Raw genomic sequence first — 66,670 nt, forward strand, 5'->3', positions numbered from 1 at the left:
TGTGACCTTGGTATAGGGCTCCACAGAGGCCTGATAAGGAGAGCAGAGAAGCAATTCATCCACATACTGCAACAAAGTAGACCCTCTAAGGAACTTTATATTATCCAGATCAGCCTTCAGGATTAGAACAAATAAGAAGGACTCTCAGTATAACCCTGAGACATGACTGTCCAGGTGAACTGTTTTTCTCCTTAAGTGAATGGAAAAAGATATTTTCTAGCTTCATAGCTTCATCAACTGGAATACTAAAGAAGGCATTGCAGAAATCACTTAAGAGTAAAAAAAATTATTTTCCGTGAGAATGAATGTTAATAATGCATGTAGATAAGGAGAGCAGGGTGTCCAGGGATAACAGTGTTGTTTGTCGCCTGAAGGTCCTGGACAAACCTCCAAACTCAGCCCTTAAGCTTTCTCACCTACAATGGGAATGTTACAGAAACTAGTACAAGGGCTAATGAGGCCTTGACACTTGGAATCTTCTTTTATGGGATTTACGCCTTGAAGGGCCTCTTGTTGCTGCTGTTGTTCAGTCACTAAGTCGTGTCCAATTCTTTGTGATCCCTTGGACTGCAGCACACGAGCCTCCTCTGTTCTCCACTACCTCATGGACTTTGCTCAAACTCATGTCCATTGAGTTGGTGATGCTATCTAGCCATTTCATCCTCTTTAACTGATTTAAGTCTAGAAATATTGAGGGGTCTATTTGAATTTTGATGGGAGGTGTCCTGTGAATTTTGCCAACAGCAGTTGGAGATTTTGCCCATAAGAAAAGTGGTCGCTGACTTAATAGGAATAAATGCTCAGTGTTTAGAGCAGAGGAAGTGCTAATATTGTCAGAAACAGAACAAATAAAACAGTCAAAGCATCATTTAATTCATCTGATTGGTTACTTTGATGATAACTGTCAAATTCTAGAGTCATTTCCCCCCTTTGGGAGAAAGAAATTCTGGCATGATACTTCTCTAAAAAGTCTTGGCCTAGTAAGTAGATAGACGTAGTGGAACTAAGGGGAGAATGGTAGGTATCTCTCCAAGGGCTTAACCAAAAAGGGATAAATTCAGAGAGAGGAACCTCTAGAGGCTCATTAGAGATCCCCACTATTTGAGGCAGGGGGTGCTTTACAATAGCAGGCTTGAGCACCAAGAGCGTGGTTCTGGCGTCAATCAGGATTGGAAGAGATTCGTCCCCAATCTGGAGAAGTGCTCTCCAAGGCAAATGTGAAGAGTGCCTGTAGTTCTTGGAACTCTGTCACTGAGAATTGGGAGACCATTGGAAAGGCTGGCTGCTTAGAGGGCTGAAGGTGCCTAAGCACTTAAACTCGTGACATTGTCCCCCCAGTGTCTGGATTTGGCAATAGCAGAAACTAGTTTTGGTTTCATTTAGGAGCCTTCATATACTGGAGTTGAAGATTAAGAATTTTAACAATCTTCTTTTGAGATGACCCATCTGGAGCGCAAGCAAACTCGTTTGCCAGATTAGCAAAATCTGGAGTGGACATAGCTTCTTAGCCCATCCTGGTCCCTTTCACTGGAAGAGAAAGATCTTGGTTCAGCCCATTTATAAACACTGAGTTAAAAGCTGCTCAGGTGGAATTTACATCGGAAGGAAGATCAGAATTTTTAAGTCAACTGTAATAACCATGAATAAGTTCATCAGAGTTTTCGTGCGTGCAAGCCTGAATTTTGTTCCAATCAATAGCATTTGGAAAATCCCAGAAGCTGCTTGATGAAGTCCCCTAGCAATTGCCTATGCCTGTTCATATAATAGAGCTTCTCTGGTGGCTCAGATGATAAACAATCTGCCTGCAATGCGGGAGACCCAGGTTCGATCCCTGGGTATAAAAAGTTAGTACACTGGTCTCCCGGCTGTAATTTCAGAAACTTGTCAGGACTTTCCCTACTAGCAGGTTTCATCCAGTGTTGAGCCTGGCCTTCCCCGACAAGCGTATAAACCAGCTGATGTGAGTCAGAGGAAGGAGGCTGAGGAGTTTGAATGACTGTTCAATCCCAGGAGAGAGGCGGCTGCCGTCTTCCGGCGGGCCTCTGCTCTCCGCGGGGCATGAGGGCGCCCCCTGCTGGCCTCCCGGCTCTAACTGCGGCTGCTGCTCGCTCCGTTTTTACAGTGGGCGTGGATGGTGGTGGTGAAAATCCAGTGCTTCAAGTCCCCAAGTATCACTCGACTGAAATTAAGGCCTCATCTTTGGAAATACTAGTTATATTGTCAGACGTGTTTGTGATTATTTTGTGGCCACTGTTGGCGCCTGCTTTATGCCCCATCAGGACTCCCAAGAGGTCTGGCAGATGTTGGTGACAGCACGTGGGAGAGGGTTTGACAAACAATTCTGTCTACGCATTTCACCTTTTTTGTCTCCCTCCATGGCCCCTATAAACTGGTTTTATTTTCTGTGACTTCCCATTGTTATTGGCACAGTCCTGAGAGATAGCTTCCCCTAGCAGCTGCTGCTACATATATAATTTCTCTCTGTATAATTTGTTACATATATGAATTGCTTTCTATATGATTCTGACCAGACTAACTGTGATCCTGCTCACTTACCTGTTCATCAACAAGTCCATCTACATGTCTGCAAATCAGGGCACCAGGCAAAGCCCTGCTCTACCCTTGCCTCTGTGTAACTAAAGTAGGGTTGGTTTTTGTGACTTGAGCTTTAATCTACGTATGCAATGATATAGGCAAGTCCCTAGAAGGGGGAAGGGCTGTGACCATATTCTACACAACCATGAGCCCCAGGCTGCATTTTCTGATTCGATAGCCTGAGGAACAAGGAAGTGAAGGAGGCCCTGAGGAAAGCTCTTCACAAAGCCAAGTTGTACTAATGACCTGCACCGTTCTGCAAAATGCTCATCAAAACCCACCTCTGTTGTACTAACATCTGGGCTCTGGGTATCATTTGCCAGCGGTTGCCCCACATGAGACATGGAATCAGCCCCCCAGAGGTAGGGTATCTTCCGGTAAGGAGTTCCCCACGAAGCCTGCCTCCTGGGAAAGCAATGCAAGACAGAGGCAGAATATCAACTAAGAAATTCTGTATTTTAATGGGGAGAAATACCAATAATGATTTGAAATTAAATTGAGTAATGGCAACCACAGGGAAGGCTGACATCAGCAGTGACATTAATGTTGAGCTAGAGAAGAGTAAAACAGAACAGGGGGATGATGAGATGACGATTGCACAATGAATTTCGGAGAACTACTAACCAAAGATGGCGTTATCATCTATGAGGGTATTTCCTTATGTGATTAGGAATGTTGCATTTTGTCTGGGCAATCTGTAATTTTATTTTTAAGTGAGAAGTTACTTGTAAAGTGCTTGGCCTGGTGCCTGGTACTTCATCCCCCTCAGGGATGTTGGCTATTTCTGGGGCATCAGTTATTATTAGTGGGTTCTACATTCTTTAAAAAAAAAGTGTTAGTGGCTCAGTTGTGTCTGACTCTTTGCCACCCCATGGACTGTAGCCTACCAGGCTCCTCTGTCCATGGGATTCTCCAGATAAGAATACTAGAGCGAATTGTCATTTCCTCTTCCAGGGGATCTTCTCACCCCAGGGATGGAACCCAGGTCTCCTGCATTGGCAGATGGATTCTTTACCACTGCACCACCTGGGAAGCCCATGAGTGTGAGAATAAATGCTTATTCCTGTGTGTCACTGAATTTGTGCGTAGCTTAGTAAAGATTCTATTGTCATATACTTTTGAGAATTGCTGCACAAAACATGCTTCATTTTGGAGATTATAAAGCATATGATCACACTAAAGCATCTGAGAAATTATTTAATAAAGACAGTTTACATCATTTAACCCCGTTTCCAAGGCATCTTTGAGCACTAAATCCTTTTTTGGTGTGTTAAAAGTAAAAAAAAAAAAAATTAAATGCTAGCTGGAGTTTGAACTAATTTTTTTCTATTTAGGAGAGACATTTCCCTTTGTTGAGGAAAACATCTTAAAGGGCATCTGGATTATGGAATTTAAGAACCTCTTATGTATGGTCTAAGTGGAAGGTATTTGGGTATTAAAGATTTAGATTATCATGCATAACAATATACAAAGAATTTTTAGTCTTCTCTCAGTGGATTGGATTGGATGGGGATTTGGAAGATGGAGGAACTGGGAGAAGACAGATATAAGTAAAAGATGATTTCGGTAGAGAAAGATATGGGTCATACGGTAGCAGGCAGGTTTCAGGTGGGGGTGGGGAGCAGCCGGGGACAAATTTCTTGCGATGGGCATGACTGGGGAATTTGTAGCACAATGACAACAATTATTCAATTCTAATTTTCTCTCTTTTCTGTGTAGTACTATGAACCTAGGGCTTCCCTGATAGCTCAGACGGTAAAGCGTCTGCCTACAATGCAGGAGACCCGGGTTCCATCCCTGGGTCAGGAAGATCCCCTGGAGAAGGCAATGGCACCCCACTCCAGTACTCTTGCCTGGAAAATCCCATGGACTGAGGAGCCTGGTAGGCTGCAGTCCCTGGGGTTGCAAAGAGTCGGACACAACTGAGCGACTTCACTTCACTTTCACCATGAACCTAAGTTTCTTACAACAAATTTTATTAAAAATCCGCTACCCAAACAAACACACCATGTTGATTTTGTTTAAGAGAGTGAAGGATGAAGAAAACAGGCCACGCTGTACCCTGGCGTGATGTGATACCGAGAAGGGTGGGAAGTAATGGGAAGTGGGCGAGAGTGTAAATAACACTTGAGCGGAAGCAGGAAGACAGAGCCTTACAAATGCAACCGTGAGCCCTTCCTCATCCTTGGAAATTCTGGGGGGAGCTCTGGACCTTATACTGCACATAGGATGCCCAAGGGGTGAGGGGCATGGCAGAGATTTTAGCCCAAACAATTGTTGGCACAAATACCTGTGTGCTTCTCTACATTGTCTAGATTATGTGAGCAGTAACACTGAAGCCACGTGACTGGATTCTGGTCACTGGGATGTGGGTGGGAGGGAGGCAGACCAGACTCAGTCCTTAGTGACATCTCGGTGATCCTTCCCTGACTTCCTCTGCACTAGCAATTTTGATGTCCGCCTGTTCTAAATGGCTTAGCTGCAAGGCAGATGACAATGACTCTTCCCACACTGGATTTTTCATGGGTAAATATAAATTTATCCTGTTAAGTCACTGTGATTTTAAGGTAATTTGTTAATACAGCATGACCCAGAGGACTCACCTCTTCACCCATGAGCTCTGGCATGGATGTGTCTTGTGTGTGGTCGTAAAAATGTGTTGTCTTGGGCAGAAGGGTCTGTGGCTTAAGCAGAATCCGTTAGCAGCTAGTGAGCCCAGGGCAGGCTCAATTCCTGGCCCACTCCCTGGGTAGCTCTATGACCGTGGGCTTCTCTTTGCCGCGCTTCCTCATCAGTGCCAACGGGCAGTTTGCTCCCTCCTTCAGTCCCACAGGGTCCTGTGACGATGAAGGGAGGGCTTTGAAACGGTTAAAGCTACCCTGTGAGCATTAGATCTGATTCACTTTCCTCCATTTTCTTTTCCTAAGTGGAGGGTAGAGAGGAAAGATAATGGAGTATCCTTAGGGGAGCAAATGGCCCTTGTTAAGCCTGTGCCCTGGAAGCCATTGGTCTCACCCTCCCTTTTCAAGCACACATCCTAGTACCAGCACTGTGTCGAACTCTATTTGAGACTGAGAAAGAGGAAAGTTAGTAATACTGGTATTCTTTATTTAAAATCTTGATATTTTATTCATTATAGATTTTTGCACTGGAATTTACTTCTCCCTGTCCCACGAGAAGTCCCTGGGCTTTCTGGATCCTGTGAAGCTGCTCACATTGTCCCTCTTCCTGACGAGTCTTGCCCATCATTCTCCTACCATCACTTGCATCCAAACGGCCTGCCAAAGTCCACTTCCATTGGGAAGCCATCCCTGATCTACTGCAACTGCAAGCAACCTTGCCTTACATCGACTCGCCTTGGCACCTTATTTGTACCTCTCTTAGGAGCTTAGTACTTGTTACCCGTAGGATGAATAGTTATATAACCTACTAGGTTGCCTAGTCCTTGTAGACAGGCATTGTGTTTTCTCTGAGAGGGATTTGTTTCATTATGTGTCTCCTGCTCTTCATTTAGAATGCTTAGCACGGTGATGAATCCACGATAGAGGTGGCATCATTTTCTCTTGGTTCTCATCATTGTCCAAGAGAACAATTATTCTGTAATTATTCTGTTCTTCCCGTCTTCCTTAGTTCCTTTTCTGAACTGAGACATCTTGAAATTCAGTGACTAAACAAAATGCCTCGGAATTTGGAGCTAAAGAAATACGGCAGTGTTAAAGACGCAGAGAGTTGGCAAAGGCCATGCCAACAAAAAGGATGTGCCAATTTCTCCTCTGGGCAACATCCCAGGCTTTTGTTTTCCCTGTGATTTCATTTGTTTTTAAAGGAAAAAAAGGGAACGGGGTGGGGGAAGACAGTGAAACCCCTGACTTCCAGACAGGGCCAACTGAGAAGACACGATGTATCTTGGTGAGGCCTCTGTGTTGAGTCCCCATGGTGTCCTTCTGAATAATGTGATCAAAGCCTTATGTTTACAAAACACCCTATTCCTTCTAGGATGCAGCCACACCGATGAGGGCACAGTTTCTGACATTGTTTTGACTAGAGACGCTAAAGCCAGAGACATCTCACTTCTCCAGGGACTGTGGAGAACTGGAATTCAGGCTTTTCAGACCCAACCGAGTGGGTGTGTTGAAGGGCTTTCAGAGCTTGGACTGGGACCAGGAGCCTTGCTATGAATCCACGTGAGAAATAACTGCCTTTCCTTAGAGACCACACCAGCTGTTGACTGGGGACTTCAGACTTCCAGAGACTATCGGTGTCTTAACCAAAAGAGATTTATTTGCACTGGAGTTGGGAGCCCATACAAAGAGGCTTTTCTCCAATCTTTGCTCTCCTAGCCTGGAACTGAACAAAAACTGGAATGAGGCATATATAATGAATCAGGTTTAACAAATCACAGAAACAGAAAGATTAAGGGAAGAGAGAGAAGAAAGTGCTTGACAGACCAGAACCGGCAAGGAACTTGAGGGTGATACATGGACCAACCTTCAGGCAGCTCTGACATTACTGTCCGCGAGTTGATTCACTAATGTGTGTGTATGTGTGTGTGTGTCTGTGTCTGTGGAGAGTGTAGGAGGAGGGTGAAGGACACTGAGGCCTGGAGAGATAAAGTGATTTGCTCAGGGTCATCACTAAGCAGGTTCGGGAGGATAAGACCCACCCAGACCCCCTGCACCCCAGCACAGCAGTCTCTCCCCAGACCCTTAAGATTCTCAGGCAGTGGAACAGAAATGGCTCTTTAGAGACAAAGGAAAAAATAGTGAAAGAGAGAGACGAGGACTGGGAAGGCAAAGGTGAAGTGGAATTCAGGTGAGGAAACTGTTCTGGTCCCCTTGGTTCATGCTCAATTCAGATCACCAGATCCAATTTCTTTGATTTATCATTCTCTCCAATTCGTCAGTGCAACACTGGCCTAGCTGCCAAAGTCTAATGCTTTAAAGATGATCAAATATCTTCTCTACTCCACTGCACTGAAACTCTGCCAAAGGAATTTCTGTCCATTAGCACAAGAGTCTCCATCAGCCTTCAGATACGAATAGACTGCAGAGCTGCTTTTCATGCTTGTCTACGTAAAGGCAGATATTTCCCGGGTCCTCTTGGGCTGTTGGTATCAACTCGTGATACGTGTAAAATCCCGCCTTAAGATAAATAGTGCTTCTGTGTGCAGTTTTGTTCCTAATGGCAGTTCCATTTTAGCTGTGCAATCTTGGGTACAAGATTGAGTTACTTAAACTCTGTCTCAGTTGCCTCATCTGTGAAGTGGGGATAATAAAAGTTCCTGCCTCATAAAGTGAATGTGGGGATTATGTGACTTAATATATAAATCACTTAGAATAGTGTCTATATATGTGCACTCTGTTATTAAAGAAAATGTCTGTTCTTTTAAAATCTGTCTTTGTGCTCTACGGCAGCTTCCCGCTAGCTCTCTCTCTTGCACACAGTAGTGTCTATATGCCAACGCTACTCTCTCCATTCATGCCACCTTCTCCTCGGAGACGACCCAGAGGGAGGGAGAGGGAGATAGGCTCAAAAGGGAGAGGATTTATGTATACTTACAGCTTATTTATGTTATTGTACAGCAGAAACTAACACAACATTGGAAAGCAATTATATTCCAATTAAAAAATAGCGAAAAAACCCATTTTTGGTAAGCTAAGAGGATCTAATTAAGACAACAGCTTTCTGTTAAGTAAGCACACTGTTATGTTGAGATTGGTAGGCTAAGTCCAAGGATGGCTTATTCATCAACTTTATTGGGTTCTTTAACTTTTATTTCTAAATATTTTCATAAAAATAAATATAATCACTTGAAGATCTGCAAAATGCCTTTCTCTCTGCAGTGTGCTTTATATCTCATTGATAACTTTGTCTGTTGCACAAAAGCATTTTGAGGTTTACGATGTGCTGAGCTCTGGGGCACATACGTTGACCAGGGAAGACAGGAAGTCCTTGAGACTTCCTGCGGGAAGTAGGCTCTGAGCTGGGGTCTGAAGGTGGTGTGCGAGTTGCCAGGACCCTGAGGATGGGAAAGTTAAGATGTTTCAGCAGAAGTGATGGCTTGTGGAAAGCACAGAGGTGGGAGTGAGGTGGGGGATTAGAGAAGCCGCAAATAATTCAGGTGGCTGGAGAAAAGGGTGAGGGTGGGCTGTGGCTGCGGGTGCAAAGAGTGAGAAGTGAGAAAGGAAGTGCACAAGGAAGTAAGTAGGGGATACCTCATGGGGGGCTTTCCCCGACACACCCAGGGGTCTAAGAACATCCTATCTTGATGGGGCACCATGCCTGGATTTTATAAGTTAATTATTGGCTGCACTGAGTCTTCGCTGTCGCACACGGGCTTTCTCTAGCTATGGCGAGCTGGGCAATCCTCTCTAGTGTGGTGCTAGGGCCTCTCATTGTGGTGGCTCCTTTTGGGGCTCAGTAGTTGTGGTGCATGGGCTCCGTTGCTCCGTGGCAGGTGGAATCTTCCCAGACCAGGGATCGAACTCATGCCTCCTGCATTGGCAAGTGGATTCTTAACCACTGAACCACCAGGGAAATTCCACGTCTGGATTTTTTAACAGGGGAATGAAGTGGGATCCTATTAAAGTCTTAGAAGTATCACTCTGGCTACACTGAGGAAGAACTGGCAAGAAGCTGGTCTGAGGGCAGGGGAAGCTGTTAGTCACAAGGCTCTTGTTTTGATCCCAGCAAGAAATGAAGAGAGTTTGAAATCAGGGAGGAGCTATGGCCATAGAGGAAAAAAGGGAAGGAGTCCTGATATATTTCCATGGTAGGCAGGACCCCATGTATCAACCCCTGTCGGAGAGATAGGGAAATTTTGGTTGAGTGGTTATCTGGTGTGCAGGGGTTTACACAGCTAGTAGGGAAGAAAGGTGGGAGAAAAAACACTGCTTTTTCTGAAAATATTCACCAATACTGCTTTTCTTGACATGCCAAGATGACTCCATGTCATAGAGCTCCCTCAGATGTAAGAGTTCAGACCAGTCCTCTCTGAAGCCCCCACGTAGCACCTGGATTTTGTCCACAAGACGTGCTCAACATGGTAAACCAGAAAGAGACTGAAATCCCATGTACGGTTGCATAACTTGCTTCTCACCCTAGCCTTCTCGGGTACCTCCGGCTTCATGGCAGAGAAGAACCTCACCTTTGTGACGGAATTCCTCCTCGTCGCCCTCACTGACTGCCCTGAACGGGCACTGCCTCTCTTCCTCCTGTTTCTGTTCGTCTACCTCGTCACCCTGTTGGGGAACGTGGGCCTGATCCTCCTGACCCGCGTGGCTCCCCGGCTCCAGACCCCCATGTACTTCCTTCTGAGTCACCTCTCGTTCCTGGACGTCTGCTACTCGTCGGTCACCGTGCCGCAGACGATGGCCGTCCTGCTGGAGCGCGGGGCCGCGCTCTCCTACACGGGCTGCGCCGCCCAGCTCTTCCTCTTCACCTTCTTCGGCTCCGTGGGCTGCTACCTCCCGGCCCTCATGGCCTACGACCGCTGCGTGGCCGTGCGCCGCCCCCTGCGCTACGGCTCCGTCAGGACGCGGGAGGCCCGGCAGGCTTTCGTGGGGGGACCTTACGTGGCGGGCGTGCTCAGCGCCTCGGTGAGGACAGCCTCGGCCTTCACGCTCTCTTTTTGTGGACCCAACGAGATCGACTTCGTTTTCTGTGACCTCCCACCTCTCTTAGAGATGACCTGTGGGGACAGCTCTACCCAGGGAGTGGTAATTATTGCGTTTGCCATTTTCGTCATCCCTGCCTCCATGGCGGTGATTGTGGTGTCCTACCTGCTTATCATCATGGCCGTCATGAGGATTCCCTCAGCAGGAGGCCGCGCCAAGACCTTCTCCACGTGTACCTCCCACCTCACGGTGGCGTCGCTCTTCTTTGGGACCCTCATCTTCATGTATCTGAGAGATAACTCCAGCCGGTCCTCAGGGGAGGACCAGGTGGTGGCTGTGTTTACACAGCAGTGATCCCCATGTTGGACCCTCTTATCTACAGCCTGAGGAACAAGGAAGTGCTGGAGGCCCTGAGGAAAATTCTCCACAGAGCCAGGGTGTCCTAACCATCCGACTTGGAAATTCCTGAGAATCATTTTCTTTGCAGTGCCAGCATTCTGGGAACTCATTATTTATAGCGTGCTGGATGTTTAAATGAGTATGTCACGGTATAAGGCATAAAAAAGAACCAGAACTTTTAGTTCCAGGGAAAGAAAAGAAGGAAAGGAAGAGGCAATGTAGGCAGACATTGGAACGAGAGCTCTAACTCCCGGGACAGTGACAAACAAATCTGAAATTAAAGCCCGTGTAATCTGCTCACTTATCCATCCATCAGTTCATCCATTAATCCACCTTATTCTTTTGATGCATTTCAAAGTGAGTGACAGACATCAGTATTAATACTCTTCTCTCCTATATACTCAAGAATGATGTCATCAATTAGGATTCAATATTTACATTATGTTTATTTTTTTTAAAAAGTTTTAAAATTGAACTATAGTTGGTTTAAAATATTGTGTTAGCGTCAGTTGTACAGCATAGTGATTCAGTATTTTTGCAGATTTTACTCCAATACAGTTTATTACAAGATATGGCTATAATTCCCTGTACTATACAGTATAGCCTTGTTGCTTGTCTATTTTATACCTAGTAGTTTGAATCTGATAATCCCATACTCCTAATTTGTCCCTCCCCCTTTCCTGCTCCCCTTTGGTAGCCATAGTTTGTTCTGTTTTACATATACATTCATTTGTATTACTTTGTAGATTCCACATATAAGTGATATCACATAGTATTCGTCTTTCTCTGTCTGACTTATTAAGCATAATAGGTCCATCCCTGTTGCTGCAAATGCAGTATTTCTTTCTTCATGGCTGGGTAATGTTCATATATATAATATAGAGAGAGCACATCTTTTTTCTGGATGTGCTGTGCAGCTTGTGGGATCTTAGTTCCCCAACCAGGGACTGAACCCAGACGCCCTGCAGTGGAAGCACAGAGTCCTAACCACTGGCCAGGAAGTTTCCATAGAACACTTTCTTAGCTCAGCCATCTGTTGACGGCACTTGTATCGCTTCCCGGTCTTGGCTGTTATAAACAGTGCTGCTCCGAACACTGGGGTGCATGTATCTTTCTGAATTAGAATTTTCAGCTTTTTTCTAGAACTATACCCAGGAATTGAATTCCTGGATCATATGGTAGTTCTATTTCTAGCTTTTTGAGGAACCTCCATAAGTGTTCTCTACAAAGGCTACATCAATATACATTACAACCAATAGTGTACAGGGGTTCCTTTTACTCCACATTACCCAATGTTTGTTATTTGTAGACTTTTTTATGAAAACCATTCTGACAGATGTGAGGTGCTATCTCACTGTTGAAATTAACTCAAGATAGTTTAAAGACCTAAATATAAGCATGGAAACCATAAAACTCCAAGAAGAGAACATAGGCAGAACACTGACATAAAGCATAACAGTATTTTCTTGGCTCAGTCTCCTAAAGCAAAAGAAATAAAAGCAAAAATAAACAAAGGGGACCCAATTAAACTTAACAACGTTGGCACAGCAAAGTATACCCTTGACAGAAATGAAAAGATAACCTAGGGAATGGGGGAAAATAATTGCAAGTAATATGATGGATAAGGGATTAATATCCAAAATATACAAACAGCTCAAATAACTCCATACTGAAAAACCAAACAACCCAATGAAAAAGGGCAGAAGACCTGAATAGGCATTATTTCAAAGAAGATACACAAATGAGCATGTGAAAAGATGCACAATTTTACTAATTATTTGAGAAATGCAGTTTATGTTCTTTATTTATTTTTTGTTGTTGTTGTTGTTGTATTTTTGTTTTTGGCTGCATTGTGCAGCATGCTGGATCTTAGTTCCCCAACCAGGGATCAAACCCACACACCCTTTAGTGGAAGCATGGAATCTTAACCACTGGACCACAAGGAAGTCCCAGATTATGTTTATTTTTAATAATTAAATTAAGGTAGTGACCTGATAGTCCAGTTAACAGAGCTGACCCTGCTCTCAGTACCCTTCAGACTCCTGTCGTAGTCTCCTGGACGCTCAGATCGACCTCTATGTGCTCCCAATAACATGTTTGTCAATTACTGTCACCACTGGAAATATGCCCTGTTCTTTCTTCATCTCCACCTGTTACAGCTCCCATTTCTTATATCATTTGCCTGAGAATCCACTTGGTGATTTCTTCCATTTCCACTGCCCATAATGGTATCTGCAGAATCCGTATCATAGATGTCAACTCTCCATGTTCTTAAAGCTTTTGACCTCGGGGAGGCAGAGCATTGCTGTGTTCCATGCCTGGGTGGGCAGGAGGAAATCCTTGTCTGCACTGGCCCCTGGGCTCTGAAAAAGCTCCACCTGTATCCAAAACCTTGCAGAGTCTGTTGGGTCTTGTTCTTCACTTGTCTGACTATAGGTACCTTAGCCAATTCCAAATCACCAGGAAGGAACAGGCCCAACCTACTTATTAGTCTCTTACATTTTTCCTTTGATCCCCATTCTTGGAATTCAAACTCTTTTTCTCCCTGTCCTTGGCTTCTAGTCCCTGATAAGTTGGTTGTTTTGAGATATTTGTCTGCCATCTTCTTAGTCTGCTGGCTTTCTGAATAAAGTCGTATTTCTTGCCTCAACACCTCATCGATAGACTTACTGGCATGTCATGTGCTGAACTGAGAGAGTCTGGACTTGGCAGTAGAACTCCTCCCACCTCTCTCCTCAAGCGCCTCCCAACAAATGATTTCCTCCAAGGAGACTTCATGCCATAAGCCAGGTCCTCCAGGAACCGTCGAAGAAGGGACTTGTTGGTATTATGGTCTCTCTAGTGACTTCAGGAAAGCATCCCACCATCCTTTGCTCCAGACCTGAAAGAGGAGTCCTGGGGACCACACTGCTTAGTAGAAGAGATGGGAGAAGAAAAGCCACTACCCTTCCAAGGACAGTACAAGTTAGCAGATTCTACCTACATTGGTTGCAGCAGACCTGAGCAATATGGCATGATTTTCAAGGTGCCAAGATGTGATTGGATTCCCTCTTAAATCCCCTTTCTTACCTTCTGATTCTTTTGATGGAAATTAGCCTGCTCAGCTTTGAGAAATGGAATGTTTCTCGCCGTATCAGTAAACACATGATGTCACAGTCAGCAGCGATTGCAGCCCTCCAGGGTGAGCCTGCGAGCCCTGAGGAAACGAAGGAAGGAAAAGAATACCTGCCACTAGCAGCCATTAGACTGCTGTCGCTTCTTATGGTGAGCCCCGAGGAAGCTCAGTATGAGACAATACAGGATCCTGGCCCTAGAAAGCTGAGGTGCATATCAAAGGGAATGATTTCTGTGAGCCCAGACTCTTGCATCTTCCCATACATAGAGAAGCACGAAATTCCTTAACTTGTTTTCTTTAATTTATGATAATCTTTTGATGTTCTTAGTACCTATCCTTTGTTGCAAAACTTCTGGTTCCCCACCTTGCCTCCTAGGAGCAATTCTTTCAGGCTTATATGAGTTGCTGTCTCCTGGGCTTGAAGTCTTAAAATTCCCACTGAATAAAACATAACTCATCTTTTAGGTTGTGAATATTTTTTTTAAGTTGGCAAACTTTTCTGGAGAGTGTAGGATATGATAGAAAGAATGCTGACTGGTGACTGCTGCTAATCAACTGTGTGTTCTTCTGTAAGAGAATACCCATTCTGTACCTCAATTTCTCCTTCTGCAAAATTGGGGAGAGGTTGGAATGAGAGCATTTTGAGTCCCTTTGTGATCTGGCATTCTATATATTCTGTTAAAGTGTAAATGATTTTTACACTTTAGAGAACCCACATTATGCGTTGTCAGCCACTTTCTTCAGAAGAGGACCATCTCAGAGATGTCTCTGAGCATGAATTAGGATGGGAAGTGAGTGCCTGAGAACCAGGTAACTGAGAGATATGGAAATGGGTGCCAAGGCTAAGGAAGATGGAATAGCCTGAGACAAACTTTCTATACTTTACATTGGCATCTTATAGGAAAATGCAGTTCCAGAATATGTAAAGTGAGGGCAGAGAGATCATGATAAACTGTTACAGCAAGATGAGTTTTTCCAAAGCAAATGTATGGGTGCTAGGCTACCCTCAGTCTTCCTGGTTGGCTTAGTGGTAAAAGAATCTGCCTACCAGTGCAGGGGTTCGATCCCTGGGTCAGGAAGACCCCCTGGAGGAGGAAATGGCAACCCACTCCAGTATGCGTGCCTGAAAAATCCCATGGACAGAAGAGCCTGGTGGGCTACAGACCATGGGGTCACAAAGAGTCAGACATGACTGGGCACACATGCATGTAGGCAACTCTCGGCCTTGAACCAGCATGAGATCCACCCGAGTGTGGATGGGGAAGATCGTAGAGACAGATCCCAGGGTAAGAGCATGAAACAGGGAAGAGTCAAAATCGACTCTGACGGGCGAGATCTGTTTCTTTGGCCACTTTTGTTATTGTATCACATATAATGGCCTGGCTCAGAGAATCCTGTCCCTCTGCCTGACCATTAAGCTAAAGAGCCTTTGTTCAGAACCCTGTCTACCCGCAGAGGGCAGGAAGGAAGAAATTAACACATTCCCCTTCCCGAGGCTGCCATTTTAGGAGACACATGCAAGATTAAAGGGCCTTTTTCACTTTGTTTCCTCACCTTCCCCCATCTCTGATCCATAAAGGAACCTGGCATCCAGACCCTGAAAAGATGGTTATTTTGAGACATTAGTCTGCCATCTTCACAATCAGCCGGTTTTCTGACTAAGGTTGGATTCCTTGCCTCAACACCTTATCCCTCGGATTCACTGGCCTCTTCTGCAGTGAGCAGAGTGAGCGTGGACATGGTAACAGGCTGACGATATGTCCCGCTTTCACCAAAACTCGCGGAGGCTCAGCCACACCTAATAACTGAAGGAAAAGTCTTTCTTAAAGGGCAAGATGGTTTCCTCTTCCATAGCTCTTGAGACATCCATCTAGAGGATGCAGCTCTCCTCCTGTTCCCCTCCAAACTCCTTTCCCAGTAGGAGTGATTGCTTCAGGGGCAGCCAGTCAGCCTGAGACGTAAAGAAGCCAGATCCTGAGATGAGTCATCAAGAGATGCCTTTCTTGGAATGATTACCGCTCTGCTGTTTGGCATTTGGTCAACCACTGAGCTTTTCTGGAGCTGCCCTGCCTAAGGATATCATCCCCTAGGAACTCTAGTTCTGCAGGGTGTTAATCTGCTTTTTTTTTCTTTCCTCACTTTTTCAGCGAAAAAGTTCTTTGGTCAAATACTTTTGGAAAATGGTGGGTTAAAGAAAGTTGACAAGGTTTCTTAGTAATTGGACCTTACAGATCCATTAACATGCTGATATGCCATAATATTTTCCATCAAGAGAATGTAGTATGCAGTGATTTCCAAACTTATGAGAATAGTAAGCCTATTTTCTTCCCTGGCATGTCTACTAAGACACCTGGGTAAATATAAACCTTTATAAAGTAGGAGAACCCTTTGGCAGTGGTTCTCAAACTTTGCTGCCCGTGTAATTAACTGGGGATTTAAAAAAATATGGATGTCTGGCTCGTACACTCAAATATTCTGGATTAATTGTTTAGGGATACACTCTGGGCCTCAGGTTTTAAAAACTTCCCAGGTGATTCTATTATGCAGCGAAGTTGAGAATCATTACCCCAGATCCTGTTGCCTTGTGCCACCTTCCAGACAGGCTTAGTTAGCGGAGCACTGACTTGGCTCACATCATTGTTTTGCCACCGAGTAGCTGCATAGCCCTCTCTGTAGCTATGTTTTTAACATTTATATGACAAAAAAAATCACACATAAAACCCACCTTGATGATCTTAGACCTCCTATAAGGAAGGAAAGTACTGATGGGGCTTCAGAAAAACCATGCTCTTCAAGGATATGCCTTCGCTATTTTACTTTATGGGACACAGCATGGGCTTCCCAGGTGGCTCAAGAGGTTAAAAATCTGCCTGTCAATGCAGGAGACTTAGGAGACATGGGTTTGATCTCTGGGGTGAGAAGATCCTTGGAGGAGGAAATGGCAACCCACTCCAGTATTCTTGGCTGGAGAATGGACAGAGGAGCCTGGTGGGTTACAGTCTATGGGGCTGAAGGGAGTCGGACGTGACTGATCCTGCCCACGTTCACATACAGAGCACAGTGGATCTAGCAGGACTAGAGCCCCTGAGAATGCTTCCCTCGGCACTGTCTCTACACCTAATTTTCGAAGATTCATTTATCAGAACCCCCTGCAGTGCCTGTTAACAATGTAGATGCCTGTGCCCTTTGGCATAGACAACACATCAGAATTTATGGATGTGGAACAATAGTATTCACGTGTTAAATCAATTTCCTGTGTAATTCTTATGCACGCTGACTCTGAGGAGCAGTGCCCTGGAGCAGAGGCAGGTCACCATTAAGAGTGTGCTCAGTTTGCCTGGGGGAAGTCTGCTCAGGATCTGCTCACATCTGCCTTTGCAATTATCATCTTGACCCTTCCACTCGGAAGATTCTCTTTCTGTCAAATGGTGAACTATCAGAGTCACCAATTACAGCATGTCTTGGCCATGGGGGTGGAGGGGAAGCGTGTGTTTACAAAACAGCCTCCTTTGGGGATCAGGTCCTCAGATGGTTAAGAATCTGTCTGCAATGCAGGAGACCTGGGTTTGATCCCTGGGTCAGGAAGATCCCCTGGAGAAGGGAAAGGCTACCCACTCCAGTATTCTGGCCTGGAGAATCCCGTGGACGGAGGAGCCTGGAGGGCTCCCATCCAAGGGGTTGCAAAGAGTCGGACACGACTGAGTGACCAAGCGCAAGCACGTAGTTGGCTAGGCTGTCACTGCGCAGGATGTCTGATGAAATTCTCAACTGAGATAAAGAAAATCTTCAGAGAAATATATTTCTTTTGGTACAAGGTAGAAATGAGACAAGGCATCAGCTCCACCAGCTCCATCCCTGGTGGCAAGATGTAGGATGGGGCTTTGGGAGTTTGAAATTAAAGAGAAAACTTCAAAGATATTAGACATTTTGGTAGGAAGATAAATTGTCTTTCCCTGGAGACTTACCCCGGGGACCAATTATGGCATGATGCTAGGGCAGCAAGTACAAAACGTACCACCAGAAAGGTCTAGTGCAGGATCAGAAGCTCAGGGAGAGAGGCCGGTCCCCAGGCCTTGATATCCTGGGCTAAGTTTTAAAATAAAATCCTGGGTGACTCTAACATCAGGGATGTATTGTTTTGTCGAGGGTGAGAGGAATTTCATGAAGTTAGAATAAGACATAGTGGTTCTGGAAGCAACCTCCCATGAACCAAGTTGCTGGGATTATGGACTCACGCTGCATTTTTGTCTATTTAAAGAGAATGAAGACAAAGTAATTGAAGTCCAGACAAGAAAAGTGACTTGCCCTGGGTCATACATCTAATGTGAGTGAGCTAGAGTCCAGGTCTCCTCTAGATCAGCCGGTCATTGACAGAGGAAGCACTAAACAAAGAAAGAAGACACTAGTGAAGTGGAAATTAGGTAAGGATGATTCATGCCTCTGCTCATGCTTCAGAATCTAATTTTCATTCTTTGTTATTATGTCTAATGGGTTAGCTTAGTTTTGGCCTGGCTGCTGGTACATCAGGCAAGCAAACATGACTGAAACCCTCCTTTACAGCCCTATTCTAGAACTCCATCAGGAGCCCTCAAATCCATTAACCCAGATTCCTCTAACAGTGCTTGGGCAACACCAGGCTGCAGAAATAGTTCCGCTTCCAAATTTGGATGCTGTTTATTATCAAGGGCTTCCCTGGTGGCTCAGCCGGTAAAGAATCCGCCTGCAATGTGGGAGACGTGGGTTTGATCCCTGGGTTGGGAAGATTCCCTGGGTTGGGAAGATCCCCTGGAGAAGGGAAAGGCTACCCACTCCAGTATTCTGGCCTGGAGAATTCCATGGACTGCATAGTCCATGGGTTTGCAAAGAGTCAGACAGGACTGAGTGACTTTCACTCACTTATTATCACTGCTGCTTTTATTAGGGACTGTGAGAACAACCAACAGTGCTTATGGAGCTTCGTGAGGTGCTAAAAGGAGCTTATGTTTGCTCTTTGGAGTCAAAGGTTAATGCAAGTACTTGAAAAAACCAAAAAAAAAAACCAAACAAACAAATAGAAAACCCTTGATAAGCCAGCCAACTCTAATTAGGATAATAGCTATTTGTTAAAGATGCATGTTGTCAGACTGAAAATAGAAATATTCCTATAAGCACAGCTCACTGCTGATTGCTAATGGATTTTTTGTTGTTGTTTGTGCTTCTTTTTTTGTTCATAGAATACAAATTGCCCTTGCTTAAAATGTTCTTTTAAAAATTTAAATAACCACCATATATATGTATAGCACTTCTGCATCTATTTTAATCTTTGCATTAATATTATCTCATAAGCAGGGCTGATATAATGATCCCCTTTTGGCAGAAGAGGAAATTGAGGTTCAGAGAGGTTAAGTGCCTTGTGGAAGATCAAACAGCTAATTGGGGACAGAGTTGCAAATACAAAAGCTGACTTGTAGGGGTGGGGAAGGAGAGGGAGGGTTGAATTGAGAGAGTAGCATTGAAACATACATTATCATATTAATAAAGTAGATAGCTAGTGGGAAGTTGCTGTATTACACAGAGAGCTTAATCAGGTGCTCTGTGACAGAGGGGTGGATGGGGGAGGGGTGGAAGGGAGGTTCAGGAGGGAGGGAGCAAATGTATACCTACGACTGATGCACCTTGCTGTGTGGCAGAAAGCAACACAACGTTGTAAAGCAATATTCCTCCAATTAAAAATAAACAAAAGCTGACTTGTAGAGGGGATATATGTATACACACAGCTGATTCACTATGCTGTACACCAGAAACCAACACAATATTGTAAAGCGACTATACTCCAATCAAAATTAATTTTAAAAAAGAGCTGACATAAGTTAATCACTTGGTCTTCACTCTTAGTATAAGGTAAGCATTCAATAATTTTTAAATTTAAATTAAAAAAATTTTTTTTACACTGTTGTGTTGATTTCTGCTCCTTAAAAAGGTAGGAACAGATCTACCCTATGACTCAGCAAACCCACTTCTGGGCATATTCCCTGAGAAAACCATAATCAAAAAAGAAATGTGTACTGGAGTATTCAAGGCAGCACTGTTCACAATAGCCAGGGCACGGGAGCAACCTAGATGTCCATGGACTGATGAGGGGACAAAGAAGTCATGGTACACGTGTACAGTGGAGGCGTTCGTGACTTTTTATCCTATATGGCAGTGAGCTCGGTATTTGTCCATTTCCACATTAGACCGCCAAGTTTGTTGATGTCCAGTGCTTTACCTGTCGGACACTCAGCTTAAATCTTATCCTTGAAAATGGCTTGAAGTCTCTTCAGGGATCCCCTTATGCGGCGCTGGGGTCTCCGCCTTCACAGGCAAACCGCTGAGTGGACGCCTGGGAGGAATTCCACGGTAGTGACGGAATTCCTCTTGTCGGTGTTCGCTGACCATCCCGACTGGGGGCTTCCGCTCTTCCCGGTCTTTCTGGGCTTCTGCCTGCTCACTCTGCTGGGGAGCTGTGGAATGATCCTCCTGATCCGCCGGGATCGCCGGCTGCACACCCCCATGTACTTCTTCCTGGGCCACCTCGCCCTCGCGGACGTCTGCTCCTCGTCCACCGTCGTGCCCCAGGCGCTGGCAGCCCTGCTGGAGCGCGGCGCCGTCCTCTCCAGCGCGCGCTGCGCCGCCCAGCTCTCCCTCTTCACCCTCTTCGCGTCCCTGGACTGCTACCTCCTGGCGATCAGGGCCTACGACCGCTGCGTGGCCGTGCGCCGCCCCCTGCGCTACGTCGCCACCGTGACCGGGAAGGCCCGCTGGGGTTTGGTCGCGGGGGCGTACGCGGCGGGCTTCTCCGGCGCCCTGATTCGAACGGCCACCGCCTTCACGCTCTCCTTTTGCGGGGACAGCCAGATCGACTTTATTTTCTGCGACCTCCCCCCTCTGTTAAAGCTCTCCTGTGGGGACAGCCACACCAAGGAGGTGGTGATCGTTGTGTTTGCCGTTTTGGTTATGCCTGCTTGTGTACTGATCATCTCGGTTTCCTACCTGTTCATCGTCCTGGCCGTCGTGCGGATGCGCTCTGCCAGGGGTCGGGCCAAGACCTTCTCCACCTGCGCCTCCCACCTCACTGCGGTGGCTCTCTTCTTTGGGACCCTCATCTTCATGTACCTGCGGGACAACTCGGGCCAGCCCTCGGAGGCGGACCAGCTGGTGTCGGTGCTCCACACAGTGGTGAGCCCGATGCTGAACCCTCTCATTTACAGCCTGAGGAACAAGGAGGTCAAGGAGGCGGTCCTGAAATCCTTGAGCCGATCGAAGGCTTCTGGAAGGTTCTAGATGGACCTTCATCAGATATGTCACTCCTTAGTTGCTCCACCTTTTCTGTCTTTCCTCAAGTATCACCTACTTGGGAAGATATTCCCAGACAACCTTATTAAAATTGCACTTAACATTCCATCTCCATTTTCTGATTTACTGTGTCAGGTAATACTTGTCAGGGCTTTCCCCAGTGGCTCAGTGGTAAAAATTTCTGCCTGCAATGTTGTAACAGATGCAGGAGGTGCTGGCTCAGTCCCTTGGTCAGGAAGCTCCCCTGGAGGAAGGCATGGTATCCCTCTCCAGTATTTGTGCCTGGAGAATCCCATGGACAGAAGAGCCTGGTGGGCTACAGTCTGTAGGGTGGAAAAGAGTGGGAGACGACTGAGCAACTGAGCGCGCACACCATACTTGTCAGATGTGTTCCGCTGTGTTATTCGTATGTGATAGTGTCTAGTCCTCACAACCGGAAAGGAAACCACGTGAGAGGAAGCACGTTTATCTGTGAGATTCATCTCTGCACACCCCGGGGGCTTAGCAAAGCACCTACAGCACAGAAGGCTCTCAATAAGTATCTGTTGAATGTATGAATTAATCTCAGGTTCCAGTGTCGACTTTTAAGTTCCAACTTCTTCCGTCCTGAGTGTTTTTATCTGCCAAGTGGGTTTATTACTTAATGTAAAGGATCATAATTTTGAGGATTCAGTGCACGAATGGATAAGAACCATGTCGATCTTATTCCCTAGCCTCTGTTGACTATAATGCATTGCCTGGCACAATTGATGAATGAAACAAATTAAAAAACCTATCTGCCAATGCAACTATGTTTTGATCCAGAGGGATTTTCCAAACCCCATCATTTATGTTTTTACTGTTTCTCTTCTTATTGTTTCTGTGGGTTTTGAATAATAATAATATGAATATTAGTGGTGATAGTGACGGATAGATAGCAACGATTAAAATTTATTAGGCATTTATCACCTTCCAGGAATTGTGATGTTTGCTCCATGAATTATTTGATTTAATTCTTTCCACAACACTGTGAAGCATGTTTTGTTATTATTCCTGCTTGATAGGTGTGGAGGCACCTGGGGACTTAGAGTTGAGTAATTGTGCCAAAGTCAGCGAGCAAAGGTTAGAGTGAGGTTCCCTCACACCCCACTCAAAACCTGAGCTCTTCACTGCCACGCACACAGTCTCCTACTATGATCTACTTCCCACCCTATGTAATTGCTCAGTCTGGAATTTATTGTTATTGCAATTTTCTTTTTCCTTTTACCTGGTGAAGAAAAGATAAGAGGCCAGTCTGTAGAGGTAGAAGGCAGTCAGCAACATTTAGTTTATAGCCCTGATGTGCTGGTACTGTGTAATGGAAGTATGTGTCAATGTGGGGGGTGTGTGTGTGTGTGTGTGTGTGTACGCATGCAGTTCTGTATGAGAAAATGAAGTGCACAGATTAAACAGATGGTGACTTCTGAACTCTAGGGCCTTTCATTTTAAGGACATATAACAAAAATTTTAGAAAAGAGTTGGGTGGACATGTTTAAGAAAAGATACTGGGAGAAAATTACAGCTGTGGCCAAGAGATTTGGATTCACACATCAGCCTTTGCTCATGTTTTTGTGCAAATCACTTCACTTGGGGTGAAGCAACTCCATGGAGGGCATCTCGGTCATTTTTCAAATATTAGGTGCCATGTGATGTTCCCCGACCCATCAACTTCTGTCATAGGTGACAAGAGGCATTTTTGTATTGTAGAAAGAGCTTAGAATTTGGTACCAAAGTGTCTAGCCTGTCACTTCTTAGCCCTTATGGCTTCAGATTAGTTAAGGCTTATCAGCCTGCTTTCTCAGCTGTGAAATAAGGCTTATTGAGCATTTACTCTGGGCCAGGTTTTATGTGCATCTCATTTGTCCTCGCAACTTGGTGCATGTAGAGATTGGGAAGGTGCTGAGTGGCATTCATAAGCATAAACATTAATTCATAAACAGTGTTTTCATGGTGATTGTCCCAGACCCCACAGTCCGTGTGTACCGATGGGTGAAGGGACCTACAGCTGATCAGTGGGCATCTCCATTTCAGAATCATCTGAAACAGTATTTCCTGGGCCAGGATTAGCCTTGGATCCAGACACCTTCTGAAGTAAAGAGTTCACTAGTAATTTTTAAACTAGCCCTCAAACTGGCATAAACTTAAATGCACACTTAAGTTAACAGTAGACACTAGGCTAAAAGCTTTACTTTAATCATTTATTTTAGTCCTTCCAACAACTCTAATGGAAGTAATTATTACTGACCTCATTTCTAAAAGGAAGAAATTAAGACCCAAAGAGATTGTGTAACTTGCCCAAGTATCAAGAAACTGACAGACCAGGGAAGATGTGATCTCAAGTGTCCAAAGCATGTCCTCTTAAGTGACACCCACCCTTCTGAATTTCCCCTCTCTTTCTTCCAGGCCCCAGTACTCAGTTGCAATTTGCTTCAGAGGCGTCTGAATTTCAGTTGCATTCTTGGTCTCAGCATTTGGTAGGTCTTGGCTGGTGTGGAGGCATCTTATGGACTGACATAGATGTGAGGTTCATGGAACTCACATTCACCCTCTTGTAGGGCAATGATGAGAATCAGGCAATTTATAGCTCCCTCAGAAAGAGCAGAATTGCCGCAGATGAACTGTTGACTTCTGAAGGGCTTCTAGAGCACCTCTGGAGTCGAAGCTTCCTCCGATAAGTAGTTCATTAGCATGGGGTCTTCGAACTATCTTCCTGATGGCTCAGACAGTAAAGAATCTGCCTGCAGTTCAGGAAACCTGGGTTCAACCCCTGGATAGGGAAGATCCCCTGGAGAAGGGAATGATGACGCACGTCAGTATTTTTTCTTGGAGAATTGCATGGACAGAGGAGCCTGATGGGCGACAGCCAGTGGGGTCACAAAGAGTCAGACGCGACTGAGGATTAACACTTTCACTTTCATGAGGTCTCCAAACAGTCGCCAAACTTGTCTCCATGTCTTCTTTTCCAATCTTTAGTGATTGTCCCAGAATTCAAGATTCCTTTCCAAACACGCATCATTGCTATTTCCTACAGATTAATAGCATTTAAAAATGTAGTTTATTATTTTCTTGTATTTATCATCTATCTATCTCCATCATCATCTATTCATTATCTACTTATCATCTATTATATCTGTCTATCTATATCTATTTTCTATATCTATCTACCTATTCATCTATCATTTCATCAGATATGACTCAAAGGATGTGCCTAAAATCCCTTCTGATTTACAAAAACTTCTTAAAAACAGCTTCACTGAGGCAGAATTGACAAGCAATAAGTTGCATATTAAGTGCACAGTTTGGTAAGTTTTGACACATGAGTACACCCGGGAAACTGTCACCACAATGAAGGCAACGGACATATCATCACTCCTCAAAGTTTCTTTTGCCCAACCCACTTTCTCGAGTGTCCCCTTCCTACCACCCGCCCTTTCATGAACCCAGGCAACCACTCATCTGCGCTTTTCACTATACGTTAGTTAGAATGTCTTAGCATTTATGTAAATTTTATATAAATGAAATGTCTGACTTTTTTCACTTAGCATGATTATTTTCAGATGCTTTAGTGTTGTTGTGAGTATCACTAGTTCATTCTTATTATTGCTCTTCCACTGCATGGATATGCCATGGTTAGTCTATTCTTCACCTATGGATCGGCATTTTGGTTGTTCCTGGTTTTGGGCTCTTTTAAAAAAAGGTGCTGTGAACATTCCTGAAAAGTCTTTGTATGGATACACACTTTCATTTCTCTCGGGTAACTATCTAGGGCAAGAATTGTTGGATCATACGGTAGGTATGTGATGAACTTTTCAAGAAACTGCCAAACTGTTTTCTAAAGGGGTTGCATCACTTCGCACTTCCACATCTTCCACGTCCTCATCAACACTTGGTATGGCCATCCTTTTTTAACGTTAGTCTTCTAATGGTGTCTATGGTACTTCACTGTGATTTTAGTTTGCATTTCTCTGATGAGTAATTACGTTGATGTTTAATTTTTAAATGTGGTCACTTGCCTTTAGTAAGTCTTTGGTGAAGAGTCTGTTCAAATCTTTTGCCTATTTTAAGTGGGCTTTCTGTTTCCTTATAATTAATATGTGAGAGCTCTTTATACCTCTAGATACAAGTCCTTTATCAGATATATGATTTGCGAATATTTTCTCCCGTTTTCTACATCATTGCTTGTGTTATTATTAACAGTGTCCTTCAGAGAGTAAATGCTTTTCATTTTGATGAAGTCCCACTTATCAATTTTGTCATTTATAGACTGTGCTTTTGGTGTCATATTTAAGAAATATTTGCCTGTCTCCAGGGTCACAAAGATTTCCTCCTTTGTCTTCTAGAAGTTTATAGTTTAGGTTTACGTTTATGTGTAGGATCCATTTTGAGTTGAGTTTTGTATATGAAACAAGCTTTAGGTTGAAGTGAACACTTCTGCATATGGACACTCAGATGTTGCAGTATCATTTGTTGAAAAGACTGTCTTTTCTCCACTGAATTCTCTCTGCGCCTTTGTCGAGAATCAGTTGTCCATGTATGTTTTGGACTCTTCTGTTCCAGTGATGCATTTGTATGCTTTTACTTCAACGCCACACTGTCTTGAACACTAATGTCAGAAATGAGGCGGTGCTCGTCCTTCAACTTCATCCATTTTCATAATCATTTTAACTATTTTAGGCCCTCTGAATTTCCATATTATTTTTAAAATCCAATTTTTCTATTTATGCAAAGATATCTATTGCAATTTGATTGAGATTTCATTGAATCTGATTGATCAATTTGGGGACAATTGACATAATACCAATACTGATTCTTCTGACCCATGAGACTGATACACCTCCTTTTATTTTAGCCTTCTTTATTTTCTGTGTTTTGTACTTTACAGTGTATAGATTTTTCAATTCATTTGTCAGATTTATTCTTAAATATTCTATTATTTTTGATGCAATTATAATGGTATTGATTTTTAAATTTCAGTTTCAACTCTTCCATGCTTGTGGAAATACTATTGATTTTTTTTATATTGCTCTGGCAACACTGCTAAACTTACTCATTAAATCTAGGAGTGTTTTTGCAGATTCCAATGAATTTTCTACTTAGACAATCATATAAATAATAGTTTTTTCTTTTCTAATTTAAGTGACTTTCTTTTTCTTGCTTTACTGTATTGGCTAGAACCTTTGATACAATCTTTCGCTGTTTTTTAATTCCAAATTTGCTACCATAAGTTCTCCTTGGGCACTGCTTTCTGAGCCTGTGGCATATTATTTTATTTTATATATTTTTGTTATTTTTATTTCTTTAATTTTCCAGTTTTATTGAGATGTAATTGACATATGGTATATGTTTAAAGTGTACAAAATAATGATTTGATTATATATATATATATATATATATATAGAAATGATTACTACAATTAGTTAACATCCATCACCTCAGTTCAGTTCAGTTCAGTCGCTCAGTTGTGTCCAACTCTTTGCGACCCCATGAATCGCAGCACACCAGACCTCCCAGTCCATCACCAACTCCCGGAGTTTACCCAAACCTATGTCCATCAAGTCGGTGATGCCATCCAGCCATCTCATCCTCTGTCATCCCCTTCTCCTCCTACCCCCAGTCCTTCCCAGCATTAGGGTCTTTTCCAATGAGTCAGCTCTTCACATCAGGTGGCCAAAATACTGGAGTTTCAGCTTCAACATCAGTTCTTCCAATGAACACCCAGGACGGATTTCCTTTAGGATGGACTGGTTGGATCTCCTTGCAGTCCAAGGGACTCTCAAGAGTCTTCTCCAGCACCACAGTTCAAAAGCATCAATTCTTCTGAGCTCAGCTTTCTTTATAGCCCAACTCTCACATCCATACGTGACCGCTGGAGAAACCGTAGCTTTGACTAGACGGACCTTTGTTGGCAAAGTAATGTCTCTGCTTTTTAATATGCTGTCTAGGTTGGTCATAACTTTTCTTCCAAGGAGTAAGCGTCTTTTAATTTCATGGCTGCTGTCACCATCTGCAGTGATTTTGGAGCCCCCCAAAATAAAATCTGACACTGTTTCCACTGTTGTGCCATCTATTTCCCATGAAGTGATGGGACCAGATGCCATGATGTTAGTTTTCTGAATGTTGAGCTTTAAGCCAACTTTTTCACTCTCCTCTTTCACTTTCAAGAGGCTCTTTAGTTCTTCTTCGCTTTCTGCCATAAGGGTGGTGTCATCTGCATATCTGAGGTTATTGATATTTCTCCCGGGAATCTTGATTCCAACTTGTGCTTCATCCAGCCCAGCGTTCCTCATGATGTCCTCTGCATATAAGTTAAACAAGAAGAGTGACAATATATAGCCTTGATGTACTCCTTTCCCTATTTGGAACCAGACTGGTTCCATCCCCTCACATAGGTACAAATTTTTTCCCTTGTGATGAGACCTTTTAAGATTTATACTTTTAGCAACTTTCGAATATACAATATAGCCTTACTAGCAATAGTCATCAAATTGTACATTACATCCTTATACATTATTTATCCTACAACTGGAAGTTGACCTTTGACCACTTCCATCAGGTTCACCTACCCTTCACTTCCCACCCCTAGCTCCCCCACACTCCATCTATTGCCTCTGGCAACCACAAATCTCTATGAGTTTAAGCTTTGTAGATTCTATATATAAGTGAGGTCATACAGCATCTGTCTTTGGCTGACTTATTTCACTTCTACTAAAATATTGAAGAGAAGAGATGAGAATGAAAATCCCTTTCCTGTTCTTGCCTTTAGGGGAAACTTTTAGTCTCTTGGGGCTTCCCTGGTGGCTCAGATGGTAAAATGTTTGCCTGCAGAGTGGGAGACCTGGGTTCAATCCCTGGTTGGAAAGACCCCCTGGAGAAGGGAAAGGCTACCCACTCCAGTACCCTTGCCTGGAAAATCCCATGGACGGAGGAGCCTGGCAGGTTACAGTCCGTGGGGTCAGAGTTGGACACGACTGAGTGACTTCACTTTCACTTTTAGTCTCTCACCTTTTATTATGCAGATTTTTCACAGGTGACTTTTACCAGGTTAAGGGAATTCCCTTCAATTCCCAGTTTGTTGAGAGATTTTTCCCTCCTAAAATCAAGGATGAATAATGGATTTTGCCCACAATCAATTTCTGCATCCATTACAGTGATCACACAGTTTTATTTTTCGTTTATTAATATGGTGAGCTACATTGATTGCTTTTGAAATGTTAAACAATTCTTGTGTTTCTAAGAGAAACTGTACTTGATCACAGTAAGAAATCCTTTTATTATCAAAGAAAGTAGAAGATGTTCCTGAGTATTCTTGGCTCGTTAAAAAGGTCACCAAGGGTATTGCCTAAAGTCATAGGCCAGTTTTAAATGGGATTTGGAGTTCTGAGTCATCTAAATTCCTCTGTTAAAAAGAGACTACAGAGAGAGACATAAGCCGTGGAAGGAAGACAGAGGCAAATAAGAAATCTGAGATGTTTCCATCTTCTGAGAAATACGTTCTGAAGGAGGCATTCCCAATCTGCATTCAGCCCTGAGGACGTAGATCTGGTGGGGAGACGGCTAAGGATGAGAGCAGCATGGACCAAGAGGGCAGATGAGGATGAATGGTTTCAGGAGTGACGGAGGCCCCTGCGGTGTTTGAAACAGTTGATCCCCCATTTCTTTGGAAGAGCTTTCACTTCCTTTCTCCATCTTCCGGACTCTGTTCTGTTTTCCTACCTCCTGGGCTGCTGCTCTTCAGCCTCCTTTGCTGGTTCCTTATTTCTAAATGTTAGAGTCATCTAGGACTTAGTCATAGGTCTTCCTCTCCCTCTGAGGTCACTCCTTGGGTAATTTCATCCCATCTCATGGATTTAAGTGCTTGAAGTATTTAAATAAAATGCATATTCTTTGCTATGATCTCCAAGATTCAACCAGGTTGGGTACTTAACTACCTCCAGGACTATATCTATGTACCCTCCCTTTCCCCCTAGTCCAATGCACTTACTATTCCTTCAGGATGTCAGACATGTTCTCATATCAGGATCTTTATTTATTTATTAAAGGATCTGCTCTTCCTTTTTCTTGGAATGTTATTCCCCAGATCGACTCATGGCTTACTCCTTAAGTTTATTCAGGTCTCAGCTCAAACATGGAGAAGGAAATGGCAACTCACTCCAATATTCTTGCCTAGAGAATTCTGTAGATGGAGGAGCCTGGTGGGCTGCTGTCCATAGGGTTGCATAGAGTCAGACACGACTGAAGCGACTTAGCAGCAGCAGCAGCAGCAGCAGCAGCTCAAACACCTAAGACAAGCCTTCCTCAACCCCTGAACTTCCCTCCCTGAAACAGCTGTTCCAGCTTGTGACACTATCACCTGACCCTACTTCACTTCTTATCACAGGCCTGCTTGCTCCCTCATAGTATAGCCAACATTTATTTACATGTTCATTGTCCGTCTCATGCATTATAAAGTATGAGCCAGGAAAGCAATGGTGCTGCCTTATTTTGACTCTCACTAAACACTGAAATTATTTGTTAAGTGAATAAATATATGGACATTTGAAAGTGAAGGTGAAAGTGAAGTCGCTCAGTCATGTCCGACTCTTTGCAAGCCCATGGACTGCAGCCCACCAGGCTCCTCCGTCCATGGGATTCTCCAGGCAAGAGTACTGGAGTGGGGTGCCATTGCCTTCTCCTGGGGATCTTCCCAACCCAGGGATATGGACATTTACTGACGCTTTATACAGTAGGTTTTACAAATTATTCTTACTCAATATATGAATTTTTTCCTACACATTTCTGAGGCATTTATGTTACCTACACTTAGATGGCAGAGGCTTTTTAAAATTTATTCCTAGAACTACAAGTCAACTTTTCTCAAGTAAGGCTAACACAAAAGAACAATTATGGCATAAAATTCAGTTACCTGTGCTTTGAACAAAATCTGTATGCTTTCCAAATCTAATGACATGAATTATTACCTAAATATGGTCTTTGTTTATCAAGTCTTAAAAATCATTTAAATTTTTTGTCAGTTTCTCTCTTTAGTTTGTGAATGTATTAAGGGTATAGACTATGAATCATTCATTCTTTTAGTCCCAGGGCCAGACTCAGAGCCTGGTGACGAGAAGGTTTATAATAGATGTTTGTTAAAAATGACAAATAGAGGACTGATTCGGGGAAACACAAGAATTTAGGCTCAGATTCACGCCTTCCTTCTGTGAGAACCTGTCAAGGCCTCAGACGAGCCTGTGGTTCCTTGTCTCCTCAATCGGCTGTCTTTTGTACCCAAACTTAATCTTCATTGAGTTTCTCAGGCTTCCAACCTGCGCTCAAGTCTACCTCTAGCCGACTCAGCTTCCCCATTGCTCACTGCAGGTGGAGCGATATCTTAGACTGGATGCAGCCTCCTGCGGACCTACAAGACAGAGGTAATACAGGTCCAGGACAGGCCCACGGGGATGAGGCCCAACTCAAACCAGATGGCTGAGGCCTGACTATCATGGTACTTGTTACATCAAACATGGGCTCAATGAAACCAGAATAAAGATACAAAGTGATAGCTCTGCCTAACTGATATTTATGCAGCTGAGAAGATTCTGGAACCATGGTGTCCATGATGACTTAATAGGGAAGACAATGTATTTTCCTTAATATAAAAAAAGCACTTTTTGTTCCTAAAATGATGGTTGCAGTAAAATCTTAAAATGAAATAGTGTGTCGTTTGTGTGTGTGTGTGTGGTGAGGGTGTGGTGTGTGTGTACTCAGTCACGTCCAACTCTTTGTGGCCCTACACACTGTATCCTGCCAGGCTCTCTGTCCATGGAATTTTCCAGGCAAGAATACTGGAGTAGGTTTCCATTTTCTACTCCGTGGGATCTTCTGGATCCTGAGATCAAACCCACATCTCTTACATCTCTTGAAAGGGCAGGTGAGTTCTTTACCACCAGTGCTGCTGGGGAAACCCCAAAACGATAAAGGATATGATATTAATCACTCTACCCCATGAAACAAAGCCACCATTTTGGTTACATGCTGCTGGATAACAAAGCCCAAAAGTAAGGGGCTTAAAATAATAGTCGCTTTATTGTTATCCCTCAGAGTTCTCAGAGCTGACAGTGCAGCCAGGTAGTTTTCACTCAGGTACCTGCCATCAGAGCTGAGGCTGGGCTCTGCTGGAATTTCACTCCCTCACATGGTGGGTGCCTGGCAGGGAGACTCAGAGACCTGTTGGCTTTGACACCTTGCGCGTCTCTCTCTGACTCTCTGTGGTCTCTCCAGTGTGGCGACTTCAGAGCAGTGGGATGTCTTCCGTGCTAACTCAGGCCCCAGAGCTGCATTCTTGAGACAGTGCTACAGGAAAGTGTACTGGGTTCTCTAAAAGCCTTGGGAGTCACGCAGCACCACTCTGGGGTCCTCTGTTGGTCAAAGCCACCCCCACAGTCCTCCAGGCTCAGGGGGAGGGACTCAGACTCCACCTCTTGATGAGGAAGTGGCAAGTCCTTTAAGAGCACGTGGGATGGAAATGTTGTTGCGTCCATTCTTGGAAAACATAACCTGCCACGGCCACTGTTAATATTTTCTTGACCTTCCTCCTTGGCTACAGGGTGTTTTTAAGATGGATGTCTGAAGGACAAGTCCATTAGGCAGTAGGCATCTAAATTCACAAAATCCTGGAGCTGGAGTGGAACTTAGGCATTGGAGGGAACTGAGGTTCTCTCACTAGAGTCTGGGTTAATAGATCCAGGCAAGGGTTCGGAGGGAAAACCATCAAAAATGGTTTGCAGCCTCTTCTCAGCCTTGGAGAAGTCTGAGCTTTGACACGATATCAAATCCCTCTTGCAGCTAACTCAAGTATTGTAAAGGTGTGTATGGGATCTAAAACACATGAAAGCCCTGCCGAAATGGCTTTGAGGTGACAAGAGCACTTGCGTCTGTTTAAATTGGTCATGGGGGAATCTGCAATCGATGAGTAACCGTATTTGATGAGATTCAGCTGTGTGCTGGAAAATGGGGCCTAGTTGCACACCCCTGAGGGTATTTATGCGATAAACAAATAAATCAAGTTTCCTTGACTTGCAACTCTTTCTCACGATGGTCCATACCCACTGCCTTCTCTTTCATGATCATCATTCCACGTGTGGACTGAGTGAGACATTTAGAAGGCAGGTCCGGGCATCATGAGACCTCGACCTGCCTGTCACTGTGTGCTGTATGGCTGTCCTGTATCCTTTCTTGATGTTTGCTTAAAGCGTAACTCTTGGTGCATCTTGTGAGCTTGATTGGCAACCTGAACCCAAGAGCACTGCAAATGACCAAGCAGAGAAGGCATTGCAGCATCTGATGATGTGAATTTTGGAAAATCCCTCCAGGCACCCTCAGTTGGAAGCAACTGAGATCAGTGGTGTCGGTTTGCAGATGAGAAACTAGGGTCAAGGAGGCGAGCTGACATGCCTAAAGTCTCACAGCTGCTTGCGGACAGAGTCGAGACTAGAACTCATGTCTTCTGTATACACGCTAGCTGGCTTTCCATGGCACGCACTCCCCGAAATGTGTTTTGCACAATGCTAGTCCCATGTATCACTGTGTGACGAACCGTGCTCTGTATGACTAAATGAGTTTAGTTTTGAGAAATGCTGTGCACCTAACCTCCTGGAGATTTGCACTGTACTAAAGACTCTGAGAAATCATCTAGTTGAACATGGGCCTCTTCATGGGCCTCTGAACATGGGCCTCTTCATTTTTACAACTATTAAACATCTGTGTGTATACTAAATTTGGTGAAACAAACTATGAGGAAAAGCTGACACTGAGAAAGCTAGATTGAATAAAGGAACTAGTGATAACTGTCCTCAAAGATGCAGCAGCTAGATTGTAGGCACTCCATGCGCTTGTTATTAAAAACTTACAACTTGATTTTTTAGTTTATAAATAGTGTGCACCAAAGTCAGTAGTAACATAGACTGTAATCCAGATGTGTAGAGCTCTTGTGAGTTACCATGGGGGTTAGAGGTCTTGTTTAGAAAAATCAGTGCCGTGTGGAAAAGCCCCAGCCCCACAGTGACAGGAATAGGAGACCGATTTCTGAAAGTTCATCAAAAGTTAAAGCATCACATCTATGCCACGGACTCCGGGCAGAATCATCCATTTTGCAACGGGGATAAAAGGAATTCAGACGCTCAGGGTACCAGAGGGAGAGCCCTTTTCCCACGGAGGAGTCTCCTCAGGGCGCCTTTCGTGTCCTTGTTCCTCAGGCTGTAGATGAAGGGGCTCCTCGTGGGGGTCCCCACGGTGAACAGCCCCGATCTTGGCTCTGTTGTCGGGTCAGAGGATGAGGGCGAGAAGCAAACCCCTACGAGGGTCCGTAGAAGAGCAACACAGCTGTCAGGTGAGAGCCCCGGGTGGAGAAGGCTTTCCACCTCCCCTCTGTGGCTGAGTCTCAGGACAGCCTGGCACCGCAGACGCAGGAGGGCGAGGGGCAGGGTGATGACCGATGAGCCCACGACAAAGAGCGCGAGCTCGCTGACCGCTGGGTCTCAGCAGGACCGCCTGGGCAGCAGGCCAGTCACAGAAGGCCGATCGAAGGGGCAGAGGGCGTGTGTCAGGGCGACAGCATTCCTGAGGGCCAGGGGCAGCGGCAGCCAAATGCAGAGCCCCGGTCCCCTGACGGTCGTGTGGTTCCGAGGGTGGCCGATAGCCACAAAGTGGTCACAGGCCGTGACCCCCAAGGGGAAGGTGTCAGTGACAACAAAGACAGTAGAAAAGTACATCTGTGTGATGCGGCTCTCATAGGAGATGCATTGACTCTTGGTCTGAACATTCATTAGCATTTTGGGGACTGAGGTGGAAATGGAGGAAATAGCAGCAAAGGACAGGTTGGAGAGGAAGAGGTACATGGGGGTGTGAAGGTAAGAGTCCAAGCCGATGGCCAGAATGATGAGCCCGTCCCCCACCACAGTGCCAGGTACATGGCCAGGAAAAGCGCAGAGAGACGCTGCTGCTGCTCAGGTTGTGTGGAGAGTCCCAGGAGGAGGAATTCGGAGATGCTCGTCTGGTTTCCTTGATGCATATTCCTGCTGATCTGGAGAGGAACGCAAAGCCTTCACCCCCACATGAGAACCCGATGTGGTGCTATTCAACTGTGGCCCTGGCAGGGAGGTGGGCACTCCCTCTAGGCTGAAGGGGCATGAAGGGTGGAGAAAGGGTACTTAATAAGGGAACTCTGTCAGCAGAGCAGAGACTCAGGAAATGCCTTAGAAAGAAAAGAAGGGGACATAACAGATACTTCTCGATGAATATGTTTTAAACTCTAACATGATTCTGAATGTGATTTTTACAGTTGGCTCCAAATGTGGTTAGATGCCCTGAATTGGAGACAAGTGATGTATGCTCTGTTTTCTGAAGATGCTGGATTAGCCCTGAAGGAATTACTTAAAAATGAACTAACCGGTCCTAAGACCTTTCCCACCATTCACCTGCATCCTTTTGAAAAGTCATTGAAGTGACGAGTTTGGAAAAGCAGAAACAGCTAAGTGTTAGGAACCCTTACGGGAATATACTGTTGTGTGGGTGCTCCTTCCTATTCAAGTTAGGGGGACTCTCCCCCAAAAGAACTGTTCTTGGAGAATGTGTACAAGAAGGGGAGACCAGAATTTTACTTCATTTGTGCTTCGATGTTAGATGGGTGGAGAAGTTCAGGGGACATGTGAGAACCAGAAGACTCATGTCTGCCTCTCTGGCTAAAGCTGGGAGCTCAGCGCATCAGCCCACTACTCACCCGGCAGGACGGTTCTGCATCCTCACATGGGACACAGCGTGAGTTGCCCACAGGCCAAGTGGTTGCTGCAGGAAGTTGTTGAGCTCAAGCCACCTTGTTGGGGCCCCAACCAGGAAGGAGCTTGCTGGGGTAGAGGAGGTTATGGAATAAGGGATCAAGGAGGGGCTCTCGGATGAAACAGCAGTCGTAGGGAGATCAGGGAGGAAACTCATCGCCCTTGTCAAGGAAACGCTTCGTGGACCAGTCCCTGAAAGGCCTGTGAAGAATCCCAAGTGTTCTCACGATGGAGCAGGCCTGTCACACTCAACTCACCAACCCCTAGTATTCCACGGCAGCAGACAGAAGACACGCCCCTTTCCACTGCCCGTCTTCTCCTTACGGCTCCCTGGGACACGCCCCCAAGCTGTAGAGCAGACTCAGCTCAGACCGGACGACGCAGGCTTCGAGGGCGTGACAGTGAAGTTGCTAACTGGGCCGGGCTTTCGGCCACCTGGTCAAGCAGGCCGTTAGCACCAAGCTTAAGCTCATTTTTAAAAACTAGAAGCAACCGGAGAGGCATAGAGACCTCCCGAGATACTACTCAGAGTCAGGGAAGGGAGCTTAGACCCAGTACGGTTTTCTTTGTGGCTTATTGGGAAGACTATTGTCTGGAGAGCCAAGAGGTGCTGGTCTTATCTTTCCTGATTTCTCCTTCTCATTTTTCGCTCTCCTCTGCTTATTCCCAAAATTCTTGTCCTTAAAAGATGAGAGAGAACCAAGTCTCCACGTAGCTTTTCTTTCCATGAAGAGGCCAGAAGAGAAAGAAAGAAAGAAACCTCCGCCCCAGGGTCCTGGAAAACTGAAAGGGAACAGAGACTGGAGCAGGGTCTCGGTCTCTCTGGCCCCGAGAAGCTTGACTTACAGAGAAAGAGAGAGAGAGACTGAGCTTCGATGCAGGAGAGAGGGGCCAAGGCCACACTAAAGTGAGACAAAGAACCAGCAGGCACCTCCGTCCAGCCTCAGGGCCAGACACAGAGCAGCCTCAGAGGGTCCCGTGAGGGTTGAGCCCTGGACGGGTTTGGGATCGGCTAGCATGAGGAAGTGTGTATTTTGAGTGACAATCTCACCTTCCTGCCCTACCTGTCCTGCCACCAGAAGTCCTGCAAAGCTTGCCCCGAGTCCCTGGGGCCCCTGCCTAACTAGTTGAGAGCAGCCGTGCTACAGTCTAAACGGGCTCACCTCTGAAAGATGCTGGGACCTCAGGAAGTTGCTGGACTCTAGACCCAGTAGCTTAGCTTGTTGATGACAGGGGGGCAGTGGGAGACGGAGAGCAGGTCCCATGTGCTTCTCAGAACCAGGCTGTTTCCCGAAGCACAGAGCTGGTTAAGTCACGGTGCCGGGCTCACGCGGGACAGTGAGCTACCTCCAGATCCCGGGGGATAGTGGCCCTTTAGGGTTTTCCTCGGGACAGAGGGTTGTTTTCACAGCCAGGCTCAGTGAGGTATGCAGGGAATAGTCGGGGTGCTCTGCCTTTTGTTTGTCATCAGGCGCCTCTTCCTAATTGTGATTTCCTATTTGTAACTTAGGTGCTTATTGCTCTTTGTAGCACGTGAGTTGTTTGCTGCGTGTTTTATGTTCCCAGTGAACTGGCAAGCATTGTGAGATTCCCTTCTCTGTTTCCTCTCTAGCGCCTAATAGAGGGGAAACAGTCAATACCTTGAGAGCTGAGGGCAATTCCTGCACTAGGGATTACGACTCCAAAGAGATGCCATCTCTCGTGGAAGAGGGTGGACTACAGTCTCCGTCCCACTTGAGTGAAGGTCAGTGTTGGAAGGGAATCTGGGGACCGAGGGATTCAGCACTCAGGGCTCTCAGTTGCAAACTAAAGAAATAAACTCTGGGTTTTTAAGATTGGAAGAAACAGATTGAAATGATCTTGTGCGGTTCACAGATACACTGGGAAGGCTGGAAATATAGACCCTGAGGTAGACAGGAGAGAGGGAGGGTATATAGCCAGAGACACAAGCAAAATTCATAGACTCCTACTTCTAATGACTGCATCTGCTTCATAATATAGTTCAGTGATTTCTCCCTCTAAATAGGAACACAAACTCCCCCTTAACAGGAAATGACTTAATCTATAGACTGATTGAATAGATATTCATGACTAGTGTTCAAAATAACTGGGTAATGGAGAAGAAAGCAAAGGCAAGTTATTTTATCTACCTGTCTATCATCTGTCTGGTTACGGCTAGGAAAGAAATGTGTGTGGAACCAGAATCTTTTTTTCTACAACTTGTCCATGAGGCATATTTTTGAGTTCCTTCTCCTACTACTGTTATGGTCTGAAAGTCCGTGTCCTCTTAAAATTCACACGTTGAAACATGACCCCAGGTGATGGCGTTAAGAGATAGGGTCTTGGAAGTTGATTAGCTCATGGGGACAGAGCCCTCAGGAATGGGATTATCATCCTCATAAACGAGGTCTGAAAAAGCTCACTTGCCCCTTCTACTTCGTGATGATGCAATGAGAAAATGGCAGTGCATGAACCAGGAGGCAGGCTCTCACCAGACACTGAATTGCTAGAGCCTCGGTCATGGACTTCTAGCCTCCAGGACTGTCAGCAATAAATTTCTGTTGTTGATAAGCCACCTGATTTATGGTATTTTGTTATAGCAGCCTGAAGGGACTGTGATAAGTGCAATCTTAGCATGGGTCTTCTCATTTCTAGAGCCTCAAAGAAGAATCTAAGTCTTGAAATTTTATTTGGAAGATGAAATCCCACGACGTAAGGAAGAGGACAATAGAAGGAACGGGGGCTAGGCTAGAGGCAATGTAACGCCATGGAATGAATTACCGCAAGGGTAGGTGTTCACAGCGAGATGCAAGAGCTGGAGAACATTACTCATCAGATACATTATTGCGTTAGACTGCTCTGCAAGGAGAAATCATAGCTAGGATCAGTCCAGGGAGAGAAGAAAGGGACACCTGCATACCCTGTTTCTTTTCATCTCTTGCTTCCCATCCGCCAAGGCTCACCCTATGGGGACCTCACTCGCTTGAACTTGCAAGCTGCATCATCTGGCCCCTCAGTGGCCACACAGAAAGTCGGGAACCGTATTTCAGAATAAGACTGTTGATCTGAGTCCAGAAGCTGAGGGGAACTTTGCGTGGGCATGGGTGGCCCAGGTTCAATGTGGGTGTCAGTCGGCTGGGAGAGCTTGGAAAGAGGCAGCAGCGTTTGGAAGGAGAACTATGTCATCAGAAAGAAGAGAGTAATATAAGACTTGTGTCCAATACTGTCCACCTCTTGTGCTACTCATATCTATTCGAGCCCTCTCAGTATATATCTCTAGAGTCTATGGAATAGTTTTTTGTAAAACAGTGAAAACACTGAGACGGGAAGTACAAGTCCTGTTAGTCTAGAGCCGTGTTCCTCATCCTTTTATTCATCACTGCCCAGGGATCCCTTTAAGGAGCCTTTATTGATCTGTGATTCTCAATTCTCTCTGTTCCCATGTAATCAAATACTATGAAATAAGATTTTTGTCAGACTGTCAGAGCTTTTTGTTGCTGTTCAGCTGCTCAGTCGTGTCCGACTCTTTGAGACCCATGGGCGGCAGCACGTCAGGCCTCCGTGTCCATCACCAACTCTCGGAGTTGACTCAAACCCATGTCCATCGAGTGGGTGATGCCATCCAGCCCTCTCATCCCGTCGTCCCCTTCTCCTCCCGCCTTCAGTCTTTCCCAGCATCAGGGCTTTTCCAACGAGGCGGCTTTGAGCTTTGGAGAGGCACAAACAGCTCCGAGGCCTGTTTCTTTTTCACCCCTGAAGTACTAACTTTCGACCACTCGGGGGCAGTATCACCACGGTCGAGGGCTACCCTCCCCGCTTCAAGGTGGCGGACAGAGTCACCTTGGGGAAAACTAAGGCAAGAACGCCATCACAGTCCTCAAGTCTGTAGCTGACGCTGAGACTCTGATTGATATGCTTCCTTTCTCTCGCCATCGCTACATCCTAAATGAAGGAACTGTGTGCGGGCATAACACGGTGTTTCTAAAGTCGCTTCATAAAGATCCCCCAAGCGTGTGGCCTGTGTCTCTGGAGACTGTGCTCCATCTCTGCTGAACAGCCTCCTTCCCCAGCGCTGGCAGCGCCACACTCTTCCTTCTCACGAGGGCTGGACTGAGACCAAAAAGAGGAAACTAGGGCAATTCACAAACCGGAGCCGGGGGACAGAGAGAAGCCCAAGCAATGATCACCCTCACGGTTAAAATACGTACGTTTCCCACTGTTGTTGTTCAGTCACTAAGTTGTGTCTGGCTCTTTGCGACCCCATGGACTGCAGCTTGCCAGGCTCCCTTGTCCTTCACTATCCCCTGGAGTTGGCTCAAATTCATGTCCATTGAGTGATGTCATCTAACTATATCATCCTCTGCCGCCCTCTTCTCCTTCCGCCTTCAATCTTTCCCAGAATCAGGGTCTTTTCCAACGAGTTGGCCCTTCACATTAGGTGGCCAAACTATTGGAGCTTCAGCATCAGTCGTTCCAATGGATACTCAAGGTTAATTTCCTTTTGGATTGACGGGTTTGATCTCCTTGCAGTCCAAGGACTCTCAAGAGTCTTCTCCAACAGCACTGTTCAAAAACATCCATTCTTCAGTGCTCAGCGTCTTTTATGGCCCAACTCTCACATCTGTACATGACCACTGGAAAAACCATAGCTTTGACTATACGGACATTTTTTGGAAAAGTGCTATCTCTGCTTTTTAATATACAGTCTAGGTTTGTCATAGTTTTCCTTCCAAGGAGCAAGTGTGTTTTAATTTCATGGCTGCACTCACCATCTGGAGTTTGGACTTTGGAGCCCAAGAAAATAAAATCTGTCACTGCTTCCACTTTTTCCCCTTTTATTTGCCATGAAGTGATGGGACTGGATGCCATGATTTTAGTTTTTTGAATGTTGAGTTTCAAGCCAGGTTTTCCACTCTCTTCTTTCACCCTCATCAAGAGGTTCTTTAGCTCCTCTTCACTTCCTGCCATAAGGGTGGTTTGTTTGTATATCTGAGTTTGTTGTTATTTCTCCTGGAAATCTTGATTCCAGCTTGTGCTTCATCCAGCCCAGGATTTTGCATGATGTACTCTGCATATAGGGCTTCCCTGGTGGCTCAGACGGTAAAGAATCCGCCTGCAATGCGGGAGACCTGGGTTTGATCCCTGAGTTGGGAAGATCCCCTGGAGAAGGAAATGACAACCCACTCCAGTATTTTTGCCTAGAGAATCCTCATGGACAGAGGAGCCTAGAGGGCTACAGTCCATGGGGTCACAAAGAGTTGGACATGACTGAGTGACTGAGCACACAGCACTCTGCATATAAGTTAAATAAGCAGGGTGACAATATACAGCCTTGTCTTACTTCTTTCCCAGTTTTGAACCAGGCCATTGTTCCATGTAAGATTCTAACCGTTGCTTCTTGATCCACAAACAGGTTTCTCAGGAGACAGGTAAGTTGGTCTGCTAGTCCCATCTCCTTAAGTATTTTCCACAGTTTGTTGTGATCCACAGTCAAAGGCTTTAGCATAGTCAGTGAAGCAGAAGTAGATGTTTTTTCTGGAATTCCCTTGGTTTCTCTATGATCCAGCGGATGTTGGCTATTTGATCTCTGGTTCCTCTGCCTTTTCTAAACCCAGCTTGTACATCTGCAATGTTTCAGTTCACATACTGCTGAAGCCTAACTTGAAGGATATTGAGGATAACCTTACTAGCATGTGAAATGAGTGCAATTATATGGTAGTTTGAACATTCTTTGGCAGAATCTGATTTTATGTGGTTTTCAAAGTCACTGCTGAGAGAGATAATCGTTATGAAAATACCTCTTGTGTTGATTCTTGGCAGTGTACTGCAGCTTATTTTTAACCCACCCAATATCCATAAGACAAACTGCCCAAGATGTACGGTTGTATGGTAATCTCTTGCATTTAATGATTTCCTCATCTAGTCATCTCTCCCTCTCCATGCATTAGTTGTGATTAGGTAACACAGACGTGCTTGGGCAAACACTCCCTATATGGTTTTTTTGGTCTTCAACATGTGGGAATGGGAAATTGAAATTCCCGGGAATTTTTAGGAAAAGTATAAGGTTATAAGTCATTCTTAAAATATTTTCAGCATTCTTAGTACTCTTTACTCATTAGTTCAGGTATCTAAAATTTGCTTAATAATCACACATTTTAGGTGTTTTCGTATATGCTAAGTACTGTAGACTAGAGGGGATGACCTGGTGGCTGAGTCAGTAAAGAATCCACCTGCAATGCACAAGGGTGCCTGCTGTGCAGGAGGCCTGGGTTCGATCCCCAGATCAAGACGATTCCTTGGAGAAGGAAATTGCAACACAATCAAGTTTTCTTCCTGGAAAGTCCCATGGACAGAGAAGCCTGGCAGGCTACAGAACATGGGGTAGTAAGAGACACGACTTGGCAACTAACCCACCACCACTGTAGACTATAGAGAACAGCCGAACACCGGAAAATGCTCCATGGACATCGCTGGGCAGCACTTGGATAAGTAAACATTCAGGCCTCCCAATAAGATTAAAAGCATTAGACAGAATCATGTCAAAACTGCCAGTTTAAGGACTTATTTGTTTCTATAATATATTATTTCTTGAAACATCTCTCACAGGATTTGTATAAAGTATCTTATGCATATAAACTAACGACTACTTCCTTTACCTGCAAGACTGACTCATTGTTAACAGCAAACGGGCCATAAACACACATATGGGAACAGCTACCATCAAGATTGACTGATTAAAATTGTTCCATGCATCTGTGTCTCTTATTCTGTCTCGCATATAGGGTTATCGTTACCATCTTTCAAATTCCATATATATGCATTAGTATACTGTATTGGTGTTTTTCTTTCTGGCTTACTTCACTCTGTATAATGGGCTCCAGTTTCATCCATCTCAGTAGAACCGATTCAAATGTATTTTTTTTAATGGCTGAGTAATATTCCATTGTGTATATGTACCACAGCTTCCTTATCCATTCGTCTGCTGATGGACATCTAGGTTGCTTCCATGTCCTGGCTACTGTAAACAGTGCTGCGATGAACATTGGGGTACACGCGTCGCTTTCAATTCTGGTTTCCTCGGTGTATATGCCCAGCAGTGGGATTGCTGGGTCATATGGCAGTTCTATTCCCAGTTTTTTAAGGAATCTCCACACTGTTCTCCATAGTGGCTGTACTAGTTTGCATTCCCACCAACAGTGTAAGAGGGTTCCCTTTTCTCCACACCCTCTCCAGCATTTATTGCTTGCAGACTTTCGGATAGCAGCCATTCTGACTGGTGTGAAATGATACCTCATTGTGGTTTTGATTTGCATTTCTCTAATAATGAGTGATGTTGAGCATCTTTTCATGTGTTTGTTAGCCATCTGTATGTCTTCTTTGGAGAAATGTCTGTTTAGTTCTTTGGCCCATTTTTTGATTTTTTGATCAATTTTATGGACTCTGAGGGAGAAGGTGAGGGTGGGACGTTCTGGGAGAATAGCATTGAAACATGTATATTATCATATGTGAAACAGAACACCATTCCATGTTCGATGCATGTGACAAGGGCTCAGGGCCGGGGCAATGGGATGATCCAGAAGGATGGGATGGGGAGGGAGGTGGGTGGGGGGTCCAGGAAGGGGAACACATGTAAACCCATGGCTGATTCATGTCAATGTATGGCAAAAACTATTACAATATTGTAAAGTAATTAGCCCCCAACTAAAACAAATAAATTTATAAAAAAAAAAAAAAAAAAAAAGATTGACTGATTAGACCCTGACAGTTTTTCTCCCATTGCTTCTAGTTCTGGTCTCAGAAATGCAGACTTAACCTCTGACTCTGCACGTCACATTTCCTGGTTGGTCCTCACTTTCTTCCTGACTTGAGTGGATCCCTCTGAACCAGTAACCTCTCTACATTGATGATTATGCTTTGTTTATAAATTAAATTATATTTTATTTATTTTTTAAATTAATGTGTAATTTATCTGCAGCATTATATTTGTTTTAGGCATGTAACATAGTGATTCAGTTATTGTTGTAGATTGTATTCCTTTTAAAGTTATTGTAGCATTTTGGCTATTTTCTCCATGCTGTACAATATACCCTTGTATCTGATTTATTTTATACATAAAAGGTGCATATTTTGTACCTCTTACTCCTCTTTCCCTGTCTTGCCCTCCCTCTCTTCCCTCTCCCTACTGGTAACCACTAGTTTCTTCTCTGTAGAATTTTTGTAGACTTTTTGATGATAGCCATTCTGACAGTTGTAAGGTGCTATCTCCTTGTAGGTTTTCATTTGCATTTCCCTGATAATTAGTGATGGTGGGTGATTATTATGCTGTAATTCCTGCAGCAGAATTATGATAACTTTCTCAATTACTTTTTTTTAGACTTTGGATTTAAAAATAAATACCTTTTTTTGGTGAGGAGGAGAAACACTGGGAAGGGATTTCCACATAGAAGCACCACTTCTACTGCTATAACTGATCCTTTTTCTCATCCACCAGTAAAACTGTATGAAAAGACTTGGAGGAATCCACTGTATCAACATACTGGTGATATTTTTGTCATATGTTCTGGCCACAATGTACTTATTGATTCACAGTGGAATCACCTGGTTTCTCAATTATATTATGTGGTAAACTGCATCTTAATAAAATTCTAATGAGACAGACATAGTTAGAGAATGCCAGCAGAAGGAGAGTTTACCTCCTGGGCAAGTACTTCTCTGTAAGTCATTTGATACCAAGAACAGAATCACAAACCCTAAAGGATGAACATGAAAAGGATGAGCAGGGCTTTGAAAGAGGTAGAAATTTGAAAGTAGCAGTGAAAATGCAGGAGAGGAAAAATGGAGGAAACCTGAAATAATTTTGCAAGTTCTGACTTCCACTTATGCTACCATGAGTCTGCCTTGCTACCAGGGGGTGGAGGATGGGGGCAGGGTGTGTGGGGGAGGGGAAACCATAATTTTCTCAAGGAAAACATCATTGATTGACATGTCAGTCCCATGATATGACTCATGATGCACTGATATTCCACTCAATGTTCTAATTCCAGAATCTAGTATCTTCATGCAAAGACTCTTATTTTAAGGGAATAATTTATTAATAAGAAGGAGGAGCTCATTACATCCAGCTAAAATATATTACGGAAGGTAACTGGGGGAACTCCGTAATTTGGTGGAAAGGACTGATCAGCACTTCAGAGCCTTCCTCCCAACAGGGTAACATTTCAACCCTGTTCTTTTGCACAGTGCTCAGTCACATCTGACTCTTCCACAACCCCATGGACTGTAGCCCACCAGGCTCCTCCGTCCATGGGATTTTTCAGGCAAGAATACTGGAGCGGGTTGCCATTTCCTCCTCCAGCGGATCTCCCTGGCTCAGGGATCGAACCCACGTCTCTTGTGTCTCCTGCATTGACAGGCGGATTCTTTACCACTGAGCCACCAGGGAAGCCCCTTCCTTTGGAGTTCCAAGTTAGCTTTCTCAATGATTTGTGACAATGAGTGCAAATGAAAGGAGGCAAGAAAATGCAGTTGCAAACTTTTGTTTTCATTCTCAACAATGCCAAGTTCAGTATATACATTTCATTGATTCATTATGTTCTGATGTGACTTGACCTGGATTTGTTCATAAGCAACCTGCCCACCAGAGAACTTTCTTTCTCTTCTTCAATGTTTAGTTGAAAGCGAAGGCATTTTTAATATTGTTAAATCTATAGCTGTTCCTGGAATAAGTAACATGTGTTTAGTTCTCCTTATCACCATGTGAAATTATCTAAAACATTTTAAAGCATTAAATCCAGTTTTGAAAAGAGGAAGTAACCAAAACAAAAAGTGTTAATCTAGGAAAAACATTAAAAATTTAGGAAAAACATGAAAACATCATCACTGTGATGATGGAAAGCTTACGTGTCAAATAAATTTATATGAGCCTCAGATTCCTCTTATAAATGACTATTTTCCCAATTATAAGAGTAACAGAATCTTACATTAAAAATCATGAAAAATGCCTAAATGGATATAGAAGAAAAACATTATCCATAATTCTACAAATCACATATAACAACTGTTAACTTTTTGGTGTATTTCTATTCATCATTATGCATATGCATTTTTACAAAATTGGGTTCCTATTGTAAATAAAGATTTGTACCTTGCTTTTTACCACTTATAAGTGCCTTTATTATAAAATATTAAATATAATTCAAAGTACACTCTATTTTTGTATCCAATATTTGAAATTATATTTTAATAGCTTTTTTTTTATAAATAAAGAAACAGCCTTGTATTTTCATTTTTGTTTGACTCAGTTATTTGAGATTACACTTTTAGAATAAGAATTATTGAATCAAAGATTAGAAAGTTTTCTAGGCCTTTGGTGTATTTAGTCACGTAGCATTCAGAAGGTGTAGCTGACAACAGAGTTAAAAATTTAATAACTAACCTCTTTTAACTCATGCATTAAATCAAATAATGTACATGTGCTGTTTTTTTTCCTGCTAACTCTGCTGATAAGTTCTTTCTTGTTTTTCTAGTTGTTCTTATCTTGAGTCACAGGTGCTTAGGACCAAGTGGTGGGCAGAAAAACTGTCGGAGCATCTTGACCGAAGGCAGACAACCACAATGGCCATGAATCATGGGAAAGTCAAGAATAGCGGCGCCTGCTCAGTGAAGCCTTGGTCACATAGCCCTGCCACCCCCACCCTCATTCTCCTTGAACTGCCTACCCTCTTTCAGAGGGCGGGAGGGCAGTTTTCAAGATGCTAGTCTGCTACCCTCCTCGTTTGATGGCAAATTAATAAATTTCTCTTTCCTTTGTCCTCACAACCTTGTCCTCATTACTCTTTTTTTCTTTCTTTGTTATTTTTCAAATTATGAAAATATTGATAACACATTTACAGGAGACTTGGAAAAAACAGAACAAAGTTACATTTAGTTCCACTATATATTACAATTATCTTTTTAAGAAGATAAAATTAAATTTTTAGTTGGAGTTGCAATGTCAAACACTCAAAAATTAATAGAATGGATATGCAGAAAAGTAGAAGGGTCTTGTTGATGTTTACTTGCTCAGTTGTGTCTGACTCTTTGCAACCCCATGGACTGTAGCCTGCCAGGCCTCTCTGTCCACGGAATTCTCCAGGGAAGTATCCTGGAGTGGGTTGCCATTTCAGTAGAAGGATATAGTAGACATGAAAAGTACTATGAACCAATTCAGCATAATAAAGATTTATACGACGTTCACACATAGTAGGGTACAAATTCTATTCAAGTTTCCATAGACCATAAACTAGGAGACACTGGAACATATCCAGGTTGTCCTCATTATTCTTACTCAGCACTGGGGGCAGGGACCGAATTTTCAGTTACAAAAGGTTATACCAATGTATTATTATTATTTAAATTTATTTTTAATTGGAGAGTGATGCTGCATTTGCTGTCTCATTATCAGACCAAACCCCCTGCTGCTACTTCTGAAGAGCCAGGAGCAAGCAGTGCAGCACTGCAAGCAAGGGTCCCAGGTCCCAGCCTGTCTCATTATCAGGCAGGAAGAGGAAGTCTTTCGTCTTGGGTTCTGCTATTATGAGGACAGGTTGTGGACCTGGGGCAAATAGGGCAAAAAGTCAAATCAATGGCACAGGGTGGGAAAGCATGAAAATGCTATCTTTGTCATGATGGCAAGTGACAGGCACCCACCCTAGCCCCCTAAGCCTTCAAGTGTTGTCTGAGGCTGCTTTACTGATGAAGGCATTCTTCAGAGCCCCTTTGACATCCTTGTTGCGCAGAGTGTAAATCAGGGGGTTGAGTAAGGGGGTGACGAAGGTGTAGATCAGGGCGATTTGGCGGTCCTCGTCCTCCGACGTGCTGGACCGGGGGCGCAGGTAGACCAGGCTGCAGCAGCCGTACTGCAGCAGAACCACGGCGAGGTGGGAGGAGCAGGTGGAGAAGGCCCGGCGCCGGCCCGCAGCAGAGCGGATGCGCAGGATGGCCGAGCCGATGAGCACGTAGGAGACGGAAATGAGGAGGAAGGGCACAGTCAGCACGAGGCTGCCCACGACGTAGAGCACGGCCTGGTGCACGCGGGTGTCCGCACAGGCCAGCCGCAGGACGGGGGGCACGTCGCACAGGAAATGGTTGATTTCGCGGCGCTGTCCGCAGAAAGGCAGGGCGAAGATTAGGCTGGTGAGTTGCAGAGAGAGGAGGAGGGCCAGGCTCGCAGCACAGACCACCATCCGGACGCAGAGCTTCCGGGTCACGATGAGCGTGTAATGCAGCGGGTGGCGGATGGCCACGTAGCGGTCATAGGCCATGACCGCCAAGAGGAAGCAGTCAGTGCTGCCCAGGGTGACGAAGAAGAACATTTGGGCCCCACAACCAGCCAGTGGGATGGGCTTCTGGGCCCCCCAAATGTTGGAAAGCATCAAGGGTACCACCACGGTGGTGTAGCAGATTTCCAAGAAAGACAGATTGCACAGGAAGAAGTACATGGGGGTGTGGAGGGAGCTGTGTGTGCACACCACCCAGATGATGGCTGTGTTGCCACAAAGGATCATCAAGTAGAGGACGAGGAAGAGGACGAAGAGGAGGACCTGGAGTTCTGGGATGGCAGTGAAGACCCGAAACACAAACTCCGTGGGACCAGACTGGTTGAGGACAGGGCTCCTAGCAAACATGTCTCCTGTGGAAGAAGACCAGAAGGTGCTGAGACTTCCTTTCCTGAATTACTTAATTGTGTGAATAGAATCAAGGACTTAAAATTTTGCTTTTGATTTGGAATTGCGTATTTAGTATCCGGTTTCCAATCTCAATGTTTGGAAATGAATTCACAATAGAGGGTATGGTAGTTTCTCCCTTGGAAATCTTCATGAATGGGATAGATTCTAATCTGCAGAAGTTTCTGATGACAGAGATGTCTTTTTTTTTTTTTTTTAACTCTGGTATTTAAAATCCAATTGACAAAGGCTAATTCTTTGTATTTAGTTAAAGAGTTATATACAGTTGTACTTTGTTATCTGTGGGAGATTGATACCGAAGTCCATGAAGGCTTAAGTTTCTTTTATAAATTAGGATAGTATTTGCCTATAACCTACACACATCCTTCCATATACTTTATATTCTCTCTAGGTTATTTATAATACCTAACAATGCAAATGCTTTATAAATAGTTGCTGGTACCCTGCAAATTCAAGATTTGCTTTTGGGAATTTTCTGGAAATTAAAAAAAAATCTCTATTGCTGATTGGTCAAACCCATGGGTGCAGATCCAACATCCATTGGATCATTGTAAAAGCAAAAGAGTTCCACAAAAACATCTACTTCTGCATCATTGAGTACGCCAAAGCCTTCGACTGTGTGGATCACAACAAACTGGAAAATTCTTAAAGAGATGGGAATACCAGACCATCTGACCTGCCTCTTCAGAAATCTGTTTGCAGGTCAAGAAGCAACAGTTAGAACTGGACGTGAAACAATAGACTGATTACAAATTGGGAAAGGAGTACGTGGAGGCTGTATCTTGTCACCCTGCTTATTTAACTCATATGCAGAGTACATCATGAGAAACGCAGGGCTGGATGAAGCACAAGCTGGAATCAAGATTGCCAGGAGAAATATCAATAACCTCAGATACGCAGATGACACCACCCTTATGGCAGAAAGCAAAGAAGAACTAAAGAACCTCTTGATGAAAGTGAAAGAGGAGAGGGAAAACGTTGGCTTAAAGCTCAACATTCAGAAAACTAAGATCATGGCATCTGGTCCCATCACTTCATGGCAAATAGATGGCACAACAGTGGAAACAGTGACTGACTTTATTTTCTTGGGCTCCAAAATCACTGCAGATGGTAATTGCAGCCATGAAATTAAAAGATGCTTACTCCCTGGAAGAAAAGGTATGACCAACCTAGACAGCATATTAAAAAGCAGAGACATTACTGTGCCAACAAAGGTCCGTCTAGTCAAGGCTATGGCTTTTCCAGTAGTTATGTATGGATGTGAGAGTTGGACTATGAAGAAAGCTGAGCACTGAAGAATTGATGCTTTTGAACTGTGGTGTTGGAGAAGACTCTTGAGAGTCCCTTGGACTGCAAGGAGATCCAACCAGTCCATCCTAAAGGAAATCAGTCTTGAATATTTATTGGAAAGACTGATGCTAAGGCTGAAACTCCAACTTTGGCCACTTGATGTGAAGAACGGGCTCATTTGAAAAGTCCCTGATGCTGGAAAAGATTCAAAACGGGAGGAGAAGGGGATGACAGAGGATGAGATGGTTGGATGGCATCACCGACTCAATGGACATGAGTTTGGGTAGGCTCTGGGAGTGAGTTGGTGATGAACAGGGAAGCCTGGTGTGCTGCAGTCCGTGGGGTCGCAAAGAGTCTGACATGACTGAGTGACTGAACTGAACTGAAATGAACTAGTGGGTACAGAACATGTGGATAGGGAGGACTGACTCTATTAATAATTGTAGATATCTTCAAAATTAGGTAAATGGATGTATTGTTTACATTTTTGGTAAACATTCTTTTTGAAATATAGCATACACAGAAAGAACTTCACAAATTCTAAATGTACAGTTTGATCTGTTTTTTACACAGTAAATGTGCCAGCATAAACTCTATCAAGATTAAGAAATAGAAAAATTCTAGTAACCTATAAACATTCTTTATGTCTTCTCTCAGTCTTTATGCTTCACAAATATAACTACTCTTTTGGCCTTATCACTGAAGATTAGTTAAACTGTGCTTCAATTTATATATGTAATAAAAAAGTGTGTGCTTTATTGTACCTGGCTTCAACATTACGTCTGCAAAGTTATTCTTGCTGTTTTGTATAGCAAGACTTTGTTCTTCCCACTGTGTTATAGTATCCCATTTTTTTATGGCTATACTATAATTTATTCATGAGTTTTTCACTTTTCATCATTTTGACTCCATATGAAACTAGGCAAACATCTTTTATTACAACTCTTTCTGATATATGCTCTTTGTGTATTTCCTCTCATTTGAATATTTTTAAAAAAATTTCAACCATGGACCTAAACTTTTAAGACTTGGACAAATTCAGATGAAAGGAACATGTAAGGGAATCAGGTAATAATGAAGTGGAGCTGCCTGAGGTAAGAAAAGAAAATAAGAAAACTAAAGATGCAATAGGAGAATTCAAATAGGCATTAAAACCATCAGGTGAGTAAGTTTTATGAGGGAAAAATACCCGTCAAGTAAGCACTTTTATATTAGAGTGGGCTACACTTTTATTTTCGATACAAAATCCCAAGAGACAATAGAGCAATGTCTACAGAATTTAAAGAAAAACAAATTTTTATGAAAGAATGCTATACCCAGAGCTTTATGTTCAAAAGCAACAGAAAGACTTTCTCAAATTTACCAGGGCTTAGGAGACATGGGCATACCTTGGAGAGACTGTGAGTTCAGTTCCAGACCATAGAAATAAAGCAATTATTATGATAAAGCAAGTTACAATTTTTTTTGTTTCCTAGTGCATTTAAAATTATGTTTACAACATACTATAGTCTATTAAATGTGAAATAATAGCATTATGTCTAAAAATATGAAAGTGAAAGTGAAAGTCTTAGTCACTCAGTTGTGTCTGACTCTTAGCGACCCCATTGACTACAAAAACATAGACACCTTAATTAAAAAGTGGTTTATTGCTAAAAAGTGCTAACAATCATTTGAGCTTCTGCCAGTCATAATCTTTTTGCGAGAGTAATACAAAAATCACAGAAAACAGATCACCATAAAAAATAGAACAATAATGAAAATGTTTGAAATATTGTAAGAAATTACCAAAATGTGACACAGTGAGCAAATGCCATTGAGAAATGGCATCAATAGACTGGCTCGATGCAGCGCAAGCCTTCAGTTTGTCTGAAATATCTGTGAAGCACAATAAAGTGAAGCACAATCAGATGAGGTAAGCTTGTGAGAAATGGAATATTTCCTGTCTTGTCAGTAAATAAGGAAGTCACAGTCATCAGCGTTTCCAGCCCTCCAGTGTGAGCTGGTGAGCCCTGAGGGACACAGGAAGGAGAGTACCTGCCTTCTAGCAGCCAGCAGACCTACCGTCACTCCCTCAGGTGAGCCCCGAGGAAAGGAAGCTCAGGATGTGAAAACACAGGAAACTGGTCCCAGAGAGCTGAGGTGCGTGTTAACGGAATGATTTCAGTGAACCCAGACTCTTGCATTTTCCCATACATAGACAGGAACTAAATTCCTTAGCTTCGGTTACCTGGTTTTCTTTAATTAATAATAACCTTTAACTTTTGACATTCAGACCACCTGCCCTTTGTTGTAAAACTTCTATATAACCTGGCTCCTCCCCTTGCCTCCTTGGAGCAGTTCTCAGGGTCACTTGAGATGCTGTCTTGAAGTCCTAAACATTCCCTCCAAATAAAACATAACTCTCAACTTTTATGTTGTGAATATTTTTTAAGTTGACACTTGCATGTCATTCAATTTACAATTAAAATAATTCCTCAGCAAAAAATCTGGGTTGCTGGGTGATTAATATTACTTCAAGATGGCGGAGTAGAAGGATGTGTGACCATCGTCTCCTGCAAGAACTCCAAAATTACAGCTCGCTGCTGAACAACCATCAACAGGAGACTGTTGGATCCTGCCAAAAAAAGATACCCCACATCCAAGGGCAAAGGAGAAGCTCCAGGAGGATGGTAGGAGGGGTGAAATCGCGTTTAGAACAAAACCCCATACCAGCCAGAGATACTCGGCAGGCTCAAGCAAACCTTGTCTACACCAGGACCCAGAGACCCCACAGAGACTGAGACAGAACTGTGTTTGAGTGTCTCATGAGGAGGTCCAGGTCAGCAGTGGCCTGCCGCAGGGCCAGGGGCTCTGGGTGCAGCAGACCTGGGGATGGCATAAGCCCTCTTGGAGGAGGTCACCATTAACCCTACCATAGAGCTGCCAGAACTCACAGACTGTGAGAAATAGACTCTTGGAGGGCACAAACAGAACCCTGTGTGCACCAGGGCCCAGGTGAAAGAAGTGACCCCACAAGAGACTGACCCAGACTTGCCTGTGAGTGTCCAGGAGTCTCCGGTGTTGGCGTGGGTTGGTGGTGGCCTGCTGCGGGGTTGGAGGCATTGAGTGTAGCAGTGCCTGCATGGGACCTTTTGAAGGAGGTCGCCATTATCTTCATTACTTCCACCATAGTTTGGCCTCAGGTCAAAGAACAGGGAGGGAACACAGCCCTTCCCATCAACAGAAAATTGGATTAAAGATATACTGAACATGGCCCCACCCATCAGAACAAGACCCAATTTCCCCCTCAGTCAGTCTCTCCCATCAGGAAGCTTCCATTAACCTCTTATCCTTCTCCATCAGAGGGCAGACAGAATGAAAACCACAATCACAGAAAACTAACCAATCTGATCACATGGACCACAGCCTTGTCTAACTCAATGAAACTATGAGCCATGCCATGTGGGACCACCCAAGACAGACCGGTCATGATGGAGAGTTCTGACAAAACGTGGTCCACTGGAGAAGGGAATGGCAAACCACTTCAGCATTCTGGCCTTGAGAACCCCATGAACAGTATGGAAAGGCAAAAAAGATAGGACAATGAGAGATGAACTCCCCAGATCAGTAGGTGCCCAATATGCTACTGGAGATCAGTGGAGAAATACCTCCAGAAAGAATGAAGAGATGGAGTTAAAGCAAAAACAACACCCAGTTGTGGATTTGAGTGGTGATGGAAGTAAAACTTGATGCTGTAAAGAGCGATATTGCATAGGAACCTGGGATGTTAGGTCCATGAATCAAGGCAAATTGGAAGTGGTCAAAGCAGAGGAACCAGAAATCAATTGCCAACATCCACTGGATCATCAAAAAAGCAAGAGAGTTCCAGAAAAACATCTATTTTTGCTTTATTGATTATGCCAAAGCCTTTGACTGTGTGGATCACAAGAAACTGTGGAAAATTCTGAAAGAGATGGGAATACCAGACCACCTGACCTGCCTCTTGAGAAACCTGTATGCAAGTCAGGACGCAACAGTTAGAACTGAACATGGAACAACAGAATGGTTCCAAACAGGAAAAGGAGTACGTCAAGGCTGTATATCGTCACCCTGCTTATTTAACTTATATGCAGAGTACATCATGAGAAACGCTGGGCTGGGGGAAGCACAAGCTGGAATCAAGATTGCCGGGAGAAATATCAATAACCTCAGATATGTAGATGACACCACCCTTATGGCAGAAAGCAAAGAAGAACTAAAGAGCCTCTTGATGAAAGGGAAAGAGGAGAGTGAAAAAGCTGGCTTAAAACTCAACATTCAGAAAACTAAGATCATGGCATCTGGTCCCATCACTTCATGGCAAATGGATGAGAAATAGTGGAAACAGTGGCTAACTTTATTTTTTGGGGCTCTAAAATCACTGCAGATGGTTATTGCAGCCATGAAATGAAAAAACACTTGCTCCTTTGAAAAAAAGCTATGACCCACCTAGACAGCATATTAAAAAGCAGAGACATTACTTTGCCCACAAAAGTCTGTCTAGTCAAAGCTATGGCTTTTCCAGTAGTCATGTATGGATGCGAGAGTTGGACTATAAAGAAAGCTGAGTGCGGAAGAATTGATGCTTTTGAACTGTGGTGTTGAAGACTCTTGAGAATCCCTTGGACTGCAAGGAGATCCAACCAGTCCATCCTAAAGTAAGTCAGTCCTGAATATTCATTGGAAGGACTGATGTTGAAGCTGAAACTCCAATACTTTGGCCACCTGATGCAAAGAGTTGACTCATTGGAAAAGACCCTGATGCTTGGAAAGATTGAAGGCAGGAGAAGGGGATGACAGAGGATGAGAGGGTTGGATGGCATCACCAACATGATGGACATGAGTTTGAGTAAGCTCTGGGAGTTAGTGATGGACAGAGAAGCCTGGCATGCTGCAGTCCATGGGGTCGCAAAGAGTCAGACATGACTGAGCGACTGAACTGACTGAACTGGATGATAAACCAAATTCAAGATTGAGGATGTTGCAATGTAAAAACTTGATTTGAAAATCAAAGAATAAGATATGTATTTAACACTAAATGGTTAATGCAAATACTGTTAAAAGCAAAAAAATCTAAAGATAATTATTGAAAGAATGCATAATATAAAATGCAAAACGTTAGAATCGCTCTGCATATTTAAAACCACAAAATGCACAATTGAGAAATTGGTAGTGAAGAATGGGAGAAATGTAAGTATGCTAATTTTTTCAATCAATGGAAGCAAGAATTCAAGAGCTATTTCATGTAGATATGACTAATTAGAGGAATACCTATTCTAACATAAATTTCTGAATAATAATCATCAGTAGAATAAACACACAGCATATCCACTCCAAACAATCTGATTTTAAAAAGTAAATACACGTATTAAAAAAGTAAATACAGTGCAGAGAGCCAAAGGGAACACAGGAAAATGTGAGCAAGAATATAAAATAAAAATAGCTTAATGTAGAAAAGGATTTCGCTTCTGGAAATAAGTTTAAGAGAGTTTTATGTTTTGTTAAAGAGAGTCTCACACTTACATGAGAAAAAAATTCAACCAAGTTTACGTAGTGACATAAAAAGGCTAGCATCACTTTTATTTAGCATTGTGTTTTAGGACGTAGCCTGTGAAAGAAGACAGAAAAAGGATGCAGAATGTTTGATTGCTTAATTTAAGACGCAACAGAACAAATTGAAAAACTGAGATGTATAAGATATTCACTATGGTGGCTGGTTCTAAATGAAATGTAACAGGGAATCTCCTAACTAAGCTTAACTGATGTGTCAGATTAACCAATGCTCTTCATTCCCTGTGTACAAGGTACTATATGAAGCCCACGATACACTGAACAGAAGAGACCTGTGGCTTATTCTCTGACATGTTTGAGCATTCCTACAACCAAATTGAACTGTACATTTAAAATTCAGTTGCTTTTCACCCAAACCTACTTCTACCATTTGGATTCATTTTTGTAATGATGTAATTTTGTTAAATTAAGATTCAAATATTTTAAAAAGTGGAAGAAAGCTAGAAGATAGTGGAGATGAATACTTTTCAGATCTGAGTACAATCAAATGACTTACAACCAAATAAGCAGAGTACATAAAAATACTGACACTTGGACAGAATAAAAATTTAAAAGTTCTGTGTGTCAAAATTACAATAAGTAAACTGAATAGAAAATGAAATTTTACCTCCCAGCAAAGAAGTTCATCATCAGAAGAATGAACAATTCAAAAAAGAAAACTTCAAAGACATGTAAACATTCAATTTCATTATTGTTCAAATAAATATAAAATTAAATAAAATTGGATACTATTTTCTGCTTAGAAACTGACAGTTTTGGAAAAATAATAATATCTAGTGTTGTGAAAGTTGCAAAGATAGATATATTCCCAAATATTGCTGGGAGTGAAAGTCTCTCAGCTATGTCCAACTCTTTGTAACCCCATGGACTATAGAGTCCATGTAATTCTCCAGGCCAGAATAGTGGAGTGGTAGCCTTTCCCTTCTCCAGGGGATCTTCCTGACCCAGGGACAGAACCTGGGTCTCCTGCATTGCAGGCAGATTCTTTACCAACTGAGCTATTTGGGAAGCTCTAGCTACAGGAAGTATAACAGTGCTATAAAGATGTGTGGAGTGCAATCTGGTAACATGTCATAAAAGTCTTGAAGAAATGCACTCACTTTGATTCAGCAATAATGTGTTAAGGAATTTATTCTTATAAATTAACCACCTGTATGTGCACAAAAAACCCCATGGACAGAGGAGCCTGGTGGGCTGCAGTTCATGGGGTCACGAAGAGTCGGACACGACTGAGTGACTTCACTTTCACTTTTCACTTTAATGCATTGGAGAAGGAAATGGCAACCCACTCCAGTGTTCTTGCCTGGAGAATCCCAGGGACGGGGGAGCCTGTTGGGCTGCCGTCTATGGGGTTGCACAGAGTTGGACACTGTCAGGATACATTTAACAGGAGGCTTCCTGTGTGCTGTTTTCAGTCTTGCATGAATTCTATGTTCCTTAACAGCACCTGAATACAGGTGCCAGAGAGCTGGCAAGCCGGCTTTCACGGATAATAGAAATTCATGTATCTCATTCATATGGAAATTCCATATGGTGAACAGCAACCATTTACAAGTCTCCTCCTTTCTGATATGTAAAGTAACTGTTACAACCCCCTCTCTAGAGAATAATTCTAACCTCCGGCTTTCTAGATGACTTGTTAGACTTTTGATCCCTATCTCTGCTAAAAAGGGCTATCTGGTAAGAGAGTATATATATGCCCACAATATGTTGAATAAAGGCCTTTGTTCCACCAGAGCCCTGGTCCCCGTGTCTTTCCTCATTCTCTCTCTCTCTCTCTCTCTCCCTCTCGCTCTCTCTCTCGCTCTCTCGCTCTCTCTCTCTCTGTCTGTCTCTCGCTCTCTCCGTTTCAGGCTGCTTCCACGGAGCACAGGTGTCCACCGTGTCTACTTATTTGCCCGGGCTTCCAAGACCTCTTCGAGGGGGCGCCCTGAGCCTACGGAGCCGGTGCTAGCTCTTTGTCCTAGAGTTATATTGGCATACTGTGTAAACCAGGGAATATCAGCCCCTTTTCTTCCTTCTTTTCTTATCGGTCGACTCTGAACCCCCAAGTTCCGGTTCATTAAAGGACCACAACAGGACACGACTGAAGCGACTTAGCAGCAGCAGCAGCAGCATGTGCACAAAATTGTTGACAGGAATATTGATTACAGTTTCTGATATAACAGTGAAAATTGTACCAACCTAAATATCATTAAGGAGAAAATGCTTAAATTTATTGTGGTCTATCCATGCGATGGAAAAATGCAATCATTCAAAAACGATGTTGCAGAAAAATGCTTTATGAGATCAGGAAGCCCATGAAAAAACAGATCATAAAAAAGTGTTAAATCATGATTCCATTTAAGAGATAATGATTTCTATTCATAAAAAAAGAATATATCTTAAAATATTAACAATGAGTATTACCAGGTTGGTGGGATTTTAGTTTATGGCTTATGCTTTTCTATAGTTACACATTTGACAATGCTGCTGCTGCTGCTAAGTCGCTTCAGTCGTGTCCGACTCTGCGCGACCCCATAGACGGCAGCCCACCAGGCTCCCCTATCCCTGGGATTCTCCAAGCAAGAATACTGGAGTGGGTTGCCATTTCCTTCTCCAATGCATGAAAGTGAAAAGTGAAAGTGAAGTCGCTCAGTCATGTCCGACTCTTCGCGACCCCATGGACTGCAGCCTACCAGGCTCCCCCGTCCATAGGATTCTCCAGGCAAGAGTACTGGAGTGGGGTGCCATTGCCCTCTCCATTTGACAATAAGTGTACCCAATGTTGCAATCATTTAATAAAGTTTTAAAATTTCCTTTATCTTTTGGTATGTTAACATAATGTGGAGAAGGAAGAGTGGTAGAGTGTTGATTGCGTGAATTTTTGTGGTCAGATCTGAGTGCAGAGACTTCTCTGGTGGTCCAGCAGCTAAGACTCCAAGCTCCCAATGCAAGGGGCTCGAGTTCAATCCCTGGTCAAGGAACTAGACCCCACATGCTGCAACTGAGACCCAGCACAGCCAAATAAGCAAATATTTAAAAAATTAGATCTGGGTGTGAAAACTGCCCTGATTTACTAATTTTTACATTAATTACATTACTTGATGAGCCTTGATTCTCTAATGTGTGATTGGAGATGTGAATATGGAGCAATATGGGAAGTTTATGAAGATTAAATGTTTTAAATATATAATGTGCCTGGGACATAAGAAGTGTCCAGTGAACATAACTGACCTCCTTTCTCTTTTCTCATGATGGTGAGTTTCCCTTGGCTAGTTACCGTTCAGTTCTTATCTTTTCCAGAGTGGACAGAGAGGTTCCTCTAGAGCTGTATTCTCCCAGGCCTTGAGTTGCTCTACTAAGCATTGAAAATAAAATGAAGAGTAAAAGAGAAAAGGAAGAAGAATAAAATGGAAGAGAGATTTCAGTAAAATAATGTGATTACATATCACCAAAACCAAATAAGATAGATCTTAACTCAGGAAAACATTTAAAAACGAATCTGTCTTATTATTAAGAAGTGTGTGTGTGTGTGTGTGCGTGTTCAGTTGCTCAGTCGTATTCAACTCTTTGAGACCCCATGGACTGTAGCTCAACAGGCTCCTCTGTCCAGGGAATTTTCCATGGCAAGAATAGTGAAGTGGGTTGCCATTTCCCACTCCAGAGGATCTTCCCAACCCAGGGATCAAACCAATGTCTCTTGTGCCTCCTGCATCAGCAGGTGGATTCTTTACCACCAGCACCACCTGAAAGTGAAAGGCGCTCAGTCGTGTCCGACTCTTTGTGGCCCCATGGACTATAGAGTCTATGGGATTCTCCAGGCCAGAATACTGGAGTGGGTAGCCTTTCCCTTCTCCAGGGGATCTTCCCAACCCAGGGATCAAACCCAGGTCTCCCACATTGCTGGCGGATTCTTTACCAGCCGAAGCACCAGGGAAGCCCCTATTAAGACATGAAAATCAAATAAGCAGCTTTTAACTTGGATGGGAACCGTCAAGATTTGGTGCAAAACATACTTAATATATGGATAAAGCAAGACATATAGTATTGGAGCTTGACGTCTGCTAGGACAAGTTATGTCAAGGCAATTTCAAGGAAAAAACGACAACATATTCAAAGTGAGTCTAAAAAATATAAAAAAATATCAAACCTTGTACTTATGAATTAAGCATTTTCCCTTTCAATGGCCACTTTCAAAGGTTTTGCACTTACTCTAATGGGTGTTTCTTTCAAATCGTTTTTGGAGTGCCTCAGGGAGTTGTTTTAAAAGAATGCACATTTTCTCTAATCTCATCAGTTGTGACATATGTTCACACTTGGAGGATACATTTGCTTATTTTCTTAATAGCAAAGCATCTGAGGTACAGCGAAATAAAATAGAGTAATAAGCTAGGTGACCCCATTTTGCACTGTAGAGTTTGAGCAAAACAAGAACTGGTGAAGCTAATATTGTTGTATAATAGAAACATACATTTTTCTTCAATTATTTAAGAAATATAAGGATAAATATTATCATTGCTATTAAGTGTACCATTTGAGATGTGTGGCACAATCTTTGTGAACATTTTCCTCATGTTTTCAACTCAAGTTTTCAACTATGAGTAATGGATTTTGTCATTCAAATTCATCTCTTTCGGCCACTGACCATGAAGTAATCTCTCCACTGACACAAATGAAAATCTGACCATGTCAACATTTTCATCTGGCTAGTGTGTGAGAGCTGGTGCTAATGGCAAAGAACCTGCTTGCCAGTGCAGGAGATGTGAGAGATACGGGTTCAATCCCGGGGTCAAGAAGATCCCCTGGAGGAGAGCACTGCAATCCACTCCAGTGTTCTTGCCTGGAGAATCCCATGGACAGAGGAGCCTGGCAGATCAGAGTCCAAAGCATCACAATGAGTCAGACACAACTGAAGCATTTAGCATGCATTCACACAATGTATGAGAGGTTGATTGTATCTAAAAAAGTTCTTGATAGACATTATCCCTGTTCCAGCTCTTTATTTTTTCATGGCCAAAAGAGCACTGTGCAAATATCAACACATTTCTCTGTTCTAAGTCTTTATCATCCTATCGTATTTTGAGGCGTTCAAAACTTCATCTCTTGATTACCTAACAGTCCATGCAAATCCCTAAGGCTGCATTTATTATTGTCTTCTACTACTCTTTCAAAAACTGTTCTCAGAGTATCTCCCAGACCTATTATCATTGCTACTCGCAGAATTCACTTTTTTTCTGGGTGCTCACATTCCTTCCTTGGGGAACACGCCACTCCTGGCAATGCCATTTTGGTAAACATTTCAATCAGGGCTATATTTAAGCCCCACAAAGACAAGAATGTCTGTCTTGTTCATCAGAGTATCTTATCTCATCACAATAAATTTGATTTGAACTAGATAGAATTATTTTGTATTGTTAAATAGTTTATAGTTAAATCTCATGTCCTTTAAACTTCTTTCAAAGCCAATATCCAATGGCACCTCTACAGCCCACTTAGGCTGCAATTACTTTAGCCCCACATAGACTGGGGCTTTCCTAATCCAAAGGTCATTTTGTTTATATTTGTCTGCTTCATGCGAAAAGGAAGGTTTGGATAGGATGGATTCACTTGATTAATGGCTAGTGGGAAGCACAGCAATTAAGCTATTGATGTGCTTATTGAACCAGTAGGTTTGACAATGTTGTGAAGCTTATCTAGTTAGCAGTTATTCCTTAATGCCTGATGAAACAGTATTTCAAGGTGTAATACATGCTTCCTGCTAATCCATAAACACTGTGCATATAAAACCTAAACACTTGTGGAAATATCAGTGAGCCATGAAACCATAGTAAAGCCCAGTCATAGGTCAAATGTGTGCTTATTTATAAAGCGTATGTAAAGTTGAATCTCTGTGTCTGGTAACTTTAAGGGAACTTCAGAGGCACCTGGTCCCACATATATCCTACGTGCAAAACCCAGGGTCTGTTGAGATGAAGCCTTGTTTAGAGGCATAACACTAGTGACAGGCATATATGGGGCCTGAATCTATTTTCTATGTGATTCGTTACCAGAGTGTAAAGTGTACATACAGGCCTTGAGTATATTCCACGTTTTATGTACAGCAAAGGTGATACAAAAGCTAAGAGAGTGCAAATACCCAGCAGGAAGCACGCAGGGTGGGGCTGGCAGAGCTGCTGAGAACCACGCCCACACTGGGTCCGCTCCTGAGCGCACAGCTGAGCGGGGCGACGTCTTCCGTAGAACAGTCTGAAAACTCGTTACAACTTCTCCTGCTCCAGACAGTTTCCCCTAATGATGACCACTGTGCCATTCTCAAGTTAATTATACCTTTCTTCAGTCTCTCCCACCACCAGTTTTATTGAGGAAAAACTGACAAATGTAATTGTATATATGATGATTTGATATCTATAGTAAATATATATATATAAAAATTATTACCAAGACCAAGATAATTAAGAGACATTTGATCTCTCAACAAGGGTGTGGATTCTGGATCTGCCATTTCATAGTTTTAGAATCTGGGAAAAAGTTGCTGAATCTGCCCGAATCTCAGATTTTTAGCCACACAGGGTATCTATGGTTGCCCTACAGAGTGGCTGTGAGAGTTAGCTCTCATAGCAAATTAACAGAAGTAACAGTGAGGTGAATCAAGTGCTCTCCTGACTTCGCTGTTGTTGTTTAGTCGCTCAGTCTTGTCTGACTGTGACCCCACGGACTGTGGCCCCCCAGGCTCCTCCGTCCGTGGGATTTCCCAGGCAAGGATACTGGAGTGGGTAGCCATTTCCTTCTCCAGGGGAGACCCTGGCCCGGGGATTGAACTCGGGTTCCTGCCTGGCAGGCGGATTGTTTCCCACTGCGCCACCTGCAAAGACCTGCCTGACTTCTAGTAGGTGTGGTTTTTCCACCCCCCACGTTGTGCTTTATGCCCCAGCTCTACTGAACCACCTTCAGTTCCTTCCCATGGCCCCTCTTGCTCTGGGGGGTTTGGCATTATCTGTTCCTTCCACCTTGGACACTCCTCTTCCGCTCCCTAGCTGCACCTTCCCCTTCAGAGCTCAGTTCAGGCGCCAACTCTCCTGTAAAGCTTTCCTTCATTCTCTTCTTTCCCCAGCTCTATTGATAGGTACTTCTCTGAGCTTCCCCCAAAGCCTTCTCTTCACCTCAGCTCTGAGGCCACAGTAACTTATCAGGATATAAATCAAGCAGACCAACATGTACGGAGTATGTAAAGAGCTCAAGTCCTGGGCTCAGCTATGTGGAGATGTGTAAGAAAATTATAAGACATAATCGCTAGCTTCAGCCATACGACAGAACATGACATGTAAGAAAAGAAGTTAAACATCCTCTGGGGAACTAATTCCTAAATTGTGTTCCTAAGAATAGGCTTCTTCTTGACACCTCAGAAATGAAAAAGTTCATGGTCAAATTGGAAAGCGTTCACCCTTTTTCTCAAGAGTTACAGTGAATATTAGCACAGTCAAGTTATGGGAGGCCCTGTTGTAAAGCAAAGGGTTTCATTTTACCTCAAATATTTTCCAAATCTGTTTCACCACAGAATATATATATATATTTTCACATAGCACCAATAAGGATTTGTGATTTAATTCTACTTAAGGGAAAGTGAGGTCCGTGCCATACCATTGAAAAAAGTCCTATGGACAGTATATTAAAAGGAGAGACAAAAGATCCAAGTTTTATACTAGCTTCACACTTTTTAGGTATAGAATGTGAGATAATTCAACCCTTTTTGTATCTGTAAAAGTGCATTAGTAGTATCTACTCTGGTAACTTATTTGTTCTCCTCAATTTTATATTTACGGATATTCTTCTCCAATTGTAAATCACTGTAGATACTTGTGTTTTATTACTATTTTTAGAAATAAAATCAAACTCAAATGAAAGAAATGGTCTCTTGAGATGCTCGCTTACCACTTTGAAATTTGCTTCAATCCATCAGGTTCACTTTTCTTGCTGAGATGTGAAAAGTTCTTGGCATGGAGGATAGAGGAGCTCTTCCAGGGAAGTCATTGATCCCATTTTTCCTCTTCTCAAAGCATAGCTTGGAATGAGGGTCCATGAACCTCGTGCTATGCAGCGTCTCTTAGGGAGGACAGGTGGACGTGGTGGGATACCTCCGCACTGTCTAGGTGACAATGGAGAAGAGTGTCCTTTGTATGCTGATATTCATAAGAAGAGACACCTGCCAGAGGTTTGTGGCAAGGATGGAGCGGGATAAGAGGAACATCCTATGGGGGGATGATCCTATGGAATCATCCCAAGTCCTGAGTGAGAAGACCTACAGCTCCTCCTTAATGGTGGAAAGCAGATTCTGACACGTCCACGCAGAGTCCAGTCTCTCCTGAGTCAGTCAGGTTACTTGGTGTCCTCTATGAAACCTCTTTAAAGTTGATGAGTCCCCACAGAGGAGGAATTTCCCCAGTGGGTCCCCTTAAACTGAAGCCAGCCAGAGAAAATATTTCAGAAAAACTTCCTGAGTTGATCAACTCAACAAGATTAATGGGCAGCTCTTCTGCGTGGTCACCATGGACAATCACTGTCTGGGAATTCCAGATGGGTGTCCTCATGCCTTTTCTACACCCAGCAGGGAACTTACTCATGCTGTGTTCCAGACAATATCCCAGTGAGCCTTGCTGAAGACACACATTCCTTTCAGCTTGAGCTCACGGAACATGTGTAATGCACTCATTCAACACTAGCTTAGGCATCTGGAGACCTGGACTCTAATTATGGATCTGCCACGTAGCTGTGACCTCAGGCAAACAGTGGAGCTCTTCTGGGGGCAGGTTTCCATGCCTGTGATATGAGGTGTCAGGTTAAATGGACTCCAAGGAGTTTTCCAGCTCTAAAATTCTATGAACTGTGTTTTTTTTTCTTGATAAGCAGAAATATGAAGCATTTTCCTATAATGATTCCATTTGATTGTTGGTTTCATTTTTTCTTATTCTACTTATTTCTATTTCTTGATCAAGTTTTCCCTGTGCTGAGGCTGTCCTAGTCTTTCAAGATATTTATATATCTGACTAATTTTTTGGTAATTATAGCTATATTCCCACCTCTTTTTAAATTGGAGTATAGTTGCTGTATAATGTTGGGTCAGTTTCTGCTGTACAGCAAAGTGAACCAGCCACATGGATATACACATCCCCTCTTCCTTGAATTTCCTTCCCATTTAGGTCACTCCAGAGCATGGAGTAGAGTTCCCTGTACAGTCCCACCTCTTAACCTACTGATTTAAAAATTTGTTTCTCCTTTTCCACCTCCCTCCAACCTCATAGAGTTAAAATCATATAGTTTATCCTCACTGTTGCCTTTAATTTTTGGTCAAGTTCCACATCCCTGTCTTATGTGAAAAGTAGTTGCTCAGTTGTGTCCAACTCTTTGCTGCTCCATGGACTGTAGCCTGCCACGGTCCTCTGTCCATGAAATTCTCCAGGCAAGAATACTGGAGTGAGTAGCTATTCCCTTGTCCAGAGGATCTTCCTGACTCAGTGATCGAACCTGGGTCTCCTGCACTGCAAATGGATGCTTTACTGTCTGAGCCACCAGGGAACTTGAACCTCCAGGGAAGCCCTCCCTGTCTTATGTCCATTATTGATAAAGTATCTTTATTTAATAGGAAACAGATATTTACTGAATTCTTACTATGAGCCAGGTTCTATTTCCAACGTTTGGGATATATCAGTGTGCAAAATAGATGAGCATTTTGCCCTCATAGAGACTATATTCTTGGAGGGGAGAAGACAGGCAATGAGCAGAAAGTAAGGATAAGAACATGTGATGGAATCTAAAAAGATGGTATTGATGATCCTATATGCAGGACCGCAGTGGAGAAGCAGACATGGAGAACAGACTTGTGGACGCAGTGGGGGAAGGAGAGGGTGGGACGGATTGAGGCGTAGCCCTGAAACGTATGCATTACCGTGTGTAAAGCAGATAGCCAGTGGGAATTTGGCATATGCTGCAGAGACAGACATACATCATATGCAGGTGCTCTGTGACAAACCAGAGGGGTGAGATGGGGTGGGAGATGGGAGGGACGCTCAAAAGGGAAGGGACATGTGTATACCTCTAGCTGATTCATGTTGATGTATGGTAGAAGCCAATGCAATATTATAAAAGAAATTATCCTTCAATTAAATAAATTTAAGAATGTGATAATGTGTCAGAAGGGGTGAGTGCTATAGACAAAAAGCAAACCAGGGCGAGGATGCTGGGGGATTGAGCCTGAGAGAATGGTGTGACATATGACAGGTGCAGAGGCTCCCCTGAGTTCTGGGAAGGGCTCTCTTAGGCTCTAGGTAGGCGGTGATCTCAGCAGACAAGCCCGCCAGGAAAAGAGAAGGGAAAGTGTCTTAGGGCAGAAGACACAGCAGGCGACATGGCCTTTTCTGAAGCCCAGACAAGCTTATCTTGTCCAAGAATTCCAAAATATCTACAAATCCATGTGAGGAAAGACAGCTGGCTTTTATATTCATGGCAATCATGAATTAAATAGCTCTGTGCTGGTTCTTAAAATTGGAGGATAGTTACATGCATACAGAGACTATACTCAGATTTATTTTCCTTTTTTTCCCACCCAGATATGTTAATTTGTTCAGATGACCTCATTCCTACAAACATATTTTACACTCTTGCAATGACAGCATGCAGTACTTCCATCAAACAGTAGGTTGGGTTTTCAAATATAGTGTTCACAGTCATGTTTTTTGTGACAACTTAATATGAGTAGTATTGATGCCCCACAATTTATTACATGAATCCTTACTATTGAACAGTTAGAATGTTTTTTATTTTCTTACAACTTCAGATGAACATACAGTTAGTCATCCAACATCATGTTTTTGAAAATGTGCACTTTCTTATTGCTCTTTGTTAATTTACGTGGATATTTATGTATGATTTAGAAGGTAATTAGTATGTATTGTTTACTTAAAATTTGTTAAGAGGCTAGATCTTGTGTTGACTGTTCTTACCACAATAAAGTTTTACAAAGTGCAGCAAGAGTATTTTTAAAACATAAAGAAAAATTCTAAAGAAATCAACTTTAAAGAGTTTAGATTATATACTTGCCAACTATAGTATCTAATTAAGTCAGCTGTATATACAATATAAATGATCTCTACAGATTTATTTTTGATGGGGCCTCCTTGATAAGATATCCAAAATCCCATGTTTGTTACAAGATTATTCACAATAGCCTAGAAATGGAAATGACCTAAGTGTCCATTGGGTAATGAGTGGACACAGAAAACGTGCTATGTACATACAATGGAATGTCAATCAATCTTAAAAAAAGTGAAATCTTATTACATGTCACAACACTGATGAACTTTGAGGATACTGTGCTAAGTGAAAAAAGCAAGCTACAGAAGAGTAGATACTGCATGATTTCACTTATCTGAAGTATCTAAAATAGCCGGATTGACAGAAACAGAGAGTGGAATCATGGTTTCCGGGGGGCTGGGCACAGGGAGAAATGGGAATTGCCATTCAATCGGTATAGATTTCAGTTATGCGGAAGAATGAGCTCTAAAGAGCTGATTTACATTATGGCTGTAGTTAACAAAACTGTATCATGCACTTAAAAATTTGTTAAAAGGGTGCACCTCATGCTGTGGTCTCACCTCAATTAAACAAGAGGAAAATGAGAGGAGCAAAGCAATATGCAAGTCATCAATTTTGCTGGCATGGATCATAGTTTAGGGGCAAGATTTTATAGCCAGCATCTTCTGGGTTTTGTGGATTTCTGATTCTGGCAGCAGCAGTGAAATACTGGGGCCAGAAATTATTCCCAGGAGCTTCACATAACATATCTTTCTATCCATACCAGCAATTTTGGAAATCACAGAACACATAATAATAGTTAACACTTTTTGCTTAAACCAGAAAACTAACCAGTCAGTCAAATAGAGTCATTAAATGTAGCTTAAACGGAAAGAAAAGAAAGAAAAGGAGATTATATTCCCCAAATTCTGCAAGTAGGTAACAGTCTGAGAAAACTACCTAACTGCAGACATGTGCCGTGTGTACATGCTCAGTCATGTCTGACTTGTGACCGCATGGGCTGCAGCCCGCCAGCCTCCTCCGTCCATGGGATTTTCCAGGCAAGAATACTGGAGTGGGCTGCCATTTCCTCCTGCAGGGGATCTTCCTCACTCAGGGACGGAACCCGTGTCTCCTCCACTTTAAGGCAGATTC

The 66,670-nt window shown here is 43.4% G+C and overlaps 3 protein-coding genes and 1 long non-coding RNA gene across 10 annotated transcripts; 2 read left to right on the forward strand and 2 right to left on the reverse strand.

Annotated features, from left to right (window-relative positions):
- Positions 1-5,681: 5,681 nt before the first annotated feature.
- On the reverse strand, positions 5,682-10,276 carry LOC145525338 (uncharacterized). Its single transcript, XR_014068119.1, has 2 exons — positions 8,811-10,276; positions 5,682-6,942 (listed from the first exon to the last, which is right to left on the reverse strand). It is a non-coding gene; the product is annotated as an uncharacterized LOC145525338 (long non-coding RNA).
- LOC145525337 (olfactory receptor 9Q1-like) lies at positions 6,898-45,680 on the forward strand. 7 transcript variants are annotated; one of them, XM_081538122.1, is made up of 5 exons: positions 6,898-10,967; positions 17,984-18,146; positions 33,288-33,421; positions 36,478-36,609; positions 45,392-45,680. In XM_081538122.1, exon 1 carries the CDS (start codon positions 9,723-9,725, stop codon positions 10,563-10,565), a length of 843 nt encoding a protein of 280 aa, XP_081394248.1. In that variant the 5' UTR covers positions 6,898-9,722; the 3' UTR covers positions 10,566-10,967; positions 17,984-18,146; positions 33,288-33,421; positions 36,478-36,609; positions 45,392-45,680. The 7 variants fall into 7 exon arrangements, with proteins under 7 accessions (XP_081394248.1, XP_081394247.1, XP_081394250.1 ...); XM_081538121.1 differs by lacking the exon at positions 33,288-33,421 and adding an exon at positions 37,521-37,653; XM_081538124.1 differs by lacking the exon at positions 17,984-18,146 and adding an exon at positions 37,521-37,653.
- On the forward strand, positions 20,038-21,027 carry LOC145525297 (olfactory receptor 9Q2-like). The gene has a single exon (XM_081538091.1). The coding sequence runs from the start codon at positions 20,038-20,040 to the stop codon at positions 21,025-21,027; it is 990 nt and encodes a 329-aa protein (XP_081394217.1).
- Positions 45,681-46,570: 890 nt separating the features above from the next.
- OR10Q1 (olfactory receptor family 10 subfamily Q member 1) lies at positions 46,571-47,530 on the reverse strand. The gene has a single exon (XM_081538092.1). The coding sequence runs from the start codon at positions 47,528-47,530 to the stop codon at positions 46,571-46,573; it is 960 nt and encodes a 319-aa protein (XP_081394218.1).
- Between the last annotated feature and the right edge of the window lie 19,140 nt (positions 47,531-66,670).

Source organism: Giraffa tippelskirchi, chromosome 11, assembly GCF_054371585.1.
Source record: "Giraffa tippelskirchi isolate mGirTip1 chromosome 11, T2T-mGirTip1v1.2.pri, whole genome shotgun sequence".
Classification (NCBI taxonomy): Eukaryota; Metazoa; Chordata; class Mammalia; order Artiodactyla; family Giraffidae; genus Giraffa; species Giraffa tippelskirchi.

Bases quoted from the DNA above. Each gene is read 5' to 3' on its own strand.
- LOC145525297 (XM_081538091.1), top strand. From the start codon at position 20,038: ATGCGGCGCTGGGGTCTCCGCCTTCACAGGCAAACCGCTGAGTGGACG.
- LOC145525337 (XM_081538122.1), top strand. From the start codon at position 9,723: ATGGCAGAGAAGAACCTCACCTTTGTGACGGAATTCCTCCTCGTCGCC.
- OR10Q1 (XM_081538092.1), bottom strand. From the start codon at position 47,530: ATGTTTGCTAGGAGCCCTGTCCTCAACCAGTCTGGTCCCACGGAGTTT.